The sequence below is a fragment of the Cydia pomonella genome, chromosome 7 (genome assembly GCF_033807575.1).
Source record: "Cydia pomonella isolate Wapato2018A chromosome 7, ilCydPomo1, whole genome shotgun sequence".
Lineage (NCBI taxonomy): Eukaryota > Metazoa > Arthropoda > Insecta > Lepidoptera > Tortricidae > Cydia > Cydia pomonella.
Window position 1 is genome coordinate 22,193,549 of NC_084709.1, and position 72,089 is coordinate 22,265,637.

Genomic DNA, 72,089 nt, shown 5'->3' on the forward strand with positions numbered 1-72,089 from the left:
ATTTTTTAATTTTCGTTACATGTGTGGCATCTCGGCAGTAGTCGGAGACGTACTAAACGCAATGAAGTGCCGGCACTTCAATGAGGTGTGGAATTATTTTGTTGGAGATGCCGACTCTAGTACTATACCTCAATGTTTTGCATTAGCGTCATTTAGGCGTCCCAGGCGCGGGGACGGGCCTGGGGTGGTTACGTGGGACTCCCATATAGGCTATGGGGTATTACCTAGTATAACTCTCGCGTCGAATGAAGTTGAAAAAATAATGTTTTCGTCGAGTTTTTACTTCTAAAATATTACATAAATAAATGAATGTGCTAAACTACCCGTGTCTACATTTCTTAACATGACAGCCACTCCATTTTTCCGACGCGAGAAATAATAGGACAAGCCCTCGTTGCCGGCTTTGTATGAAAAACTGGGAAATTAATTTAATTCGAAATAAGTAAGCAAAATTTATGTTTTATGAAGATTAGGTACCTAATAAAATATCTCTATCCAGATAGAATAACTAAGGATAACTACAAATCTCACTGGCCATTCAGCGCGGTAACTGGCAGCGTAATGGGGACATTTGAACCAGGTACGATTCGTGACGATTATTTAACTTATTATTAAAAAAAAAATACGAAGCCTAATGCGGATATCATCATTGGTATGTTTGGGACGTAACATGTTACATTTGTAGCCACCTGACGAAACCTGCGTTCCGGATTTCTTACAGTACCCCTAGTGTAAATATTTTCGACAGCGAAACGTGACGTACGCGTTTGCGTTAAGTGTCATTTTGTATGAGATTTTTGACTTTCCAAAACGTCCCGCTTGGCGCGCTGTTCAAAAACCCATACGAAATGAGACTTAACGCAAACGCGTACGTCACGTTTTGCTATCGACTAAATTTACACTAGGGGTACTGCTAAACTAAATTGTTGTGACATGTATAAATATTTTTTTTTAAATCTAACAAAAAAATACTTCATATCCATTTCCCAGGCAATTCACATGTCTAACCTATTTGCGATAATACGTAATATATACTTGAGGATGTTCAAAACTTCATTATGTGTGGACCGCAACCGCGTCGAAGCCATTTGGACGTTTTATGACACAATCATACGCTTATTTGTGGCGGAACTGGAGCGAACATTATTGTATCGTATTTAATGCTACTTATTTATATGTTCATTTAGCTCTAGGGCAAAATTTAAATGGGCAATTGTTTTTATTTACCATATTAGTTTTTGACATTTTGCCTCTGCTAACATTGTTTGTCAATATTAATTACAACTCGAGTCTTGTCACAAAATTGGTACTAGTAAAAATAAGGGTTCCTTTTGTACCTTTTCGATACGGAACCCTAAAAACGAGTAAAGAATTACCAAAGTATTTTTTTAGTTAGTCTATCTACAGAATACTATACAGATTTCGGGGTCGTGGAGCAAGAAAACAAGACATCATACAGAATTCAAAGATGAGCCTAATGATGTTGCTAATTATTTATTGTCACCAATAATGATGATTATTTTTCAGATGACAGTAGAAAAAAAACATTTTTGCATACAATTTGGTCACCCTAATAAATATGACGTTTTGCCGCTTTCCATACAGAGTATGTCAAAAGGCATAGGGTGACCATGATTACTTAGTGTAAGATTAATTATTTTAGTTGAAAAATTTAATTAATTATATTTTAATCAAATACTACCATATCATAATGTGGATTATTTACAGAGTCATAAAAAGTGGTTCTAGATCACGACCCAGATATCACCCTCTATAAAAGTTTTCGAACACAAAAAAAAAAATCAAAGTACATTCGAAATAAAAAAGGTTAGGATACTCAGTTGCCAACAATATGCGATTTAAAAAGTGTTAATTAATAAAAAAAACAGTTATCGCTCCAGTAAGCACTTACACTTTTTAATTAATTTGCTTCTATTTTTACTGTCATGAAAATTTCCTTTGATAATGGCTGACTTTCTTTCATTATTAGGAATAAGATTGAAAATAAAAATGCCAGTATTATTAACCCATCGCAAAGTTGTCATGCTATGTAAGTAATGAAGCTTCATGGTTTATGTTTTCACAAAACTTACGTCAATATGTCTTTCAGTTTAATTAGATTAGCAAGTGGATAGGTTACAATAACTGAGTTCGAAAGACCGTTACCAACAAACATAAATCCATAAATACAAAAACGTAGGTTAAACACGCATTGAAAGTCGTAATCAGGTGGGTCCATCCACGGCTCCCCTGCGTATATAAAGCACAGCTAACTTTAATTAAAAATCCGGATTCGCGCATACGGAGAAAACACAAGTTAGAAGTCCCAGCTCTGACAGCAAACAGTCGTAAATCTGATGCCGCTTCGGTAATGGGTTTTCTTATGTCAACAACGTGTGTATATGTAGCGTTAAGTACCTGAATACACGGTAATAGGAGTACGTACAAACGAGGAAAACACTGTTTTTCTGGCGTCTGTTGACTTTAGTTTTTTTTCCATGATAATGCATTTAACTAAAAGCTATTTGCGGGTTTGTGTCTTCTGGGTATATAAGTATTAACGGCGTTAACGTCTTTTTTGTCTACTAAATTGAATAGAAAACATTTCGTGTACAACCAGTTTAGAAAGCTTGTGGAAACCGTCAAGACTATTAATGTTTCTCACTAAATATTGTATCTCATTTTTAAGTTATGCTACAAGCTATAGATTAAAAAAAATGAATTTGGAAAGGCAGTAAGGTAGTACAACGCTAATTCAAAGTCAATGTATTATATAATATTACAACACCGTACTTTTATAGAATATGAAACGGCGGGTCAGGAATCAACAGACGAGCACAAAGCCATCGTTAGTAAAAGAGGACTTGCCAAAGTACAAAATCATCTAAGTAGGTACGCTGCTCCAAAATAATAGCGATTTAAAAATGATCTTGGTTTTGACTTTGAAAAAGGACCTTGGGCAAAATTGGGCCAAAAACCAACAGAATTGAGAGTTATCTCATTTGATAGGTATTTTTAGGGTTCCGTACCCAAAGGGTAAAACCGGACCCTATTACTAAGACTCCGCTATCCGTCCGTCCGTCCGTCCGTTTGTCACCAGGCTGTATCTCATGAACCGTGATAGCTAGACAGTTGAGTTCGGTGGGCGAGTCCGACTCGCACTTGTCCGGTTTTTTTTATTTTATTTTCTATATATGGACACCAATTCCATTGCAGAATTGAGTTATTAATATTTTTGTGATCCACAGTAAATAGTTACCTATTGATTACGGCGGAGCTGTTATTCTACCCGATTTGTGTGCGTAGCGGCAAGGTTCGCTCTTCGCTCAAAGTAACCAGAATAAGCAAGGTTCTCGATAATACTTATTTTGTAGATCTCTCGATCATGTTATGCTGGATGGTGAGACGCGACCTCGCATTCATTGTAAACAAAGTCATTCATTGTAAACAAAATCATTTTTGCAACAAAGTGGGTACATTATTCAAAGACAGCTGATATGCAGTTATTGAATAACTCATAAGCGCGTGTTGTTCGAGCTTCTAGATCAGCTGTCTAGCGTTACTTATGCGAGACGTCTCCACTAGGAACATAGAAATTTCAGGTGTAATAAACACGTTAAGTTGGTTAAATTGCAAACTGAATTCGGAAAGGTTTAGTGTTAATTTAAAAAAAAAGTTGCCAAGGTAGAGGTTTGATTATATTTTTTCCTGTAAGATATACAGTAAAATTACCTAATATTTTATGAAAAAAATCATAATTTTTGGTCGATAAACTTTGGAGATAAGGGGGATGAGACGGTATTTTTTTCACACAAAAAGAAAATAATGTTTAGGAGTGAAAAATTTTAGCTCTTTTAAATCATTCTCCACTTTTTTTCACATTTCCCCACCAAGTCACTAGAATTTCAAATTTAACCCCCTCTTCATATTTGGATTTTTCCATAGTTAATAAAAAAAAAATGTGTCTGGGTTAGCGTTGTTCATAACTATTCCAAATTTCAAATCGATAGCTTAAGTGGTTCTCGAGATATTTCGCGATGTGACAGACAGACAGACAGACAGACGGACAGATGGCAGAGTCGCACCATAAGGGTTCCTTTTGTACCTTTTTGGTACGCAACCCTAAAAATAAAATAAAAAAACACATCAAGTTGTTAAAACAAAATCCGCGTCCGAGTCACGAGTAATGAAAGTAGTCCTAAGTTAAATATATCGTCGACAGACTCATATTTCACCGAAACATAGCCCTGAGGGTACACTCCGTTTGCAACGAAAGTAACCCCACAGCTACCAGTAAATACCAGGCTTTAGTAATATTAAATTTATTTGGGACTAGTTGTTTAAGTTATTTTGATGTTAACGTATTAATGAGTTAGTTAGTTATAAAATATTTTCTCGAATTAAATATAGGTCTAGTCATTAGCGTTTAAATAAATTCATTAATATTATCAACACGGGAACCGGATATGAACTTAAACTACGTCCAAAAGGCAGGTACATATGGGCAGTGTGTGCGCTTTGTGTGGTAGTGCACAGCACAGCGGATGTCATTCTAGATCTAGAGCAGAGCCCAAGTGAGGAAGTACCTCCACCATAAAGAAAACCGCAGCCAAATAACACTTGACCCTAGGCACTAGGCACGCCGAGCATCAATGCTGGTGCCCGGAAGGTTTTCAGCTTACGCGGATGTATACTAATTCCGATAAGTCTGCGTTTGGCAAGCAACTGGAATGAAACCTGTACTTGTAAGCACTAACTTAGCTTCTATGCTAAATGCGTCCTTTGCAATTAACTAACGCCGAGTTCCAAGAGTTCTGAATATATGAGAGCAATTTGCAAATGAGAAATATACCATGGATTCAGTACCATTTACGATCGGAGAAACACTTACCTTCATCTTATAACGTACTTATATAACCCTATTACATTTCTTCAACCAGAAACATCACTTTTGACACTGATAGATCAGATCCATAACAAATCCAGATCAAACTACCGTTACTACAATCGTAATAAGCCTCCAGGAAACAGCATTATTAACTCTTCAAGTGGCATATGTCATTTTTGAGTTGATGGATTTTTTTTTTTTTTTTTGACGAGCCGCCTGATGGGAAGCAGTCATAGCCGCCCATGGACATAAGCAACATATGAGGAGCCACTTATGCGTTGCCAACCTTTGAGAACCCATAATACCTGCTTCTTGAAGAAACCGATGACTTTATTCGTCAGATAAGCGGAATTGTTTGACATGATGCCCACGGCTACTTTCTATCACCGCACCGCCCGCCATCGGCAGGGTGTTCATCCTCACACCCTAGAACCTAAATGGTCACGCACTGTGCGGTTTAAGAGGAACTTCCTTCCGCGCACGCTCCGGTTGTGGAATGAGCTACCTGCCGAGGTTTTCCCGAGGGTCTACAGTATGAGGTTCTTCAAAAAAGGAGTGTACAGATTTTTAAAGGGTCGCCAACGCGCATGTAACACCTCTGGAGTTGCAGGCGTCCATAGGCTACGGTGACTGCTTACCATCAGGCGGGCCGTATGCTTGCTTGCCACCGTCGTGGTATAAAAAAAAGTAGCTTATTCAGGACATTACTTGGACAATCATAACAATCATAAGAAATAAATAGATGCTATGATTCAGTGATTTTATATTTCAAAGTACATAATTTTTCTAAACACAAGCCTGCTTTGATTATTTTTCAGTTTTACTTGATTGATTTTGCCCGCGGCAGGCTATCATTAATCTTAAAACTTTTAGGCTTGAATCTGAAAAAGGTTTCCAGATTAATGGCGTGGTGAAGCTGAAAAATACATTAAGTATTTAAAAAAAACACAGTACAAAATCCTTACAATCTCTATATTCTGTTTTTTTATTCCGTAGACTAAAATGACATTTCAGGTGGTACTAAGAAATGTCATGTCTTACATATGAAACGTCATTTTAGTCTACGGAATAAAATGAAAGTGTGTAAATACAGACCTTAGCTAATATTATTTATTTCATTACCATGTGATATATTCAAACCTATTCGCAAAGCTTTTGGCACTTAAGGCCCTCAGCACACGGAACGTAAGCGTAAGCGTTGCGTAAGCGTATATTAAAAACGTTACGCGTTACGGCTCGATTCGAAGAATGATTAAGACACGTTTAAGATCTTGGAAAGATCTTTAAAAGATCGATAACTAAACGACATGTCAAAATTTGCATTTATTTCGATTCCGCTGTGATCCCATTAAGATCTATCTACGATATTTCTAACGTCAAAGTGACATTGGTTGCCCGAATCGAGCTGCGATTAATAATAATCAATCAATTATACGACATACAATTGATATCTAAATGAGAACCAGAACTTATCGTTATCGTATCTCATTCTTCGAATCGGGCCGTTAAAGACACGTAGAGTTCTAGGCACCAAGTGTTGCGTAAGTGCAATCGTTTTATAAGTGAAATCTTATTAATTGAAATCATGGCGTCTCTGGCGTCAGATGTCTTCGGCGGATGTATCGACGATCTTACTTTCTCGTCAAATAAAGACAATTTTTCTATTTTTTGATTATGTCAGAAGTTTCGTTTTTTATGCTTGTAATACGCCACGCCTGTCGTAATAATGGCGACAGAAATTTCATACGCTACACTACGACGACGCTTCGTGTGCGGACTTGTTTGAAGTTGTTCGTTCTCGTAGCGCTCTCGTTCTACGTGCGTATTACGATACGCTTACTTGACTCTTATGCTTACGCTCCGCGTGCTGAGAGCCTAAATCAGTGGTGGGCCAAGTACGGCCCGCGGGCCAGCTCCGGCCCGCGAAAGGATTTTATCCGGCCCGCCGACGGTCCTATGAAATATTTAGTATATGGCATTGGCCCAGGATAATCGCAAATCAAAATTCAGTTTTGCTGCAATTCTGGCCCTCCTCTTAAATTTCGTAAAAAATTCTGGCCCCCATGAAGAAAGTTTGCCCACCACTAGCCTAAATCATTAATAACATGAAACAGATGACAACGTGACACGTCACATATATTTTTTATTAATTCAAGTTTTTTATCTGCAAGAAAACGTAAATCTCATACTAATCTCATTGAACATACTCAACCGCAATTGTATTTCCACTGTTTTCAGGGTAATAACAATCGGAAGCTAGTGGAATCGGGCTATTGCCTCGGGAAGGCAAACAGAGTTGCAATAAACCCTACGATCTACGCCCGCTATCTTTAATAGCGCTTTTGGGTCATTCTACTTTTTACTGCAGGTTTTTACGGTTTGAAAGAATCTTAAAATTTTAATATTCGTAATGCGTTTTAAATTACACTAGCTACTTAAAACTGATAAGCACAGAATAGGCATCAATATTTGACCCTTGGCTATTTCATTTTTAGTATTTATAGCCTGAAGTACCTATGCAAATATAATGTAACATTACAACTATGATGTAGGTAAAAAACTTAAGTAAGTCACCTGTTGTCTGTTGTATGTAGTTGTGACGTGTTCGAATAGACATTTGTTTTGTTTGTGTGTGTCTTTTAAACATGTATTGTCTATTCGAACACGTCACAACTACATACAACAGGTGACTTACTAAGTTTTTCACCTATACCGTTCCCGCTCTTTTACTAGAAAAAATATTTAAAATAGATACAATATTTTTTACTTTGGTAACAAGGTGTAAGGTGCGGCATTAATATGTAATAATAATAAATATTATAGGACATTATTACACGAATTGACTAAGTCCCACAGTAAGCTCAATAAGGCTTGTGTTGAGGGTACTTAGACAACGATATATATAATATATAAATATTTATAAATACTTAAATACATAGAAAACACCCATGACTCAGGAACAAATATCCATGCTCATCACACGACTAATAAATGCCCTTACCAGGATTTGAACCCGGGACCATCAGCTTCGTAGGCAGGGTCACTACCCACTAGGCCAAACCGGTCGTCATATGTGTTTTATATTTATATATAATTAAAGAAATTACATTACTTACAAATATAAAAATCAAATACATTCTTTTGGGGACAAAAATACTGCAATAAAAAGTAGAATGACCCTAATCCATCGAGCTACACATGTCGCTTTGTGTCGACTTGACTCTGCTCCACCACACATACCAGCCATTGAGGAATGCATTCAATTTTTCACCGTATTCTCTTGAAACGAAAGTCCAAATTCAAACTGATTTACCATGCGCTGTTACGCGTTTTTCAACATTTTGTTTATAGCCTGATATTTGTCCAGTAAATGGTACAAAGGTTGTTTGGGTGTTTTAAATGAATATGGTGAAATGATTTGGAAATTTTCTCCGCTAAGAGTAATACGGCAGTGGGATTGTGGCATGTTTGCATAACCGTTCTTTAAAATGGTTGTAACTTATAATATTGTCGACGAGACGTATGTCTGTAATAAATGTTTTTTGTTTTTTGTTTTATGTAACATAAATCATACATGTACATCGGATTGTCAGGAATGATAGCCATTTTTTTAGCTGCGATAATTTAGGGAGCCCACACTACCATCTTTTCTTATATTTATGTACCATTTTCTTTTATAAAATATATAAAAAGTTATACGTTCTTAACTGAATTTCATAATTTGGTTTAAAATATCACTATCACTTTCTCATATTTGATAATTAATAAATAAATAAATATTGTAGGACATTATTACACAAATTGACTAAGTCCCACAGTAAGCTTAATAAGGCTTGTGTTGAGGGTACTTAGATATTGATATATATAATATATATATAGCGCTGGTGGAATAGCGGTAAGAGCGTGCGAATTTCAATCCAGAGGTCGCGGGTTTAAACACTTTAAACCCCGGTTCGTACCAATGATTTTTTAGGAACTAATGTAAGAAATATCATTTGGTAATTTACCAGTCGCTTTTCGATGCAGAAAACATCATGAGGAAACTCCCAATAAGGCCTAGTTTACCCTCTGGGTTGGAAGGCCAAATGGCAGTCGCTTTCGTATAAAATTAGTGCCTACGCCAATTCTGGGGATTAGTTGTCAAGCGGACCGTAGGCTCCCATGAGCCGTGGCAAAAATGCCAGGACAACGCGAGGAAGAAGATAAATATTTATAAATACTTAATACAAATAAAACACCCATGACTCAGGAACAAATTATCCGTGCTCATCACACGAATAAATAAATGCCCTTATCAGCGGCACGGTTCGAAGAATGATTAAGACACGTTTAAGATCTTGGAAAGATCTTTAAAAGATTGATAACTAAACGACATGTCAAAATTGACGTTTATTTCGATTCCGCTGTGATACCAATAAGATCTATCCACGATATTTCTAACGTCAAAGTGACATTGATTGCCCGAATCGAGCTGATTCTGTCAATTATACGATATACAAACGATATCTAAATGAGAACTTATCTAAACCAGAACTTATCGCTATCGTGTCTCATTCTTCGAATCGGGCCGAAGGATTTGAACCCGGGACCATCGGCTTCATAGGCAGAGTCACTACCCACAGGGCCAGTCCGATTGTCGATTATACTTGATGTGAATGTTATTGTTTAACATAATTAAAATTAACACACCAAATACTAAATAAAGATGAAACCGTTTAAGTTGAATGGAGGTATTTTGATACGCTCAATTGCTCTAATAAGGATGATCTTATAATGACATAAGATCGACGATCTGTATATTATTTGGCTTCTTTTATATCCCTAAAAAAATAGGACACATGAAGGTGACAATGAGCAAAGAAAAAGCGTCTTGTTGTATCTACATTCTGTTGTAACTATAAGTACAATGTGAACCGTCTTTACTGCTTTGAAGTGTAGCTCTATATGTTTTAGCTTAATGAACCCAAAAATGTAAGAATTCGATTTACGACGACGGGTTATGTACCATACAAAATTTCGTTTTCCATATTATTGTCAGTACTTAGAAGGCTTTACATTGGTGAGGTTACAGTAAGTACATCACATACAATACTCGTACAATATAAATCCTCTTTAAAGAGAATTGCAATAAATATTGCACAACCTCAGAATAAATTTACATGGAAACACATATAATACATGAAGATAGAGGTAAACAACAGGCGGCCTTATCGCTACAGACTGATCTGAGCGATCACATACCTAAGGTTTTTAACACTGTGTATTAGACTTCCTCTTCTTTCTCTATAGGCTGGGTCTGGTTTATTCGAGCATTTATATTTAAGTGGGAAGAAAAGCTTTGCGGTCGTAACCGAAGATACGTAAATTTTTAGTCAAATTTCCATTTCGGGAGAAAACGATTTCCACCAAATAAATCTTAACAATTCACTTTGACTTTTATCATCTTTTATGTCGATCGCTTCAGCAGAATATATTTAAGGCATATAGGTTTTAAAAAATACATGGTTTTTAGAAAACAAAACGTATAAAATGTGATTGAAACTTGGTTTGGTAAAACCGTTTTCTCCCGAAAAAAATGAAAATTTCATCAAAAATGTACAGTCAGTATGAAAAGTAGCGGATCAAACAAGGTGTCAAAAGTAATTCTGTAACAGCTTAACATAAAGTTATGAATGTATATGTAAGTAGAACGATTAAAACTGTAAAATATATACTTTTGAACGTGAATTTTAGAGATTTATCTATATTTGGAAAAGTTATCCGGAATATCAGATACTTTTGGCGCGTTGTTTCATCCGCTACTATTGTGGATAACTGTACGTTCCTTTGGTAAATCGCAAAGCAATTTTTCCCTCTTAAGAAAAAAAGCATTTTTGTTTATTTAGTAGAAGTACTGTGCGTATAATCTATGTAGAACGCCATTACAATCAACAGCTATTTCTACATAAACCCGTCCCTATAATCTTGTTACCAGGAAGTGACACAAACCATGCGGAAACTATCTTCACGCAGCCGTGTCCAAGACTTGTCGTATATTAACGGAGTCACAGCAATCTCAGGCGATATCTTAATAATTTATTACCCCACCAGGTGTCGCACTGAAGACGAATTTACATAACGGGTAGGGGCAATGGAGCGCCCGTAAATTATAGCTATGCGTATTTCGTTGCCTTGAATTTCGGTCAAGCGTGATGTAAGTTTGTGTTAACAGTTTCGCACAGTGTCCGTTGTACAAATAATTTAGATAGTGAGGTAGGCCGAGGCAAATGTTATGGGTGAAGAAGAATTGAATGAGAAAAAGTACTTCTGTGAAATCGTAAGTCTCGTAACTCAGAATTGTTTTGATTATGGTGTTGCTGTTATAGTTCTCGAGCTAATTTTGATACCCGAGTAAAAGAAAGATTTCAAAATTGAATAACGGCTGTAGCGAGTCGTTCGAAGAGTGGAGTCTTGAGCTTTGCGAGAATTTCAGGGCATGAGGATTAAACAAACTTTGCTACCGTATGAAACCGTTTCCACCGCACCAACGCAACGTAAAATATTAACCGTAAATCATTACAAACCAAATCAAAATGAACGGTTTCAAATATTTATTATTCAAAGTCATCACTTGAAAGGCTTTTCCTAACTTGTGTTGGTTGTATGAGTAAACAATGTAACAACTTAAAATTTGCACCAAATTACTTTGTCCCTCTTGTAGATAAAATGTTCATTTCTCATGAGTTTTTGAAGAATAAAGAGAGCCTTTACAAGCTGGTGACGTGAAAAAGTTCTTAATAAATACGCGTAGAAACATCACCCAGGAAAACATCGTTCCCATGGGTAATATGACTCTTATTCTAATCAAATGTATTCGCTGAGATTCAAACCCAGGATCACAATATTCACAAACACATTTTAATCCCAATAAACCAAAGAAAATATGAATAATGCTCTGGACCACATCTAACGAAGAGCTACTCGAATTTCGACTGCCAGTGTATTTCAGATCGGCTTGACTCCTTGGCGCTGCGTAGAGATGTGGCTTCGCTCTGCATTTTCTATCGCATGTATAACGGGGAGTGCTGCGAGGAATTGTTCGGATTAATCCGTGCCACTTCGTTTCGCCATTGTCCTACGCGACAACACTTCCATCCTCACTTTCCGACCGATACAACCTTGAAACCTTCAAGAAAAGAACGTACTCCCATCTATAATTCCGAAAACACACATACAACCCCTCTTGTCTTGTGGGTGTCCATCGGCGGTGGTAATTGCTTACTATCAGGTGATACATCTTCTCGTTTGCCTTCTATGACATAAAAAAATTGACAATGTTAACGAAGTTTGGTGGTATATTGGCATTATATAACCTGAATAACCTCCGTAATTGCGAAATTTCCGTACTAAATATTCTTAAAAAATATCATATTAGTTATTTTTTGCTGAATACCCTGTAGATTTAAATCATAAAGTGAACATATTATTTAAAGAAATAAAGTGAAAGTATTTTTAGAGCTTCGTAGCCAAAATGTCTTAAATGGAACCCTTTAAGTTTCGTAATTTGTGTAGCTTCGATTTTCACAGCCATTTTACTCGGAAACAAAAAATATATTTTAATTTTTGGAACGTAGGTGTATTTTGTGAGCCGCTCCAATTTAACAACCCTCATTCCCTATCCTGCATTATGAGTGTTCCGCACGCAGTTCGCTTTTTATAAAACGTTTATTTAAAAGTTGAAAAGCCATCGACGGGAGTCTTAATTCTTTCTTGTCTTATCTGCAGTCGTACCCTCGTCGCGTGTCGGACTGCCTCGATAACAATGACGATTTCAAGGTATTTAAGATAAGTCACTGTGGCAAAGGGACTGGTCCCATTTTATTTTGTTACCATGTCACATAGATAATACTGTCCCGCACGCACAACAGGAAAACAGCGAACCTACCGTGAACACCGAAGTTCGCAAGGGGTGTTTTCCCTTTTTTTTTTATACAACGTCCGTGGCGAAAAAGCATACAGCCCGCCTGATTGTAAGCAGTTACCGTAGCCTGTGAACGCCTGTAAATCCAGAGGGCCTAGCGCAAACACCTAAGTTCGCAAATTGCGGGCATCTTTCTCTGTTACTCTAATTTCGCCTTAATTCGAGTAATAGATAGATAGATAAAAAGGAAATAGGGACCTTTTGGACCCGGGTAAATCCTTAAACTACGTTCAATAAAGAGGTATGGGCACTGTGAATGTCATCTCGTTTTGTGTGGTAGGGCACAGCACAGCGGATGTCATTCTAGATCTAGAGCAGAGCCCAACTGGGGAAGTACCTCCACCTTACAAACGCGGCGGCCCAACGGCATTCGGAGATCGCCCACGTAGGACACTTCCATAGGTATCAAAGGATTTAATTCACCCGCGCCGCGCCGCTTCGCGTTCGCGAGTTATTCGCTCAGGTAAGACACTGCCTTAGCATCGGCAAGGCGCATGTAGCAACTCTGGAGTTGCAGGCGTCCATAGGCTACGAAGACTGCTTATCATAAGGCGGTCATATGCTTGTTTTCCACCGACGTAATATAAAAAAAGTACCAATTATACATCTAGCATAAATGATTGAACAATATTGGAGTGGCCAAGGTGCTCAAAAGTATCTGAATATTCACTTTATTTATTTATTGTATTAATTACATAGTCATTTATTCTTTATTAAAAACACAATTAAAATCATATCAAGACAGATGTCAGACAAGCAAAAAAAAAACATCTACAACACGCTTCGTCATCGTAATATGCACCTATCCCACAAAATATATATCCACAACACGTTTCGTCAACGGCCTACCTAGTATCCATATAACAAAAAGCAATAAACAAATAAATAAATATTAATATTTATTTGTTTATTTATTGAGGAGATAACACAGAAAACATACATGGCATGAACAAAAACTTAAATAGCTTAAATGTCCTGAAATACAGATGCTTCCATATACGTATCTCACGAAGAACATATTATACCTAACTTTAACCTCAATATTTATTTAACTTTAACTTCAATAGACTTTGTTCAGATCTTCTTCTTCTTCCTCGAGTTGATACCGCATTTTGCCACGACCCATGGGAGCCTGGGGTCCGCTTGGCAACTAGTCCCTCACTTTGTTCAGATATTTGTGAATATCTTGGCCGCTCCGATATAATTGATGATGACTGACAAACTTTTTATACGCACATCATGCATCAGGCTAAACGATTGAGGAAACATTTCACCGTCCCCTACTTTTGCTATTAAGTATTACATACTCATACTCATACTCATTATTTATTGGTAATAGGTGATTACATGTCAACTTACATAACTAGTACAAATAACATAAAAAAAAGGAATTGAAATTACAACATATTAATTAAAATACATTAGGTACTTGCGTAGGTATTATTGTTATTATTTTCATCAACATTTCGCAGTCAGAAATTCTTCTATATTATAGAACGACCGCTCAACAAGCCAAGTTTTCAGTTTATTTTTGAAGATTAACAAACTAGGTGCGTCTGTTATTCCTGATGGTAGATTATTATACACAGAGGGGCCCATGACATGTATAGTTTTTGCCGACTTTGCTAGGCTACGGGGCACTGCAGCTAGTTTGTGTCCGTATCGTGTAATACGGTCGCTTTTGTCACCCCGCCATGCTTTTTCTTAATCTTGAATGATGACCTACCTGATATTGCACGTGTTATATTCTGGGAAAATTAGCGGGTCTCAAGTGTATGAAATATTAAGCCTATTAATTACGGGAGATTATAAAAGACTCGCGGGATAAGCGCGGATGGCACAACCTACCGATCTTAATGATCGTGCGAACCCACAGACGTGTGTCTGAACTAGATCATTTGTTGTCTTACATCCCTACTAGGAGTTGCACGACGGATCTGAAATGTATGGGAAGATCCGCGGATCCGGATCTAGATTCGGATAATTTCATATATTTCGGATCCGGATTGCAAACCCCAGGTGGATTTAGCGGCCCATTCAGTTGACAGTTGGAGACTTTTACACCTCCAAACCTTATTAGTAATTAGTATTTTCTCTGACATTGGGGACCTTTTGCATCTCCACATTTAATGTCTTACTAGCCATACATCTCTGTTATATTGTAGTTATTGTTCATTTAGCTAACTCGTAAGATTATTATGATGTAACATCTACGCAGGTATTGATTGTTTTTGTATTTGACGACCGGTTTGGCCTACTGGGTATTGTAGTGACCCTGCCTATGAAACCGATGGTGCTGGTTTCGAATCCCGGTAAGGCCATTTATTTGTGTATTGAGCACAGATATTTGTTCCTGGGTGTGGGTGGGTATGTTCTACTTAAGTATTTCCTTCCTTCTTGAGCTTATCGTGGGACTTAGTCAATTTGTGTAAGAGTATAATATTTATTTATTTAATATCCGTGCATGATAATATTGATAATGATTTGATTAGTAGGTTTTTAGCGACTTGGCGATATTTATAGGTCAGGGTTAGAGCAGGCAAGACCCAGCACGAATTTTCTTGAAGAAGAACGACTCAGAGGTGCGGTGGAGTAGGTAATCGTACTAAGAGTTGATTAGCCGCGTTCATGGTTTGATGTATCCAGTGATTTAGAGAATTTCAGCAGAGGAAAGCTCATACAGTGAGCCGACCATTTGGTAAAGAAAGTAGGAAACTACCGGGTACAAAGAGCGAATGAATTCACGCTGTGATCCCTGGGAAGATCTCAGGGGTTCAGCGCCCAGTGGAAAATATTTATGCTCTGAAGGAAATGTCATCTTAACACATCTATCATAGCAGCTTAAAGTACTCAAGGATTGTCAAAAATGATGCTTTACAACTATTTGATATTAATTTTCAGTCGATTCCAGATCTGGGGAAATCCTTTTTTTGGTTGATATCCTTTATTCTTTAATTCGTGTCAATTTTTAAAGGCGAAATCTGAATGACGTCGACATATTGATAAACCTATTTAAAATGTAATAGGAACTGAACATTATCACATCAGTTCTTTGATTATGGGCTTCCAACCATCGGGATGGAACAACAGTTTGCAACTTATTTTAATAACTGCACATGCGATATCTATTGGAATGCTTATATCTGTCTATTCTTATTCACAAGGGATTTGCCGGATCGCGAATTTTCTCGTCTTAGTGGCTGTGCTGTCGACCTTGTTTTGAACAGGTTTGAATTGAACCTTGTTACAAGAGAATAAGGTCTACCGTAGGTAAGTTTGTTTTGCTGTTAGTAATGAGAAGCCTCTATTTACTGATCTCGTTTGAAAGGATTCATTATCCACGCAGACTGAAATATTTCATAGTACCTAGTGCCTAATACCGTTTTAATTGGCTATTACGCGCTCGTGGGCGTTTTCAAATATTGACTGAGAATTGATATTTTTACTGTTGATATTTTAAGTGTACCTTATATTATTTGTTTAGACACGATTGGAATCTAAAAAAATCGTTAATGTGATGCTGATTCCAAAAATAAATAATCAAAATACAGTCAAAGTGCTTTGTTGATCCGAGCGTGCTGTGCCGAGAATATCCAAATGTTAAATAATTTTTGTAAAGTTTAAAACACTAACACTCAAGGAAGAAAACATGCTGCTAGTTGCCGAGAGGAAAATCCTCCGTAAAATATTGGGCCCCAAACGAAGACCGGATGGAAGTTGGACAGTCCTTAAGAACCGCGCGATTGAAGACCTAGTGGCTGAACCTAACATCATGGGAGAAAGTAAAGCCCACAGACTCCCTTGGTTAGGCCACCTTGAGAGAATGGACGAAGATCGGAACGTAAAAAGAGCGTACCTGGGTCGCCTAGCAGGAGGACGTCCTATCGGACGCCCTAGGTATCGCTGGAGCGACATGGTGGAGGCGGATCTGCGCGAGCTTCGAGTCGACAATTGGCGAGAGGTCGCACAGGACCGAGAAAAGTGGCGCTGTCTTGTGTCGGAGGCCAAGTCTCATTTTGGGTCGCTGAGTCAACGGAGTAAGTGAGTAAGTAAGTAAAGTTTAAAATATTATTGGGAAGAATAGCTTTGCGATTCTAACGAAATAACGGTATTTTTTTTATGAAATTCAATTTCGGGTGAAAACGGTTTCCACTAACTAAATCACTTTGATTTTGATGTCGATCGCTTCAGCATAATATATTCTAGGTTTCGCTTAAAAAAATGTATTGCAAATTTTGAAAAAAAAAGGAAAATTTCTAAATCTAGTTTTTCATTGTGCCAATAACATACTAAAAAATCACGGAGTATGAAAAATATTTAAAAGTGGATGCGATTCCTAAACTAGTGCGATAAGGACAACGCCAGGTTAGGCACAAAATCCTGCGTAAAAATCTCGTCTTTTGAGATTTTTACTCGAGTGTTTCCTCCTCCAAATATTAACCAAATGTAACAAATTTTTGAGATGTACATGGTAATGAAATTATCTGTGTCGGAGTGTTTTGCTTTTTAGGCTAACTGATGTCCGTTTCTAATTCCATGCTTCTCTCTGCGGCCTAGTAAATTAGGCCGTTTTTGCAAATATTTGAAGTACACTAGCGACTTAAAAAACTAAAATATCAAAAAAAGCAAAACAGTCCGACACAGATATTTATTTATTTATATTAATTATAATCTGTGTTGGAAAAAATCATTGCTATAGCTTCAAAAACCACGGAGGAAACAGTCGAGTACGTTTGTATGGAGAAATGACCACCCCTGTTACTCCTTAACCACTCGCGCTAATTTGATACCCGAGTAAGATAAAGATTCCAAAATGGATAAATAATCATGTGCTTTGATAAGTGGAATCTTGAGCATTACGAGGGTTTCAAGGCACGAAGGTTAAACGAACTTTGCCTCCGAGTGAAACGCAAAATAACAAAAATATATATAATATAATCATATGGAATATAATCCGTTTAAATGGTATTATTTCATGAACAACTATCGCGGTAACCGAAGACCTTTCCACTCTTTGACTGTGTAATGGTTGAATAAAGATTTCTTTAGATACTTTTTATGTATGGTATCTTACTTAACTATAAGATTTATTTCGATACCCTGTAGATAAATGTAAAAAAATTACCAATCACATGCCGCCGCACTCCTATAAAGAGTGCCATTTTTGTCTACTGAGATACTTACCAATTTTCATAACCTATTTAGATATTATAGTAAAATAGTATTATTTTAGATGAATCGTAGAGAAAGTATTGTAAACAATAGTGATATAATCAAGCTTTTCAATCTCATACCTTACTTAGGTCACTCAGCAAGCTTCGTTGCCTAAACACGGTACTCGACTAAAAAGGTCTCTATTATATCACGATTATATAAAATACTAATTTGTGTCTCTTCTAAGAGCAGTGATAGATGGGCGATGGTAACGGACAGTGGGCACGCAAACTATTACTAGACTAATAAACGAGGATATCGAAAAGGGTGGTAAATTTTACATTACATCGTATAGTGAGTCATACAGACGTCATAAAGTAAATATATATAGCTAATCTGTGCAGACATTTAATAAAGAAATACCGGTTAACATGCAAACTCGAACGTACACTGCCACTGACATTAGAATGAAATGTCTTTCTGTACCCTCGATGGCGTAACGTGACTTACGCGTTTGCGTTAAGTCTCATTTCATATGGGATTTTGAGCTTCCAAAACGTCCCGCTTGGCGCGCTGTTTCTAAATCCCATACTAAATGAGACTTAACGCAAACGCGTACGTCACGTTTCGCTATCGAATAAAATTACACTAGGGGCTCTGATGTCAGTGTGTGCGTTCGAATCGGCGTACGTTATAAGTCACATTTTTATTTATTTATCGTATGGCGATTATAATACATTTTTCCCGGTAGATACACTAAAAATAAAAAAAACAATAAATCAACTGAAATTGCATTAACGTTTAATGCTTTAAAACTGTTCGTAAAACGGTAAAAGCATTACAGCAAATTTTACTATTTTGAGTATTACGGTAATGTTTACGATCATTTATTTTTATCGTTTTTTCAATACATAGAAATGTTGAAACAGTTAACGTTACTGTATTGTATTTGTTGATATTGTATAAAGAAGTTCATTTTAATGAAAATCACTTTAATATGAGCTCGATAGATTTTTTTTCAGTGTAATAATGGAGAATTTTTCACTAGGAATATATCACTTTTAAGGTGACAGTCCATTTCCAACTGCAGCTGCACTACCGTTGCGACATTACTGGTGCGACATTACTGCAGCGGCCGACTGCTGCTGTTTGCGGCGTGCAGTCGCGGCAGCGTTCGTCAGTTGATTGTCAAAGTCAATGAATAATGTCACTGTCAGACGTATAAATAAAATTACTAATTTACTTATTTGTATTTTTTACGAGAAGAAGTAAGTGACGATAATGCTACATGGTACTTACACGAAAACGAAATACAGTTTGCCTTTCTACAAAAGTCACATTCAGTCGAAGGCAGCTACGCAATATGATTAAAAAACCAGATATTGTTGGTAATCGTTTGTTTGCCGATTAAATGAATAACAATTTAACTTCAAATTGAAGAAATACAACCAAATTACTCGAATTAAATGAATGCAGAGGAGAAATATTTCTTCACTTAAGGTAAGTTAACATTTTGAAATTATCTTCCCCATCCTCTTGACTAAATGCGTGACCACCGCACACAGCAACCCGACGAGAGCGGGACTCATGTTGCTCGTGATGGATACGGTATGCGCACTTGATCCACTTGCATCACGTGATCCAGCCAAATCCAGCCGGTGGTGTCTGAACGTTTTTGGTGGCCTAGTACCGCCTGGATGTAGAAGTCTGCGATAAACGTCCCCTCAAAAAGCTAGGTAGGCTCTTTTATCCCGGGTTTACTTTATTTTCGCAAAGGGGTTCGTGGGTTTCGGAGATGGCGATGCGACAAAATAAATTCTCCAATGCAGTCGTTCAGTGTTAGCAAAATATTACAGATTTATCTTTCTGAGTTTTCATATTAAACCAATCTTTCATTACTTACCTAAAAGTAAAGAATAAACGAATAAATTGATTTGTAAGAGCTATAATTACGCAATTTACACTTAATATTGTCCAGTTTCCTATTTCAAACTAAAGCACAAATTTAAATCTTATAGTCGCTCTTGTGTTGCAGGTGTCCATGGGCGAGGCGACGGCACTCGTGGTCGTGGCAGATACAGTTTATGACTAGACCATATAAAACTTGATGGTCGAGACAAGAAATCCTTTATGAAGAAAGCTATTTACGTTAGCCAAGGGGCTGATAGAAAGAATATTTAATTAATTAATTGGAATAATAAATATTTTCCTCGTGATGGTGTGATAAAATAAATTCGTGTTGCGCTCTGTAGCAAAGTTTGTTTAACCCTCATGCCTTGAAGTCCCCGCAACTGTCAATACAATTTTATTTTAAAACTGCTGTCGCTTCTCTTGTGGTTCAATTTTGTAATTTTTCTTACGTTTGAGTATCCATATGCTACCATGAGGTGTTAAACAACAACTTTGCCTTTTGTATTTCTAGGTAATACAACTGAATTATTGCTTCTTTTATCTCAAAAATGGCTTTGAAATGACAAAGTGAGAAAGTGTCACGATATTATACACCGTGGGCTGGTAAAACTTGATAGATTTAAAGTTGTATTCTTAATCGCATTTAGAGGCTAAAATATCATACAAATTTTCTGTAATCGGTCTTCTTTCAGAGATAATGGCAATTCTTGCGAAAATTTGTTTCTGCAATAACTTTGTGAAAAACGCCTTTTTCGCTGCGGCGCTGCCTCTATGTGACTTGTTGTTGTTGTTGACAATTTTGATCTATAGATGAATTAAGAAAACTTTACTTCTTCGTTGTAATGTTTTTTTTTTTCGCCAAGATGTAGAAAGAAATAACGTGCTGTGTGCAGAAAATGACTTTTAAATCGGCTAAAAAAAACAGAACATTTTTTTTCCGAATTTTACTAAACATTTTTTGATCCTCAGGAATGCGTGGTTAAGATCTGTCGGATTTTACCAACCCACGGTGTATATAATATGATATTACGACACTTTCACATTTTATCACGCCAAATTCACTGTGCCACGGTACTGTCAGCGAGAATTCAGTAATTAATCCTGTTAAATATAAGCATCACTGAAACTCCTAAGCACGCCTCCAACTCCAGAAGTGATACATGCGCGTTGCCGACCCTTTAAAAACCTGTACACTTCTTTTTTCAAGAACCCCTACTGTAGACCTTCAGAAAAACCTCGGCAGGGGCTCATACTAAAGCCGGAGCGCCCGCGGGAGGAAATTCCTCTTAAGCCGCACAGTGCGCGACCATTGTTGCCACTAAAAAATGTAATCTACTGTGGTTTCGTAGTATCCTAACACAAATATAGAGGATACAGAGTAAGCTATTTCATTCGATACATTTTCTCAGTCAAAATTTGGAAAAAGAGAGAAAGAGGAAAGAGAGAGGAAATTGCATACGACCACTCCGTTCAGTATTAGAATCATCATAGAAATATTATGTTGTCACATTTTTATGCTATGTGTACATGATTGTACGATAATGGTTAGCATACCTACATCGATATTATTCTAACACATAAGTGCGTCCTGTAATTTAGTAGTAGTAGTAGTAGTAAAACTTTTTATTGTACAAAAATGAACACAAAACAGGAAAAAAACACTCATCATTAATACAAAGGCGAACTAGTTTTCCAGTTTTTTCACTATTATTAGTTTGTAAATAATTTATATGATAAATAAATAAATAATAAATAAATAATATAAAACATTATTACACAAATTGACTAAGTCCCACAGTAAGCTCAATAAGGCTTGTGTTGAGGGTACTTAGACAACGATATATATAATATGTAAATATTTTATAAATACTTGAATACATAGAAAACACCCATGACTTAGGAACAAATATCCATGCTCATCACACAAACACATGCCCTTGCCAGGATTTGAACCCGGGATCATCAGCTTCGTAGGCAGGGTCACTACCCACTAGGCCAAACTGGTCGTCAAGTATATATACATACATACATAGCTACTATCGACTTATTGCCTACCATGAAAATCTTAATTTGAAAATCGTATATTTGCCTCTCTATCGTTCTTGCCCTTTCGAGCTTATAGCTGTTCTCGGAAAACTACGATAAAAGGAAAGAACTGTTTATTTAATGAATTTATCAGGAAACATTAAAAAAAACAATAAGAGCAACGCCAAGATACAGAGGAACTACCGCGAAACACAGAAACTATCGGGGTTGTTTATCCGCGGGTGTAATAAACTCCTTATATTGTAGTGGTTATATCCTCTTTGCTTAGAGCTACTAATATCTGTGACCAAAGACATTTCTGTAAAGATTTGACGTGCGGTTCGCAGTTGCGGTCGTATGTACACCAAACACTAAAAATCACCATGCTACGTGCAGTCGGTCTTGTCATCATTTTACTATGGAATTTGACAATAACACTGACGTATTCAGGCCGCTGCAGTAGTGTCGGAGCAGTAGTGCAGCTGCGGTCGGAAATACGTTAAAATTACCATATTACGTGCAGTCGGTACCGTCATTGATTTTACTATGGAAATTGACAATAACACCGACGCGTTCAGGCCGCTGCAGTAATGTCGGAGCAGTAGTGCAGCTGCGGTCAGAAATGGACTGTCACCTTTAGTCTACATCGCGAACGGTCCAGAACGCAAAATGCCTACATCATTTTCGTCGTTTTATCTTTACGTTAGCGATGTCGATGGAGCCCCGCTGCCACGGGGCTCCTATTCTGGGCGGCTTTATATTTTTTGATCCGTGTTGAATGGAGTATTCTTCTCCGAAATATGAGCAAAGCGACCATTAAAATACTGGTCAAGCCCTTTATTACAGCCTAATGACGACATTTATGGTTTTTATGTTATTTTTATAGTATTTTCAGTATAACAATGTAATTAAATAACTTTAGACCAATCACAGCCTTAATATTAGCACAGCAAACATTATCTTTTAAAAGGTACTTTCCTATCAGATTTGGAAATTATTATAACTCTGTATCATTATGTAATTCTGTAACTACATCAAAATTGACCGAAATGTTAGCGCAGCTCTCCAGTTTGGCTCGGGCAAATTGCTTTCGTATGTCCGGATGTTCACCTCTACAGTACCCCTAGTGTAAATAAATTCGATTTCGAAACGTGACGTACGCGTTTGCGTTTAGTCTCATTTTGTATTGAATTTAGAAAGAGCGCGCCAAGCGGGACGTTTTGGAAACTCAAAATCCTATACAAAATGAGACTTAACGCAAACGCATTCGTCACGTTATGATGTCGATCAAATTTACACTAGGGGTACAGGTCGCAGTTCTTAACCGATTCTTGTGAAATTTTGTGAGCAAGTTCATTATAATGTTTTCACATAGCTTGGGTTCTGACTCGTCTTTTTTTTTTCTTAGACGAAGATATTTTCGATTTTCCTTATATCGAAATTCGAAAAAATCTTGAAATAAATAATATTCCCTGGTTCACAACTAAGAAAAAGTTGTGAACCAGGGAATATTATTTATTTCTGTCTATGTGTCATTCGAAATATTGAGAAATATGAGATACTTACATTACACGTATTATATCCAACAAACTTGAATACAATATCACGGTTCGCATGATACGTCACTTGTCTTATTGCAGTTCTGTTTTGAACTCATTATTTATTTTCGCGAATTACATTTAAAGAGCTTCCAGTACCCCTAGTGTAAATATTTTCGACAGCGAAACGTTACGTACGCGTTTGCGTTAAGTGTCATTTTGTATGAGATTTTTGACTTTCCAAAACGTCCCGCTTGGCGCGCTGTTCAAAAACCCATACAAAATGAGACTTAACGCAAACGCGTATGTCATGTTTCGCTATCGACAACACTTACACTAGAGGCACTGGATTGTATGTATTGCCGTTTCTCGATTTGGATTGAATCAGCGTATTGCGTAATGTGACGATGTAACGGAGGGGAAAAATCACACATTGTAATCTGAGGCTATCGAACGAAACCGCACTCCAATAATATTCAGTTCTTTGTTGACGACATCTGCAAGGAATTACATTCTTTTGTGGGCCCGGGTTTCATATTGTGTCTCAAAATAGAGGGGAAAACATCTCTTTAGTAAGCACTCGGATATCGGCAATTTCTTAGTTCAGCTAGTATCGAAAACATGGCGGAAAGCAGTTTATAGAACTCATATTTTTCCTAAAAAATATACATTTATTCTTTAAAAATATATTATTAGTACTTTATATGTAACTAATATTTATATAGGTATTATGATTATATTTGACGACCGGTCTGGCCTAGTGGGTAGTGACCCTGCCTATGAAGCTGATGGTCCCGGGTTCAAATCCTGGTAAGAGCATATATTAGTGTGATGAACACGGATATTTGTTTCTGAGTCATGGGTGTTTATATGTATTTAAGTATTTATAATTATAATATATTATATATATCGTTGTCTAGGTACCTACAACACAAGCTTTATTGAGCTTACTGTGGGGCTTAGTCAACTTGTGTAATAATGTCCTATAATATGTATTTATTTATTAATTTTATTATATTATTTTATGGAAATTTATTGATGTTTTTTTCAACAAAGATGCTTCCTAGCCTGAAAATAAATTTAGGTAAGGTCAATGTGGTTTTGTCAATGGGAAGAAGAATAAGAAGAATAAATTTATTGCTCGGAAGACCGTCATAAAAGGGCAATAACTCTCATATTTTGTATACGTACTTCGCTCAGTCACAGTCAGTCGGAAAGAAACAGAACTCCTTCTCTTCTACCGACTTCTGTAAGTGGATTAAGTGCACAAACGCAATAGTTGTAAAATCGACGATATAATTATTATTTCAGTCTCATTTCATTGTGTACATGTAATTATATTTTTAATCACAAAATATCATGCATTAAAGGATACAAAATTTTCTAATTCGATTTAGGTTTGTGGAAAAAAAGTTTTTTTTAGTCGTCGATTGTAATGGTGGAATTAAGATTTCGTATGCCAATAATATAATTTCGTACTTTGCATATAAGGGCTCCCACTTAACTATAAGATTCATTTCGATACGCTGTAGTCAACTAAAAAAAATTACCATCACGCGCTCCAATAGAAAAAAACTAAACGGGTGGGTGCGTGGCGGGAGTCGCGAGATACTTACCAATTTTCATTAATTATTTAGGTTTTATAGTAAAAAAAAGTATTATTTTAGATATCTCGTAGAAAAAGTATTGTATACAATAGTGATATAATCAAGCTTTTCAAGCTGAGTTGCCTAAGTATGTACGAGATTGAAAAGCTCTCTATTACATCACGATTGTATAAAATACTATTAGATGACGAATTTGGTAGATTTAATTTATTTCGTGGTATTTAATTCGTGGGTGTAAAATATTACCTACCACACACATTCTTACATTTATATATCTTTGCTTAAGTATCATTATTAAGATCTGTCATTAGTCATTTCCAATGACATAACGTTTTCTGAACTTTTAAATAACTAAAAGTCAGGCGGCTTATTATTTTTCCGACCACATCATTTATTATATCACTGTCGATTCATACGAGCATGTGTGAACCGGATATCATCACACGTCATCTTAAAATCATGTTCATGCAATAATGGAGTTAACAAAATAATATCTATAATTTCTTCATTATAATGGACTGCTCTGCTGATTCCAGTAAATTACGCAAGTCTACACCTTCGTAACATACGAGTTTCTAGCTTTTTATGTCTTATTCCGAGGATGACCCGTTTTGTCGGCTTAATTTTCCTGGAGCAATTACAGTATTACCAAATTAGCACCCAATGGTCTTTAATTGACGTGACAAACATCGGTTATTCTATCACCTACTCCGTCCCGACCGCAAAGAATAAAATGCAAACGTGTTCTGACTGAGTTATCTACATACTTTTACATAGGAATAACTATAACATCACCAGCGTTACTGAGCCCTTGCTCTTCAACAGTTCCCTTTAAACTCAATTGTAACGTAACGGCGATGAAAAACTAAAGGTCTTTAGATATTGGCTGTGAAACACGCATCGCAATGTAGTAGGTACTAGGGGACACGCACATTTAGTTACAAATTACTGTAATTATTCTTGAGTGGCATTGTGATTTTAAAATCGCTTGCGCTTATTGGTACACGTGTACTAGTCGTGTCAACGTCGTCGGTTATTCGCGGATGGTCTAAAACGCAAAATGACTAGTGTAATATTTTGCCTTTTAGTCTACATCGCGAACGGTCTAGAACGAAAAATGACCATTTTTTATTTCATTAGGTAGGTTAGGTTTGTTAGTTATCTTCTTTTTTTTTAATACTACGTCGGTGGCAAACCAGCATACGGCCCGCCTGATGGTAAGCAGTCTCCGTAGCCTATGTACGCCTGCAGCTCCAGAGGAGTTACATGCGCGTTGCCGACCCTAAACCCGCCCCGGGGGCCCCCTCGTTGAGCTCTGGCAACCTTACTCACCGGCAGGAACACAACACTATGAGTAGGGTCTAGTGTTATTTGGCTGCGGTTTTCTGTAAGGTGGAGGTACTTCCCCAGTTGGGCTCTGCTCTAGATCTGGAATGACATCCACTGGCTGTGCCCTACCACACAAAGCGAAATGAAATTCACAATGCCCATACCTCTCTTTTGGACGTAGTTTAAGGACGTACCCGGGTTCAAATGGCCGAAGGCCAAACCGCCCAGAATAGGAGCCCCGTAGCAGCGGGGCTCCGTCGACATCGCTAACGTAAAGATAAAACGACGAAAATGATGTAGGCATTTTGCGTTCTAGACCGTTCGCGATGTAGACTAAAAGTGATATAGGCAAAATATTACACTAGTCATTTTGCGTTTTAGATCATCCGCGAATAACCCAACGTCGCGACATAATATCAACTTATTAACAAAATTGTTATTCGTCTCGACCCAGTTGCACTAGTGTATAACCACGATATTAAGGAAAATTATTTGTATTTATTTTATGTGGTGTTTTTTCCGTGCTTCACTCGTTTATAGCCCCTTCGGAAGACCAGCGTTAGCCCATCCAGGTTAACACCATGCTGAGTCGTGACCGATGCAATATTATGCTTTGTAATTTTATGTGTAAGTTTGTGTTTTGTTCATCTTTTTATCTGTATAATTTTGCCACGTATAAACTATTTCTAATCTTTTCTATCCTATTCAATAAGTTATTTAAGCCCTGTTTCACAATGTCTAAGTAAAGTATTGGGTAGCTAATTAACAAATAAATTAACCACCAGATAAAACTTCCTACATGACTTAATACTTTATCTACCAGTTAAGCTTATTTGAAGATTATGAAACGCCAACTATGACTTTATTTGTCAGATAAGTGACGAGTAGCTTATTCAGGACTTTAGTTGGACATTATGACATTGTAACAGGCCCCACTTACCTATTCCTAAGACCCAAAGTATAATAATAAACAGTGAAATATAATTTATTAAAATAAAATTAATATTATAATGATACTGTGGATACTAACATATTCTTTAAGATTTGTAACTAATCTTACATATATGTGTAATGCCTGAAAGAAATAATTTAATGCAATTCAATAAAATAAAAAATAATTACACAAAATAATCCCTCATCCACACACCTCAGGGACTCACCGGGCAAGGCAGAATGAATAAACATCCCTTTATTCTACCTATTTAAATAAACCATATAATGCCCAAAGCATAATTAATACTGACAACTTTCATCAAAATATTTTTGATTTAGGTACGTTTTTATGAACCGTCTACTTAGATAAAAAGTTACTTAACGAAAGTGCTTCAAATAACGCCCTTAATAAAAGCAACTTACCACGAAATTACAAAATAATTATCCGCCAACAAAGGACCGCTAAAGCATTATTTCAAAATAATTACGGCTATTTGCTACTTCTATAATTTATTTCTTCGCTTAGACAGCGAAAGTACTTAAGGACATTACAGTTAAAGTGTGGGGTTATATCGGATCATGCTCAGCTATTCGTTTTAATAGCCGAAAATTAATCTTGATTAGTATTTACTCAACAGAATTTATATCCTGATCTGATTCTACCTTAAATGTTTACCAATTTTCTTCCCAATAGGTAATAAGATACGCCGATCTTATACCAACTTACCTTACTATTTTATCATATACACTTTGCCGACGTGAAACCCTAAAGAATGGCGTGAACGAACAACATTATACGTGGAAACCAATTAGGAAATTAAATAACTTTGACTAAAAGACATTTTTGTTGTTATTAAATGATAGAACGGGACATAATCGCGTATTAAGTTTTAAACGTATTTATTTGTCTTCTCCGAGACCACGGGGAAAACACCGTCCTCGAAACCGGTTCGGTCCATGGGGTCTAATTCCCCGAATGTTTGGTCGAGTTGCGTCAATTCCCCGAATGTCTAGTAGTCATACGTCCATTTACTGAAACGACTAGTGTCTACAAGCCTAATTCCCCGAATGTCTAGTCATCATACGTCAATTCCCTGAACGTCTAGTCAGTCTAGAATAGCTGTTAATGTTGAAATAAAAGTTGTTTTTTTAATCGCTTCTCCATTTTTTATTACCCGTTAGCAAATTCTCAATTGACTTAAAGCACAGATTAGATATATTTATGCTTAAAGGAAAGATAGGTGTATTACGTCGGAGATAAATTTTAAACTTAATATTACTTTATATAGTTTAATATATGTAAAAATCGTGAAAGTTTAAATCAGATTTTTTATTATTCGTGACAACTTAATAACTGCGGCGATGGGTGTTCAGTAGAGTGGAGGAGTTTCTTCAATATATTGTTGTTGTAAAGTACTTGTTATGTTCACATATTCGTAAGCCGCTTAAATATTCAGGAGTTCAAACCCCGGCTCGTACCAATGAGTTTTGCGGAACTTATGTACGACATATCATTTGATATTTACCAGTCGCTTTTTGGTGAAGAAAAACATCGTGACCGGAATAATCCCAATAAGGCCTAGTTTACTCTAGTTGGAAGGTCAGATGGCAGTCGTTTTCGTAAGAACTAGTGCCTATACCAATTCTGGGAATTAGTTGTCAAGCGGACCCCAGGCATGAGCTGTGGCAAAAATCGCGAGGACATCGCGAGGTAGAAGATTTGTACGTAAGAAAATGATTGAATTGATAGAGGACCTACTCACCTAGATAGACGTCTCAATATGTAGGGAATACGGTCAGTATCAAAAGTAGCGAATCAGACTACGCGGTATAAGTATCTACCGTCTATCTATCATTATCTTTATCTTCTAACTTAACAATTAAGGGATATGTCTCTATATATATGTCTCTATGACAGATATTTTTAAACGCGAACTGTAAAGATATATCCCAATTTAGAAAAGTATTTCAGCCATTTCAGGGCGGCAAATACCTTTTGGCGCGTTGTTCCATAGGCTACTTTTGATGCTAAATGTACCATCAGCCGTTAAAGTGCATGGCGGCTTTATTAATGAATTCATTCATAATTTCTGCATGCAATTTCGCAGCTCAATGTACATACTTATCGACTCAAGTTATTTTGTCACGCTTCAATAGCAAGCAACTAGCACTCGAAAATTGACCGATACGATGGACGAATGGACATATAAATAAAAACTTGTTAACACAAGCGCAATCTCGTTTATTTTATTTTATGTTATTTCATTTCATTTCGTTTCATTTCATTTCATTTTAGTTTATTTACCCACATAGAACATGGCGTAGACTTACTCAAATATCTACTCAAAAATATGGACAATTATTTTAGTAGGCTCAGTTTCAAAGAAGAAAGGTAAAATTTTCGTGAAATGTAATAATTTATCGTATTTATATCATTTTTTAACTCACTCGCTGTGTGTATTCGTTTGACGATGGTATTTATTTAAAGGCGCAAAAGTGAGACAAGCTGTGAGTTACGTCTTAATAACATCAATTAGTAATTCTCTAATAGGCTTCTAGCGTATACAAGTCATCTCAAAAACTTAAAAGAAAGTCTTTAGACATAAATAAACATCTATCTCCCAAGATATCTATCCAAGTCCACTCAAGTGCGCACTTCACGGTCGAAATATCTCGTAACATGGAGCCGACAAAAGAGTCCAACAGCTTTGACGATTTGTACGAAATGGTCAGGGTAAATTGTACTTTGTACCTTCACAAGGATGTGTTCCAGTCAGCCCGCTCGCCCGTGCTGTATTACAGATATACTGAGTCCGTGGAATAAATCTAAAGGCCCTCTATGAAATATTCTGGAGCTTTTGTTAATATGTTCTTTTTTTCATTTGAATTGAACACGTATCTACCAAGAAATATTTACATTATACAATTTAAATAAAGTAATATTTGAAGCTACATTTATTGGCTATTTGTCGCTCGGTAGGTACGCAGCTCTGTAAATTATTTTGTTCCTTTAGATTATACTATTAAAGTTTTTTTTTTATCCAGTGATTTAAATATTTAGTTATGAATACTTGTAAACAATCAAATAGGTATGCTAAATGACCCAAGAAGCCGATTTTAAATTAGCAATTTGTTAATAATACTGTTGTAGTATATGTAACTTACGGGTAGATAGTTTAATAAAAGTGTACCCTCACTAGTAAAATAAATCAGTTTTTGTCTAGCAAGTTGTGTTTCACTACTGAACTGACTTTTTTTTTGTTATTTATTTAATCGTATGGCGATATTGTCAAATAGGCAAAGATACATAAAAGATTATAAGGCAAGGCATTTTTTTTTTGTGAAATTGATTTAAACTCATATAGGTATATACTCATGTTTTCTTTGTTTTGGCCTCAGAAATGCGTGGTTCAAATCTCTCGGGTTCCTCGTGGGCACTTTGTATATTTGTGATATTGTCTATAGACGACCGGTTTGGCCTAGTGGGTAGTGACCCTGCCTACGAAGCTGATGGTCTCGGGTTCAAATCCTTTATTCGGGCATTTATTCTTGTGATGAGCATGGATATATGTTCCTGAGTCATGGGTGTTTCCTATGTATTTAAGTATTTATAAATATTTATATATTATATATATCGTTGTCTAAGTATCCTCAACACAAGCCTTATTGAGCTTACTGTGGGACTTAGTCAATTTGTGTAATAATGTCCTATAATATTTATTATTTATTTATAAAAATAAAACGACATAATTCAACAGACGTTGTTTATTTTAACATAAACCATGGCTTTATACTCTTAAACAGCAAAAGCGAAAAGTGACGTAGAACATTATTATTTACATTTGGGAATATGGAAATTAGCAACAAAAATGGAACAAGTATAAATGTTTATTTACCCTTTACTTAATTGATATCTTATAATCTATACAAATTTATCACGAAAATCTAATATATTTTATTATTTTGATAGAATACCTACCCACAGCAGAACTACAAAAAAATAGGCAAGCTTATTGGAAAAATACAATTGGTAGGTAGTTTTTAGGGTTCCGTACCCAATTGATAAAACGGGACCCTATTACTAAGACTCCGCTGTCCGTCCGTCCGTCTGTCACCAGGCTCATAAACCGTGATAGATAGTTGAAATTCTTACAGATGATGTATTTCTGTTGCAGCTATAACAACAAATACTAAAATGTACGGAACCCTCGGTGGGCGAGTCCGACTCGCACTTGTCCGGTTTTTGTAAATAAAGTGGCATTCCATCAGAGAAGGGCTCCTTATGCTTCATGTGCAATAAGGACATTTTATCAGAATTTCTGTTGGAATTTCAGATTGAGCGGACCTTTTTACACTTGAAGCTTAAGGACGTACCCTTCTGTATGGAAAGCCATAAATGTTTTTTTTTCATTGTTAATTAGAACCTTAAAAGTTTAATCATCATTAACCACGAAAAAGAAGAAATGTACGACAGAAATTTTGCAATATAAATATTTACTAGTACGTAACTTTTGTACAAATTCTTTAAAATATATATTTTTTAATATAAAGTTAAATGTGCACTAACAACGTAGCTAAAATCTTAATTCATTACAATCATTACTCTCAAACCATAAACTTATATAATTCATTTTGAATTCTATACATCAATTTGTACAATTAATTCTCATTTAAGTAGTAGAATTTGCAGTTTTTCTTTATTTAACACAGTAAATTTCAAATTAAATTAAATAGTGTTTTTTTTTTTCTGCCATATAGTTACATCGTTTGAGTTGTTAATTTCATATATTTATATATTTTTGGCATTTTTTTAAAACCGAATTAGATAACATACAAAAAAAAATACAGCTTTGACATCCATTTTACAAAATATTAACTTATCTAGGAAGGCTTTGCTAGATTACTATTTACATTTCATAAAACTATTTACACGTATAACTACACAGTTATCTGCATTGCAATGAAAGAGAAAATTATTTAAAAACTATAAATTACACAAATAATTGGGCAATAAGGCCTAATTCGAACAATGCTTATAAGTTGTCACAGCGATACGATACCGATATCTAAAGTGAGATTTATTCAATCAAAATATCACTGTTGATACTGACAGATCGGTATCGTATCGCTGACATTACAAAAGCACTGTTCGAATTGGGCCAATAGTCTGGAAAACCAATTTTGTCAGTAGAAAAAGCTACACAAATCAAAATAACTATAGAAGATCGAATTTACGTGCGTACATTGTTCAAATTTGCCGCCTTTTTAATGACAAAGTTGACTTGCCAATCTACGTATACCTTTTTTTATTCGATGGATACTATTTTGGGTTCTAAGAATTTGCTAAAAATCTATTTGACTCAAAGCAGAATACCAGATGAGTTAAATCATAAATCGAAAAATGTCACAAAGACAACTTTATAATAGTTGAAGTAAAAAGATTGCCTAAATTTAACAATGCGACCAACACAAATAGTACTTATACTTAAAGTTCTCTGATATTTTATGATAACGATAAAAATAAATAATACCTTTTAATATAATAAGATATGTATCGAAGACAAAATCATAGAAAATGATAATTTAAACGAAGTTATGTTATATTTACATACGTATAAATATTTGATAAATTTTGAATGCCTTGAAATAAAATACCATTTCTTAGATAGCAACAATTAAGTAACTTGTTAAAGTTCGCTTCGCAACAGTAAAATTAATATTAGTTCGTAGAACAAGTCTTTACTAAGTCTTCGTAGTAAAAACTACGCCAAGTTCCCGTAGACCGCAAGTAAGTACTTTTAGATTTTCCTGATATCGTAGACTGGGAAACCAAAGTGAAAAATGTATCTAAATAATTACAGTTCGAAACTAGTTAATAGACACTTTAAAAAAAGATGATCAAGTTTTGAAAATAAACTGACGGGAAGATCAATTTTTCGCCAAAACGGATCGGCCCGTTTCGAACAATGGTTATAACAAGTCACAGCGTTAAGATACCGATCTGTCAGTATCAAAAGTGTGTTTCTTTAACCAAAAACGCCATTTTTGACACTGATAGATCGGCATCGTAACGCTGTGACTTCTTATAATCATTGGTCGAATCGGGCCGGTTCTAATTTTTACACAGGTTACCCGTCTAAATATGGTGGTAACTTGTTAAAAAATCATCATAAGTAGCGATGTTCAAACGTATACAAATATGTTGATTTGACTATTAAACCCCTGTTTTTTTGTCGACCTTAATATTGTTTGCCCGGACAAGTTTTACAAGAGAATTTTAATCGATTGCATGTTTTTTTTCCAAATATGACACTTTAAATCACATTAACGGGTTTATGGCAATTAAAAATATAATTATATTAAAATTCCGTAGGTTTGTCTATTACTATGGAATAATTTATGTTTATATAGTTATAATTGTGTGTCCAGTCTTGTCACTATAGTCTGTATCTTTAGGTATTTAAAAAAAGGTAAGTTAGGTAGTTTTAATATTCAATGGTTAACCAACCAAATATAAAACCGCCTGGATCTGTCACTGAACGACCTGACTTTAAACCTACATTATTTGATCATGTAATGTTTTCATCTACCCTCAACTGCCTTAAGAAGCCATTTGAGGGTAGATTATGTTTACCTTTTTTTAAATACCTAAAGATACAGACTGTAAGTGGCGTCTCAAGATTAGGAAAGCCGACTCCGTGTAACGGGATGAGGCGAAGATAAAGAAGAAGAGATAGTTATAACTGTGAAGATTTACTATTTTGATATGTCCTAACATTTTATTGAAATAACTTTGTCTTTGCAAAGTCTTTGCGACTATTATCTACCTTAACCCATTTTTCTGGCAGCATGCAGTTCGTCAAAGGTTTAAGTTGGAAATGGTTCTTCTGCGTGTACAATTTCGGTAAAATGGCATTGTCGTAAAATAAATTATCGGTATTCCATACATGTGGAATGTGTAAAACAAAACATATGACTTATTACATTTTGACGAACCGCTAAAGATCGCGTAAAGGATAAAAAAAATCGAAACATCTATAGGTTACCGCATACACTACGAGTTATGTCGAATCAAGTGATATTTTATAGTTTGAACTTTGAACGCCGCTCAATTTTTCAACAAAAAGTAATAATCCAGTCTAATTCGTTAGGAAAAAATATTTAAGGCTCGTCTTGGCGGGGGCACTACCGTGCCCCTATATAATTACGAACATGAAGTAATTTTTAAAATTCTTCTTATTTCCAATATTTTCAGTCACTACCTACTTACAAAATAACATATGACGTCGTAGTTTTCTTACATTGAGGCTCTCAGTCTATTCTGGGAGTAATATCGAAGTGTTTCGCCTAAATCGCGTTTGTTAATATAAGACCGGAGATAATTTATCACGTCCCGGATTTCGTCGGCGCGATGAGCAGGCCCAGGGCTAGTGTTAACAGGATTACGCTCGGTGATGACACGTCGCTTGAGCTCTTTACTGGAACAATAGAGCTGTATGAATATAAAAACTGAAGACACATTCAATTGTTTGACTGACAAAAATACATAAGTGGTAAGTGAAGCCAATTACAATATATGACTTAAATATAGACATCTATGAATTTTTCACAGACAATTTATGTATTTTTACTTTTCTTTCAACCGGCAAATAATACTCGTCGAGGCAATGCTAAGAAACTCAATAACAATTAAGTTGCATTGCTCATATTGCATTGTCTTTAAACGTTCATATTTGATGGTTAATAGTTACGTAGAGTATAAATGAGTACAAATCCCATGTCAAACATCGGACTGTACATAAATAACAATACTTCCGCCCATTAAGACAATTTACTATCAATTCTCAGGCTTAAGACGTTAACCAGGGTCGTAATTGTGTCGATACAGTTTTGCGAAGTTGTCGCAGCTGGGCTCCATTTCCGTCAACCCGCGTTAGTCGTCCGGAGCGAAATTACTTTCTCGCAAATTGCCGAATAGGGCGCTTCAAGACATACGACGCCATTTTGCAGCGATACAGTCGCGATACGATCGAAAATTATTCGCTATATATTTCTTGAATAAGGAAATGTGGGCTATCGCGTTTAATTTCGCCACTAGGGGCGCTAGTGTAGACGAAGCGTAAAATGTTAAGTGCATACAATTTTTGGGGTTTCTTATTGCGAATTTTCACTCCTTGTCCGGCAAATCTTTTTCCATCTTTGATTAATCATGATAAATGTTAAATAATATAGTCTAAAATACCATCGAGAACGTATTGTTTTTTTTTAAGCGTAGCAAAATTTTGAGATCTTTTATCTGGACCTCCAACTTGACCCGAACATACATAATTATATACATACATACAAACATACAATGCAAGTTAAATAAAAGCTTGTAAAAATGCGAGTTCACTATCAGCTTCGTGGTCATCGAGTGAGTGTCTGTTATGTCAAGCAGGACCACTCTACTATCGGTGGTAGGATTGGTAGACAAGAAGTCAATAGTCTTACCGAGCAACATGGCCTCCTTGCTATCCGCCAGCTGGCTGTTCCCAACAACAGCTTCGCTGCCCTCCCTCCAGGCGGGCGCGACCCGCGCCGTGCACCGCACCTGCATAGTTCTCCCCACCGGCACCCGCAGACCCAGCGCCGACGACATCAGCCCGTGCGCGTGCAGCGTCGGGGGATACTCCACTAGGAGCTCCGGGTCTGTTACCTTGACAAAAAACTAAATGAGCAACATTTTGTTCACGAAAACAATCTGATGCTTCCTTCGAACCAAATACATATTCTAAGTCCAAAGCAAGAACCTAAAATCCTCAAATTTATTTAGTCCCTTTTAATTTAATATAATAAAAGCAAAATAATCTCTCTCGGTCTGTTTGTTACCTCTTCACGTTTAAACCACTGAACTGATTTAGATGAAATCTGGTATGGAAATAGTCTGATATCCGGGACATATGGCAGTATTTATCAATCATTGTCATCATACTTCCACGCAGAAAAAGTCACGGGCAGATGCTAGTAAATAATCACTAGTGACACTGCATATGAAGTTGGATTCAAATCTCGCTATGGGCATCTATTTGTGTGTTTATCACGAATGTTTTGAATGTTGTCTTGCTTAATGTACCCTATTTGATTACGTATGACAAATAGTGGCCACGGCCTTGCAGAATGGGTAATATGATAAATAGTTACCTTTTCCCCATCGATGTCCCAACTGAGCACGGCTGCTGGGTATGACCTCCCCGACGTGCAGTTTAGAAATATTGAATGCCCTCTTCTGTTCTCTTGTTCATTTCCAGTTATTTTAGGTCCCTCCCTTGGTAAATCTAAAAAGACGGAGGCAAAAGTAAAAAAATTGATACAACACTCAAAATTGATGGTACTGACTAATGCCACGCACGATCGTAAGAATAAAGTAATAAACGGACAGACAGACGGACATGACGAATCTATAAAGGTTCCGTTTTTTGCCATTTGGCTACGGAACCCTAAAAAGGTTTACTACCCCAAGCTAGCGACACAAAAAACCAAGTCTATTAAGTTTCGTTGTGTTACAATTACCTACTTCTTCTCTAAAGTCATTTGTTATACTCGTACCCAAAATTAGGGGAATTAAAAAAAGCGGGTAATTTATTTAACTCTTAAGGTGCGTTTTCAACAAAGCTGCGCGAGGACGCGTAGCGAGGTTTGTGTTTGACTTAAACCAATGGAAACGCTTCATTTCCCTATTCTCGCTTAGTTCAGCTCTAGTAGAAACCATTCAGTGGAGCGAGGTTTTTGTACATACAAAACAAGTGAAGGAGAGGATGTATTGTATTGTAATACGGGCGATTTTCCACAACTCGACGACTGAGGTCTATTTTGCGTGACGGAGGAAGGGGGAGCTGGGGGATTGGCTACTCTTGCCAACCCAATATCTTCTGTCTCCATGCATCCTCGGCATAGGGGACTATCTGCGAGGGATGTGTTGCCGGGTACGGACGCGAGAGAAAACATTAAAGTTGATTCCGATCGCAGCTGCAGTATTGCAGCGCGACATTACTACAGGAAACGTAAAATTTAATATATTTTTTTCTATAAATTGACGTTTTGGCATTTTTTGCATTAATGCAGTCGACTGCATGACTGCCGCAAGTGTCCAAAACAATGTTACTGCGAGCAGTAACTTTTGAGATTTTCGGCAGTAATGTCGAAACTGCCGCAGTAGTGAAGCTGCGGTTCAAAAAACGCTCGCTGCACAGACTCACTACTCACTACACATCTTCGCACCGCTCGGCTACCTCGCACACCTCTGGTGGAAACATTCCTCGCACCGCTCAGCTATCTCGCACAGCTTTGGTTGAAACGCAGCCTTAATAAGTTTATTTGTAATTGGGTCATTTTAATCAAATAAATTGATACCCGGAAACTTCGTTATAATACTTGCCAGTTGGAACTATTTTAATATCACCTTGTAATAATTAGTAAAACCATCCAAATATAGTCCAATATTAGCCCGAATATCTTTGTTCAGGTGTGAACGTATTTGAACTACGACATCGTAGTTATAAGACTAAACATTTTTATAAGTTTAAGAACAAAACCAAACAGAAACCTCCTTCTTCTCAGCATATTAGCGTCCACTGCTGCTGAAAATATGCCTCTTTCATGGACTTCCATGTTGTTCTCTATGTTCTCTATGTGAGGTCAGCCCTGCCGTCTTTCTAATGTCTACCGACCATCTGACATGTGGTTTTTCGTCACCCCGGCTTCCCAGTTAAGGTCTCTAGAACAGAACTCGCTGGCCCCATCGGTCGACATCCCTGCGACAGATATGGCCGGCCCATTCCGACTTCAGCTCCGCAATTCTTTTGGCGATGTAGGTCAAATTTCCTCATTCCGAATACACAGAAACAGAAATAATACTCGCGAACCATAGTTGTTGTACTGGACTATACTTGGGTGATTTTACGGTACTTAAAGTAAGAAGAATACTTACAAATAACCTCTAGTTTTCCTTCTCCAGCAGCCGAGGAGAAGCTTGGTGCTTCTGCAGACACTTCGCACCGGTACAGCCCCGAGGTCTTCAGCATCACTTGATGTAGGATCACTTTTCGGTCATCAGATTTAGCTACCTAAAGAAACGACAAAATATTTGAGGGTGTACATAATAATCGTATCACAGGGCTTCAAAATATCATTGGCTCCACATATCATTACTTACTTAAACCATTTTGGAAAATTTCCTATAACTGAATCGACAAAACATTATAATATTTTATTATTAAACCTGCTCAAGAAATTTCACGAGAAACAGTAGAGAGATGCAACCTGTAAAGGAATATGAAAGCATTTTTCCCCCAAGCAGAAACGGTGACCTTTGCTTCACTTGCTATTTGCTATTTGTTCTCTAGAGTAGATGTGGAAACGTAAGTAGCGAATTGGCTATATTTAAAGTCCAGTGACACCTTTCTACCCCCAGCCCTCACATCAGTGTTGCCCTTGAACTATCCTAGATGATGTTTGTTGGGGCCCATTTTGTAATGGCGAGTCACCGTGTCTGCCGAAAATAAAATTGTATACCGTTTTATAAGGCAGGCTCTCAAACTTTTTAAAGACTGCAAGGTTATTCCTGGAGAACCTTTAACTTCACAACATCGTTTGCGATAGTGGCTGAATTTGTGAATTCGCAGGTCAATCAAGGTGAAAAAAGGGAAGAAGGGCTAGTTCTAGAACTGTGCAAAGACATTGCCGAATATATTCGCACAATGGCTGAGGTGGAGGGAGCGGCCAATAAAATGTGAAGTAACTTCGAATCATATACTGGGGCAAAAAGACCAGGCAATATTGAGATGTAGATTTATATGAAGAGGTCAAAGAAAAGTTGGAAGTAAAGAAAACATTATTTAAGAAACCCTCCTCTCTGCAAAGAAAATTAAAAGCAAAATATTCGTTTTAATTGATGTTCATGAATACAAATTAGTATGATGCGCCTAGCCTTTCTGCACAGCCTTTTGCACATACTCGAGGATTTGGGACGGGTACTGCCGTGGCCAGGTCTGTTCGATACCGGCCTCGGCCACTAGAGGGTTTGGTCGCTTTTTTTTGGTATATAACCATTTATTTCAGTTAAAAATGTAGTCAAAATGTATGTATATATAATAGTGTGACTATTTATACATAAAAAGTATATTTATGTCCTAGTGTAGTATAAAAGGGAATTCACCCAAATAAAGTACAATTTATGTTTTTTCCTATGTTGTGTATCTTTCTGTACAATAAAGTGTTTTATTTATACTACTGTCGCGCGACTATATATATAATTATTCCTTAGACCCTTTGCTCGGTTACCTGGTACCTCATAATGTTTTATTTCTTATTTATATACCTTAACGTAATTGAAAAAATGGAAGCAAAGTATACACAATTAAGTCCCATTGAAATTGTGAGAAAAAAAGACAATGATCTGTTTTGAGATAATACTACATTTGTCTATCATGTTCAAAAACCAATGGAAATGTAAAAACAATAAGATTACCTCCAATTCAAGAATAGAAATTATTTTAAATAGAAATAATCTTATTAAGCTAACTCCAGCGCCTGAGATGTCAGTGCCTGAGCTCTTATATTATAAGACAAAAATAGATTATAATTGGGTTTCGGAAGATTTCTTCTTCCCTTCTCAATATTTTTAAAACGATTGTTATCTCTATTAGATAGAAGAATAATGTTTTTAGCAGTGAAAATAGTCATATTATTATACAGATGATAGATTTCTTATTGTCATTATATTATATTTCATATTTCATATATTTTATTGCGTCCATGTTCATTTACATGTTACATGTTCATGTTTATTTGTATATTATACGTTGGATAAGACAAAAAAGTGGTAATTACTTAGTTAATTGAGCTGAAACTGAATCGTGTAATTTAGCATTGAAACGTCGTTTTTGACGGTCATAATACGACGTATTCATATAAATTGATAAAGCTTAACAATTAATAATGTAACGCCATTATGAAATAAATAATTCTAAATCTAAATAATTCTGCTGTTTAATGTTTTAATAAAACGAAACGTGAGCTTTTGGTTGGTCCCATCGTAAAAAAATATGTAAAAGCGTTGTCAAAAACTGAAAATTTGGTGTGTAAAAAGTTTTATCCAACAGAAATGATCATGCATATTTTTTCTCACACTTTTTATCTGTCCAAAGTAACTTATTTCTGTAAATGGATTTTCTTATTTCAGTACAACTTAGGTAAGCACTTTACTCAGTAATTCACACGGCCGTCTAAGTTATTTATGAGACGACCCACACATCTTTTTATTACCCTCTGTTGTACACTGCGTCAAACTAGGGCAATATATTGGTATAAATAATTGTCCCAGTGCCATTTTGTCCAGGGAACTCACGTAACACGACTACCTACAACTATACGAGTCATTCGGTTTTGTCTATCTGATTTAATTTCTTGTCTTTTAATTATTTATTTTTTAGTTTAATCATTTATTATTTTATATTAATTCAAGTCTCTAATAATAATAGAATGATATTTTTTATAATTATATTTTATTTCTGACACTTAGAGACTTTTACATCCTCAAAAAATATTAGTATTTGTTGGTTGTATTTTTATCATAGTTTTTTTGTGTATTTCGACATTTAGAGACTACAGTCTACATCTCTAATAAAGTATCTAATAATTCATTTATTCCATATGTGTAATTGTATTTTGTTATTTATATTGTTTGTAAAAAAAATACATGTAAAAGTACCCCAGTGGCCTATTTGCTGAATAAATATTTGATGTTCAAGTTTACAATAACATACTTAAAATGGATAACCAAAAAGGTGTTTGGTGAATATGTTAAAGGGTATAGCCGGGTAAGCATGGCCAAACTGCCCTTAGCGAAAAAAATAATTTCCTTTTACTATATTATTAACCTATATATATATGTAGTGCTTTCACCAAAAATTAACCCCCAAATGCTTCAGGTTTAAAATTAATGCAAAAAAAACATTTTTATTTTATTACAGCCAAAGTACTAATCCAAATTCTTTGCAATTTGGGTATATTGTATATAGAATTAAGGCCGTTTTCTGAAAAAAAAATTGAATTATCTCTTGAAAAAAAAAAGTAAAAAATTGAGTTGAAAATTTTCAGAAAAATTAAAAAAATACATGCGAGATTGCGACAGTTATCAAATTTACATATTTCATGTAGAATTTAATAATGTTTAACATATATTTTTTTCAAAAATTAAAATCGGGGTTAACAGTGTTTTTCCCTGCCCTACTATAGTTCGTATCCTAAGTACAATTAAGTAAAGCTTTGTTTCATAATTTTATAGTGAACTAAGTTTTTGATGTTCGAAATATACCACTAATAACAAATAAACTCTATATTTTATATCTATATCATCTCTATATCAGAATTCTGCAAAAATAATTTTTTTAGACATGTCATCTTGGCGCTCTACCATCTTTAACCACGTTAAATCTTTTGAGGAAAATCGCCTCAATAACTTGGATGTCAAACGCTAACAACGCAAAGAGAGACCGAAGCCCTCCTACGCGTATACGTACAATGCGTCTGGCCAACTCTATTGTAACGCCTGCAAAAGGGTCTTTAAGACCTAGTTCAGCCTGGCCAGCCACATTAGAGCTCATAACGGGCACAGGCGTAATCCAAAATATGCTGGGGTCGCCGTCATTGGAATCGATGGTTTTCTACAAGTTTGGTTTCCAATTTGATGACAGATTTAGCCCAATGGACGAGGGTGGCAAGGAACAGAGCAAATATTATGGAAGGCTAACCAGAAGTTGCCATGGCATAGCCGATAGTAGTGACGTAATTACATATTCCGCTTTGAGGATCACTGAAATAAATACTCACATCTACTTTGATCCCCTCAATCTTATAGGCGTGCTTGGGCGGGTCGAACTTGGGCATGTAGCGGTAGAACTCCTCGTTGTCGCGGTACCACTTGACGGAGTAGAGCGCGTCGTCGCCCAGGTCGTAGTCGCAGTCCAGCTGCGCCGGCTGCCCGCGCACGCGGTACGCCGGCACCGACACGCGCACCATCCGGAGCGGTAACGATTCTGCAACAAAATATATAATATATGAATACTAATCGTAAATAAAGGTAAGTTTTAATTAAATAATTATACAACAAATTTGTACCTTTATTTGTATACAAAATATAAATAAAACAAGACTTATTTTTGTAACGTCCATCAAATTCCTACAAACGAAATCAGAAAGAAGATTTGACATTTTCATCATTAGCATCAAAGAAGTAAGCGACGCGCCAACGTATCGTTTAAACGTTACGAGTACGAGACGCGTAGAGCTCTGAGGGCCTCGCTGAGGCTGGTTCGCGACCACGTTCGACGTGTTGCCTCCCTGTCACACTTATGTACGAATTTACAAGTGCGACAGAGAGGCAACACGTCGAACGAGTTTCGCTGTAGGCCTTCTGCGCACCAATCGTCGCGTTAGCGTGATCGTGTTATAAGTGAAATCCTATTAGTTGAAATCATGGCGTCACTGGCGTCAGATGTCTTCGGCGGATGTATCGACGATTTTACTTTCTTGTCAGATGAAGGTATTTCATTGTTTGATTATGTCAGAAGTTTTGTTTGTTTACGCTTGTATTAACGGTGCGCCGGTCGTAATGGCGACAGAAATCTCATACGCTGAGCTACGACGACGCTACGTGTGCGGACTTATTTGAACTTGTACGTGCTCGTAGCGCTCTCGTTCTACGCGCGTATTACGATACGCTTACGCGCCGTGTGCTGAGTGCCTAAGTAAGTCTAGCTACGGCAAATGTCACTGTGACCTTATTTTAGGCGCAAATAGTAAAGAAGTCTTTCAAAGATTTTACAGAAGAGAAATTTCAAAAAAGTTTAGGGTGAATTCAGGGTTTTGCACCTTGTTTATACTGTTTAACAACCAATATTTCAACAGGCGTTGAAACTCTAGGTCCATGGGGTCCCAGCGCGCACAAGTCTTTTCGAGAAATCTCGAAATGTCTGGTTGACGTGACGGGTGACCGAAGAGCTGGCGGCTTCTTCGCACAACGTATCAGTATCATACAACGTGGAAATAATGCCAGCATTCTTGTTACAATGTCTCAAGGGCCTATTTTAGGTATAAGCTAGTTATAGTACCTAATCCTCCGTATATATCCATTATATATTTTGTTATTGTAAATAAAGTATTTGAAAATGAGTGTTATATATATTTCTTTGAATATTACTATCATTAAAATAATAAAGTTTATTAACACCATGCTCTGAACCGTAATGAAAAATAAACACTTGACGGAGCGGCGGGAAAATTAAATCTATTCTATCTACGTTTATTTCCCCAGCGTCTACAAACTGGACTGTGCAACAATTATTTAAGACAAGTACCCAATACAGGGGGAACTTGTTTAAACCTTGTCTAAATTTAGCTTAATCTGTGAAGTTCTCGCTAAAGTAGATGAAACACGCCAACTAGATGTTTGAGCGAGCATTTTGTGGTATCCTAGGATCAGATTGCGGGTCTAGGCTATTATTGTAGCCATTAAGGGGTGTTCGTTAGTAATTGAGGGGAGTAAAGGTACACCCATTTAACTTAAATAATTAGGTAAGTGCTGCCCTCAAAAATTAATCAGTCAGTCACAAAAATGTCGGTTTTTAAATCGGTGACTCGAGTGAAAGGCATCATTTCTCGTGCAATTGGCGCTCTCATTGGTTCCGGCACCAAACTACCTCGACTGAAATGAGTGCATTTCATCCATTGGTTAACAATCTACTATACTAGAATATCTGCTTGAGAATGCCTGTTTTATCTACATATTCAGAAGGCCTTATGATTCGTAAATTAAATAAAAGGATTCCATGTTATCTTGTTAATGGAATGCATATGAATTGTACTTTATTCATAGTTGAAATGAAAAGTGGAATGTTTTTAAACTAGGTGGAAGTAACAGCAAATTACACCCGAGATATTTTGGCCCTCTAACAAAGAGCGAGCAGATAAGTTCGATGGTAAGCATTGGTTAAAATTAGAATAGCACCTATAACATTTAATTTATCGTAAAAATTTGTTTTGTAATAAACTTTACAGTAACATCACTAAATTTTCTTTTAATAAATTTAAATAATGGACCGCAAATTTATTTCTTAAGCTAATTATACCACACTTAGACTACATGAATGATAAAACACCGTGATTAATTGTAACTTGAAATGATTCATTATATACTTTATTTGAATAATTATGAATTTGACAAAGATAAGTTACATGTAAATTTTATTCTAGAAACACTCTAGACTAGTATTTTTTATACATTTTTTTATTTAATGTTTAACGATCTTATTGCCTTACCTTTATTCAAAAGGAATATTCGTGGGTTTCAAGGGCTCTTTCAGAAGTCAGTACAGCGTTTACAGGAATCATATTATTATAGTAACATGAAAAACATATATGTAGCAACATTTATAAATATCACAGTTAATACTTGGGTAAATACATTATGATAATCTTAAAACAAATAATTACTACAATATAAAAGAGATGTATACTTTCTAGAATAATCCATTAATTTTGGAGATAAGAAAGGTCTCCTAAGACTCTATTTCTATCACTTCAAAGGAGGATAGTGAATCTAAGCTAAGAACCAAGATTTATTTTAAAGTTATATCGACAACGCTAGAATACAAAAATAAATCGCATTATTGTTACATTCTACTCCCATTTACTACGTGTTCGGTACAGTACGTGGGTGAAATAATAATAAATTGCTATTACTGCCACGACAAGCATACCCTAATAACCGTATGTATAATTAGAAAAACTAGTTCCAAGCTCAAGTTACTTAAGTATGTTTAATTGCTTGACAAGCCAGGTGCCTCATTTCCAGTCAGATTAAAATTAATAATAAGTAGGAAATTTTAAAAATATTTATTTAATAACAATATACATAATGGATTTTGGACCCCGGTACGTCCTTAAACTACGTCCACAAGAGAGGTATGGGCATTGTGAATGTCATCTCGCTCTGTGTGGTAGGGCACAGCACAGCACATGTCATTCCAGATCTAGAGCAGAGCCCAACTGGGGAAGTACCTCCACCTTACAGAAAATCGCAGCCAAATAACACTAGACCCTACTCGTAGTGTTGTGTTCCTGCCGATGATTAAGTTTGCCAGAGCTCAACGAGGGGCGGGAGTTGCAGGCGTATATAGGCTACGGATACTGCTTACCATCAGGCGGGCCGTATGCTTGTTTGCCACCGACGTAGTATTAAAAAAAAACTCAAACGCTTCAAATTTTATCAAACTTAAAACAATACAAACCCATTACTTTTCTTCAAACTTCTGGATCAAATGGATTTTATCCAAAATCAGGATTATGATTTAAAAAACGCTAAAGCTCATAAGTAGATAAAAACACGCGAATTTTGGAGCGGAAATAATTTCAACGTCTCACGGGATTTATATTAAGCTTTTTATTGAATCTGCAGAAAATAAGACTCGGCAGTATAAAAGGAATTTAAACCGTTTTATTATGTCCGACCTGCGTTTTATTTAACTTTAGATTGCGTGGCGTCAGTTGAACTTGGCACTACAATTTGTCTATGTTAAGAGGCTGTCAATACCTAAAGCGCGCACACAGTCTATTTGTATCGGAGTAAATGAGATAGCACTGTCGCATGTTACTGGGCCTGGGCAAGGGAATAATAAGAAATATATTTAAATAAAAAAAGTGGATTATTAGTGTAATATTTTACTCAACCACGGTTTAGATATAAATGTTTTGAAATTGTGATTTTAATTGCAGACCCATAAGTCAAAACAATAAAGACATAAAACCGTTTAATTGTGATTTTAAGACCAATGTTTGCAATTATTTTCTATCGAGCCGATTTCGTTCAATCGTGTATCGAGTACAACCACGGTCTTTGAAATATAATTAATATGAACATATATTTTTCTTACTTGACTAAAACAAATAGTCTTTCTTAAAAAACTGTTTAAGTAACATCAATTTCAAGGACATTGGGTGTTGACAGTCTCTTAACAGTTTTGAATGATTCACGGTTAGTTTTACTGGACTTAAATCCGTGATTATCTTTTATATTGTTTTTGAGCTCCCGTATTTCGACGTAGTTACCCGTGAATAAGATCCATGTAACTACGTCAAAATATCGGGAGCTCATAAACAATGTAAGATAACATTCAATCCAAATACTTAAATATAAAAAAAATAAACTTAAATTACTCATAAGCTAATATAAACTGATCGCCCGATGCAAAACTACCCATCACTTTCGCCGCGTTGGATAACCTTTGCATCAGGTAGGACCAGAACCCCAAAAAGTTTGTACCGCAAGAGGGCCAACATATACAGGGTGATTCAGGAGACGTGAGCAGGATCAAGCTTGAGCATTCAGTAAGTTATAAGCAACTGTTTCGTACCAGTAATTTTCCAGCTTGCGAACCGCAGCCAACTCGGCAACTGCCCCTGCCGCTCTTACGGTATATGCGACGCCGCAAAAGTGCTGACGCACTTTGCATCCCACACCAAGCATTTCTATTTCTTCCAGGCAACCAAGTTAAATGATATTTAATTTAATTTAACTTGGTAACTAGGCAACTAAGGAAGCGCTGGAGGCCTAGCGGTAAGAGCGTGTGACTTTCAATCCGGAGGTCGCGGGTTCAAACCCCGGTTCGAACCAATGAGTTTTTAGGAACCACCACCAGTCGCTTTTCGGTGAAGGAAAACATCGTGAAGAAACCGGACTAATCCCAATAAGGCCTAGTTTACCCTCTGGGTTGGAAGGTCAGATGGCAGTCACTTTCGTAAAAACTAGTGCCTACGCCAATTCTGGGGATTAGTTGTCAAGCGGACCCCAGGCTCCCATGAACCGTGGCAAAAACGCCGGGACAACGCGAGGAAGAAGAAGATTTTCAGGTATCTAAATACATACCTTACAAATACTTACATACAATAATAAAAATCATAGTAATCTAAAAATCATTATGGCGACGCAGTTTTCTGTTGTGCCACCTGTTCTGGTGCGGGATTTAGCAGATTCTCATGACATTGCCGAAATATCACACCCATCGGCCAGAAGTCCTCTACCAACCATCAGGTCTCTTCCCGTCAGAGCGACTGAGACCTGGATCCTGGACCGTTGTATGTAACAGAATGGCAAAATTCGCACGTGTAAGTTTCTGCAGCTCATTTGGTCACAGCGATAAAACCGGTATTTCGAAAGAACGATTTTTTTCCAGTTTTCCTTTAATTAAAAAAAATCGAAGAACACATATATTTCTTTATTCGGAGCAATTATTTCCGGAAAATTAAACTTTATCAAAGAATAGTTCATGAAGACATTCATTTTGAAAAACCAATCAACACTATTGGGTCAAAGCAAAATAAAATCATTTCGAATGTTTAAATTTTACCGTTTTGTCGTAATTAATGTGAGCCAAATTGCAGTTTTCTAGCTGTAATGATCACAGAGCAAAGGCACGGACGGACGGAGAGACGGACATTGCGAATAAAGTATAAGGGTTTCGAAACACAACGAAACCCTAAAAACAATTATTTTAAAGTAATGAGTGACATAATGCAATTGCATAAAATGGGGAGAAATTATACAACGTATGTCTGAAACTACCAGTTGACTAGGACATTTAGCAAGGAGTCCTATAACAATTGAGAAGAAGTAGTAGATTGTTAACCAAGGGATGAAAGGCATTCATTTCTATCGAGGTAGTCTGAGACTGAAATGGTGCCCTTTCACCCTAGTCAAACACTACTTTTCATTTCAAAGTCGAGGGAAGTTAAATAAATACATGTGTATTTAATAAAACAAACTTTAAATATAAACTTTTATAGTATTTCTTGAGGGTACTTTCAATTGACAATTTCGGTATAAGTATCTTTTTTTTTATACTACGTCGGTGGCAAACAAGCATACGGCCTGCCTCATGGTAAGCAGTCTCCGTAGCCTATGTACGCCTGCAACTCCAGAGGAGATACATGCGCGTTGCCGACCCTAATCCCCTCCCCCCTCATTGAGCTTTAGCAACCTTACTCACCGCAGGAACACAACACTATGAGTAGGGTCTAGTGTTATTTGGCTGCGGTTTTCTGTAAGGTACTTCCCCAGTTGGGCTCTGCTCTAGATCTGGAATGACATCCGCTGCGCTGTGGCCTACCACACAAAGCGAGATGACATTCACAAAATCTAAAAATCATCGTTTTCCCTTTTTTTATTCATGAACAATATAATAATTGTATTTGAATATAACTACTTACTAAAAGTCCTTAAATCTAAGTTCTAAATCTATCTAAATTAATTACCAACCATCATTACGTAGGCAAATTACTAAAGTAGGTCACAAACTCCTCCGTAGAATAAAAGCACTCTTTCAACATCAATGTTTTCAATTTGTTTTTAAGATATCAATGCTAGTGATGTTCCTCCATTCACTGGGACTCTACTTACTTACTTGTTGTAGAGCTGTACACTCTGAAGTTCTGCACAATGAGTAAAGAAGACAATTTGAAATTCTGCACAATGAGAGAAGTTTAAGCTGCAGTTTACAGTGTAGGTATTTCCTTCGTGTACTTACGCGTGTCTCCCTCTTCTGGTTGGTCTCGTACTCATTGAGGCTTTTGACCAGGTCAGTGAGAAGCAGAAGGATGTAAAGACACGGGACAGTTAATATTTTTAAGTTTATGAAGTAATCCTTGCAGGACTCTATCTACACTTGAAAAATAAAATGTTCTAGTGCAGAAAAGTATAATTTTCTGCACAATTTTTAGAACAACATCGATTCACTTTCAGAACATGAGAAATGAAAAGTACTATTACGAATAGTGCTCACGTTGTTACTTTTTGCACAATTGTCCAAAAAAAGGGAGTGAATTGTTATAGATTTTTAGAGTATAGATATAGATAGTTATAGTTATAAATTAATTTTAGCGGGGCTATCATAAATTTATTTTATTTGCCTTTATTTCCAACGTTTCGACGAGGGTTTAAAATTCTGATTTAATTAATGTGTACAAAAGCGTAAAACTGTTAAATGCTACATGTTATATGTTACTAAAATAAATCAGTATAATGAAGATGATGGAATGGATGAATTTGACAATGGAAGTAGTGTTTCAACGGACATTAAAGATGTGATTTACACTTCTAATTAAGAGGTTAAGTTAAACAACATTAGCAAGAAGGTTCTGAAAGTATTAACAAGCAAACTCGAATTCTAGATATTATTATTTATTTATTTATTTAATCTTTCTTGCACAATACATGAAGGTACAAATGGCGGACTTAATGCCTTAAGGCATTCTCTACTAGTCAATCAATGTGTTAAACCAGAAAGATTAAGTAGATTATTACAGTACCGACTTGTTTTCGCGCATAATTAAACATTAAACCGTACAATGTTATTATTAGTTTAATATCCACAATTGAAGTTCCTGGTCCGTAACTGGTCAGCGATTAGGCTTATATACACACTAGCTTCTGTCTACGATATCGTCGCTGTGGGATGATGCTAATGATGATGATTGATTTATAAAAACTATCCTATATCAATCCTCGGACCTCAAATTATCTCCATACCCAATTTGACCTATATCGGTTTAGCGTAAAGAGGTAACAGGCAGACAGACAGTTACTTTTGCACTTAATTTTTTTAACATTGTTTAAATTTTTGACATAGGTAGGTAATTTTTTGGCAGTGTATTTAGTATGTTTATTTGATTGTTGATTTTGTTTTTTTTATTATTTATTTTTTCCTTAATATTTAATTTTTTTTTTATGAATTATTATTATCTTTTTTTTTTTTTTTTTACAACGATAGGCAAGCGTTTGACCACGATCTCACCTGATGGTAAGTGATGATGCGGTCTACGGTGGAGCACGCTTACCTATGAGATACCTATTTACCCTAGCCTTGAAGAGACCCAGATTGTACTCATGCGGAAACACAGACTCGGGCAGGGCATTCCACTCCTTGGCAGTTCGCATAAGAAATGTTGAAGCAAAACGCTTCGTGCGTATTTGTGGAATACCTACCATGAAGCGGTGCCGGAGTGCCGATTGTCTGGTAGTCCGATGGTGAAATGGGGACGGAGGAATAAGGTTGTGCAGTTCCTCGGCACACTCTCCGAAATGTATCCTGTAAAAGATCGTTAGGCTGGCAACCTTGCGACGATGCTCCAGACTTTGGAGTCGAGCATTCGTCAGATCGTCATCATTAATGATTCTCTTGGCTCTCCTCTCAACTGACTCGAGCGCCTCAAGCTGGTATTTTGCTGAACCATCCCACAGATGCGAACAGTATTCCACACACGATCGCACTTGTGCTAGATAAAGGTCGAGCAGTTGCCTAGGTGTAAAATACTGCCTCACCTTGTTGAGGATGCCCAGCTTTTTTGCTGCTAACTGCGCTTTCGACTCGATGTGCGGGCCGAAGTTGAGTTTCGAAGTCAGCGAGATTCCGAGAAGCTCAAGATGGTCGGTTATCGGAAGGGATACATTTCGGAAAGTAGGAGTCAGATGGAATGGACTCCGTTTGGCGGAGATAAGACACGCCTGGGTCTTACTAGCATTGAACGAGACCAAATTGGCTTCACCCCAATCAGAGATTGCCTTTAGTGACACGTTCATGCGTTCGACCATTGCCTCCCTGAGCGCCTGTATTTGGACTCCACTAGCTCGTGAATTGGGTATGTAGCTTTCAACAACCGTAGTGTCATCTGCATATCCGAACGTACCTGGTTTCAGCAGGTCGTTTATGTGGAGCAGGAAAAGGGTCGCTGAAAGCACGGACCCCTGAGGGACTCCGGCATTGATTGCCAATGGATCGGACGAGCAGCCATTAATGACCACACGAATCGATCGATCCCTCAGAAAGTCTGATACCCAGTCACAAAAACTAGGGGGAAAACCGAAGGACGGTAGCTTGCTAATAAGGCCCTCGTGCCAGACCCTGTCAAAAGCCTTCGATATATCTAGAGAGACGGCTAAAGCCTCTCCATTCTTTTCGATGGCCTCACTCCAGATGTGGGTGGCATACGCTAGAAGATCTCCAGTAGACCGGCCTCGGCGGAACCCGTACTGCCGGTCACTGAGCAGGTCGTTCGCTTCTAGGTATGCCAGGAGTCGGTTATTCAGTACACGTTCCATACTCTTACAGAGTATGGAAGTGACCGAAATCGGTCTATAGTTGGCAGGGTCAGCCCGGCTACCTTTTTTCGGTACTGGTTGCACATTAGCAAGCTTCCAAGATTTCGGAACCTGACCGGTAGTCATAGAGAGGCGGAAGAGGCGCTTCAATATGAATATCTTATACAATCTGACGATGTTTTTGTGAGTTCATGTTATTTAGAAACATTGCGACATTTGCATTGTTAAATATTAAATACTCGTATCATGTACATTTTAATGAGAAATAATGCACTTAGCATGCTTATCTTTTGTTATGATTACCCACAACTAACAATCATGTCTATTTGTTTACGTTATAATTATAAACTATATCAAATTTGTTAGTTTAGCTTAATCGTTAAATGTTTTAATTATAGGTGGTTATTATGTATGCAACAAACGTAAGCTATATCTGAGCGAACGTAATAATAGTTATGCTGCTGTTCTAAGCTTTAGTGTAAGTATGATTTTACCCATGGCAATGTTATAAACACTAAGTTGTTAAAAAGTTTATAATGAGCGCCTATAGCCCACTAAACTGTATTAATTTATTGTTATTACTGTCTAGGATGGAAATGTACACTAGATTAAGTAATTACATTGTACTAAATTATGTTAAATAAAGAACTCATATAAAAAAAAATGAGAAATAAATAAATCTATCTACCTATCATTTATAATAGTCTATATAATTATTATATTATATAAGTATTATTATATAATAAATCGACAAACTAATAAAAAATAGTTTTCTTAATTCATGTATTTAATATATATATTAATTTTATATATTCTATATGTCATCAACATCATCAAAATTCTTAAGAGCCTGACTCTTGTCGGTGGAGTAACCGCCAGTTCTCTCTTCTCTGCCACTGTTTTGAGCTCCTGATGCGACACTACTTTGATTTTTAGTATTAAATAAATAAATATTATAGGACATTATTACACAAATTGACTAAGTCCCACAGTAAGCTCAATAAGGCTTGTGTTGAGGGTACTTAGACAACGATATATATAATATATAAATATTTATAAATACTTAAATACATAGAAAACACCCATGACTCAGGAACAAATATCCTTGCTCATCACACGAATAAATGCCCTTACCAGGATTTGAACCCGGGACCATCAAATCAGTATTAAATTTGATCTATGAATTATATTCATTAGTATTATATATGGAATAATATTTACAACATCAATAAATTGCTCTGATAATTAGCTTAACATAATTATATGTAATACTGTCTTACTATTCATAAGTGCTTGTTGCTAGGCCTACATGAATAAAGTATATTTGAACTGAACTGAACTGAACTCTCTGGCTTGGTCCTTGGTCCAAAAACGCAGGTCTCACTCTTTCTTTCTATGTATTATTATTATTATTTATTTATTCATGAACAATATAATAATTTGTATTTGAATATAACTACTTACTAAAATTCCTTAAATCTAAGTTCTAAATCTAATCATTATATAATCTAACATGCAGAACAATATCAGACGTATTTATCTAAATTCATTACCAACCAATGTACACTTATTTAATTGTTATTCTTTCGTTTATTTTCACTTAAGTAAAAATTAGGTAATTTAAATTAGTTTCTAAGTTCAATGTCGATAATTGGAAACGGTAGGTAATAATATTTTAGCCTACAAAGTATTTTTAAACGTGCAATATTTTAAAACCCCACTCACAGTATAAAAGTGTGAATTCTAACTTTAAAATCTTCAAAGGTGTTTATTAGGCCCGGAAATTAGCGCGACGTGCAGGTTCGCTCAGATTCGCTCGGGACGCCTTGGCATGGACCCAGTAACTTCGTTATTGCCGACAAAGCTGTCGACGGAAAATATCTACACCGAGTGCGAAATGCAAAACAGTTTTAGCTTAGCTATTTTTTATTTATTTAGAAACCAGACAGTCATATAAACGTATCAAAAATGCAATACAAAAGATGTACCGCAACAAAAGAAAAATACAACAAAGAGACCTGGAAGTTCATAATTATAAATTATGTTAACTGAAATAAGTAAAATTATAGCTAATGCATATTTATATCAGATAGAAAAAAAATATCTGTACAGATTAGAGATTAAGGTAAAACAACTTACATTTAACTATATTTTTTAGACTAGCCAACGAATTTTGAAGCAATTTTCTTCGATTAGATGTTTCTTATACTAACTAAGAATTCGTCTGAAAAAGGTATGCCTGGAATAGGTTTTGGCAGAAAAAACTAATATAAAACAGCGATCGTGATGCGAACAATTGAAAGTAACTAATCTTAGGAGATTAGGACAATTCATAATATTTTTTAGAATTTTAGAAAATATACTTAGACGTTATATATTTGTTTAAAATTTTAGAATTTTAAACAAATACATAACGTCTAAGTATATCTTACGGTTAGTGCGTACGTACTACGTAGAATTTATAAAATAAGTACCTGTTCTATAACTTAGCGATTTTAAGAAAATGTTTTGAATTCTCTCCAAATGGTCAACATGGACTTGGTATTGTGATGTCCAAATTACACTCCCGAAATCGAGGATACTCCTAACTAAAGAATAAAATAATGATTTATAAGTATTTGGCCACTTAAAGGGCTGTCCGACACGAAGGATCATTCCTAACCTGTTGTATGCACGTTTACATAAATTATCAATATGCGAATTATAATTTAGTTGCAAGTACATAGTGACACCTAAGAGCTTAATGGACAAACAAATCATTATTATAAATTATCGGCTTCTGAATTTTTTACTGGTTATTTAAAATTATAATATCACGCCATTCACGCCTTAATTTTAGATTATGTGTACATATGTAATCATTTTGGCGCCCAACGTGGGGCATGTTTGTTGTTTATTATAATTCTAATACTGTTGTAATTATTCATGTAATAACAAATACACATTTTTTAAGTCGGTTAAAAAAACGAATGCTTGTTTTAAATGTATTATATTATATAAGTACAAGGACTTCACTGAAACGGTTTGGTGCAAGTTTTTGTGATTCAATACGTTCTTATTACATTGCACGAGAAAAATTGAAATAGATACCTACTAAAACTAGACTTAGTCACTAACTTTACAAACGTCTACTTGGAAATCTGCTAGGAAGTACTTGTTTTCCCATTTGATTTAAGCAGTACGGCTAAAGTATTAATTATTAATCCCTTTGCCAGAAAGTGGCTTGATAAACAAATTCAAAACCAAAAAAACTTCGCATTGTTTTCCACAAAACGTTGTTTACCTTGTATAAGAAGGCTGAGAACTGCTAAGACAAACATCCTCACAAAGTTCAGGAAAAGTTTTTATCACATCACATTTAAGCAGAGAAAACACTGTCATCACAAGAACATTTGTTGATTTTTTCGTCGCGTAATTTTAAAGAGTGGATGTCGTCTGACGGACGAGCGTCTGTCGCGGGGACTGGCTGGCTACTGAGCTTGACTTCGCTTTTCGGTTAATGCCCGCCCCGCGCCGCCCGTTCCGATTTCAAAGCTTTGGCTATGTCAATAAAATTATGTATCCGTTATCAAGTCTATCATTCTTTTAGTGGTGGTATGATTGATTGCATAAGCAACTGTTTTAATACATTTTTGAAAATAGCTGTTTCGTCTCAGCCAATGACGTTTTTTAGAGCTGACCTCTGTTACTTTGCTTACTTCTTTTTTATGTACAAATCTGCTTTTTTTTGTCTAATAGTTAATTAATAATGCAATTCTAAAGGATGGCTCATGTTAGATCGGTCCGGGTCTGGGCCGAGGCGGCGGGTCGGCAACGCGCATAGTAACTCGTAAAACGTAACATTTAGAGACTACAATGTCATTTAAACTTTTCTGGATTTCGCCTAGTTTCAAAGTACCAATTAAAAAAAGCATCTTATTGTAATTTAGTGCAAAACGCCTATTTGATGGCGATTATACCCTCATGGGGCGTAGTCTAAATAGGTATTCTTATCGATAAATGTTAAAAAGTGACTAGTAACCTTTACCCAGGTTTTACAAAACAAAATCGTAAAAAAATATTTTTAAGTCCCAGTACGATAGCATTAACCTTTTTTGTCATACATTCAAAAATTTGAAAAAATAAAAACAAAAAAACTTTTTTGGTGAAATTTACTTAAACTCATTTAACATTTTTTCCTTCTTTTGGCTTGAGAAGTGTGGGGTTAAAATATTTAGAGTTCCTCGTGTATCTCGTGTTGTCGTGTTAAAGCTAATAACTCTACATATGTAATAGATGCTTTAATTTGCTACAAAAAAAAAATAGTAACAAGTAGTACTTATTAAATGACCTGGCAAACTTATTTTCAAAAAATGCTACAACATCTGAAAGCATATAACGATATTTTGGATTCCAGTTCCTGATAATACTATAATCAAAATATATGCGTTAAATCACGGGAGTATATTTATAAAATCCGTAACAACCATGGATCATCCGTTTGAATTTGGAATTTGTTGTGGTGAACACGGTAAACAATTGAATGATTTTTTCTTTCTTTATGCATCTTTCTTTCTGCACGGATGTTCGTAGTGTATTCGCTATGTGCACGACTGTCACGCAACCTAGCGTTCGCAAGTCTGGGGGAAAACGTCAATTCACTACATCTTATAAAACTACTCCAAAACTAAAAACTACTGAACGGATTTTCATTCTTTCATCTATCAATAGAGTGATTCTTGAGGAAGGTTTAGGTATATAACTTGTTAAGGTTTTGTGTAAATTAGTTAAAATATAACGATGTTGTCGGAAAAAATCACGCTGCATTACTCACCGGTAAGAACACAACACTATAAGTTGTGTTATTTGCCTGAGGTTTTCCCTAGTTGGTACCCTATTTAATTTATTTTTTTACCGTTAAATATCTTAATAGAATGATAATTTTAAAAAAACCGGTCAAGTGCGAGTCTGACTCGCGCACCGAGGGTTCCGTACCAACATGTAGGTATATATTATTATATGATGTAATAAAAAATTTGCGGTATTCGCAAATTTTTCCTTTTTCTGTGTTATAAGACATTGATTCGTACCAAATTTCAAGATTCTGACTTTACGGGAAGTACCCCGTAGGTTTTGATTCCCTTGCGAGTGTCAAAAACTTCCGGAAATCTGCGGCATAAACGGCTGTATATTTTGATTGCGTTGGCTTAGAAGTTTGATTTTTTCACATCTCCAAGGGTCTACCTGAGTACTTGATATAAATTCCAGCTTGATAGCTAAAGGCGTTCTTGAGAAAAAGGGTCTTGACAGACAGACAGACCGACGGACGGAAAACAAAGTGATCCTATAAGGGTTCCGTTTTTTCCTTTCGAGGTACGGAACCCTAAAAATTCAAGCTAGTATAGTTTAATGTTTTGCGCAACCGTCTCTTTATTGGACGTTCTGGGGCAGAATATCGATGGTACTAAGCAGACTAGGAGCGCAGACCGCGTGAAGTGATTAAATTGAGTGACATTGAGTTAACTGAAGAGTTTCACGCGGTTAACTTTGCGGCAAGAGGGTTGCAACTTTGTCTAACTAACCTGATGGATTTCAGACAGCAAATAAGGATGTTTTGTCTTAAATGTTAGGAAGGGTGTTGGCAAAATCCTAAAATATTATAAATACACCATAATTAAAACATTCTATTATATAGTTAAAAAAAATGAAATGTGTAAAAGTTACAATGATTATTTAGGTTTTTATCTATAACAACGGTGGCAAACAATTGTACGGCCTAGAGATGGGTACTGAGTATTTACTCGGTATTTACCCGTGAGTATTTACTCACTACCCATCTCTAGTGTGGCCAGATATTAAATAATCAACTCCACATATGCTTGTAACTCTAGTGTGCTGATTAAGTAGGTAGTATTTGTACCCTAAGTAGTATCGTATTATTAAGTACCCGAGGTAAACAATATTTTCACGTCAGCAGCTGGAACAAGGGTAATTTGCTGCTTAAAAACAGTGAACAAAATCGCATTTTGCTTATAGAATCTTTCGCTTTCACGGGACTCAAAATAAGCACTCGGAGAAATATCAGACTTTGCTCTGTTGTTGTGCAAATAACTGTTGCTACCGAGTTAAAACTAACATTTTTTACATCACCAACGCAAGGAAAATACTTATTATAAAATATTACAAATCAAATCCAAATAAACGCTATTAAACATGATGCTATATGATGCTGCTTTTGACATGTAAAATTTGTAATTTTATCAATAAAGGAATATGAATATGAATATAAATATTTATCATTCAGAATCATCACAATATATATTTATCATTTAAAAGTCAATTTAACCAATTTGAAGATACAACTCAAAAAAAATCTCAAAAACTCTCGCAAATAAATTGCAACTTTCTCATCAGTCTTGTAAATAATGTCTTTACGAGCCTGTGTGCTCACACATGCCTAGTATAGTTTTATTTAATTTACATTTATAACCAGGTATATAGCGAATTTGTTATCCGCGACCATGACCAGTGAAACCTGTGTCAAAACGTCGATAAAAGTAAGAAAATAAATGCTGTGTAGATCCGGTTATAATAGTTATTTGTTTTACAAGGGGCAAAGTTGTTGTTTAACCGCTCGTGCTAATAGTGATACCCGAGCAAGCGAAAGATTCTAAAATTGAACCACGAGCGTAGCAAGTGGTTCGAGGAGTTTAATATTGAGCGTTGCGAGGTTTCAAGGCACGAGAGTTAAACAAACTTTGCCTCCTAGTGAAACACAAAAATTTTCACCACACTAACACGAGGAAAATACTAACTGTGAATTACCAAAAATATCAAACCAAACCAATCCAAATGAACGTAATAAAAATGTATCGTTCAAAATCATCATTTGAAAGTCAATAATACCAGCTAACATAAGGAAACAACTTAAAATTTGCATCTGATTACTTTGCCCCACATGTGGATAAAATGCAACTTTCTCATTAGTTTTTGAACAATCAAGAGGGCCTTTACCAGTTGGTGTGGTGAAAAATGTCATAGTTTTATTTTATGAGTAACTGTCGCGGTAACCCAAGACGGTACTAAATTATTTAATTTAAGTTATTTCATTTGAAACAGTGCTTCACGAATTCAGTGTAATATGATTAAAACCTGAAGCATGAAAGTTTTGAAATATGAAGGCGCTCACAGCTAGTTACTGCACTTCTTCCATTTGTACTGAAACTTGACAATCTGCATACTTCAAAATTGAAGTCGGTGGGGTTGGTAATTCACTTTTGTACTTTTACTACCTAGTAGAGTCTGTGCGGAAAGAGAAGAGTCGTGGAATGTATGGGGCCCAATACATTCCACGACTCTTCTCTTTCCGAACAGACTCTACTAACAAATTAGCTTCGAATATTTTTAAAGCTAATAATACTGGGCTCCTGGAGTATATTCAAGTATGAAACATAATAGGTTATGTGTTTTTTTTTTTGAGAAAATTAAAAAAAAATGAGACCTTATAAAACAGATTATATTTATTTTAACTAACACTTAACTGGCCACTTCACATGCCGCCAAACCATAATGACATTTTAAGACTATAATTGACATGACCGAAATTGTTAGACATCTTGTCAGTTAAATGCACATAATGATTATTTTCAGATAAAATTATAATTTATTTGTATTGTTCGGTAAATGAAATAAAAAAAAGATACGAAAAGTTTTCTTAATTTATATTTAAAGTTAATTGTTTTAATGTAAAGTATTTTATTTTTAAATATCGGTAGGTAGCTAATCGGTTAATACGTTATAATTATATATATATATATATATATATATTATTACATACACACAACCATCGTTACAGGATATCCTAATTCGACATTACGGAATTTGACACACAAAATAAAATAATTACATAGGTATACAGTAAATAGATTAAGTATTACAAACTACAGTAACACAATACATACAGCGTGGCCCTTGTGAATTCGCTCAAAGAACAAAGAAACAAATCTTACTCGATCGCTACTCGCTATTATTTGGATATTAGTAAAGTAATTCAAGTTTTACTTTACCCATCACAAAATTTAGGAGACGTGCGCAGACCCGAAGCCAACACGTAGAGTCCCTTTTGGAACTGTCATGAAATGTAACGGGTGCCTCGATTTGCTGCTCTTTCCCGTGTCATGAGATTCGCAGAGGCAGCACCCGCCAGATCGTAAGGACTATTTAATTGAAAGTTTATGATATCTAAAATGTCCTAGGCTATTGGGTAAAGCGATCGACTAAATACTGGGGATATAAATAAATAAATATTATAAGACTAAGTCCCACAGTAAGTAACTTTTAAGGTTGTCAGAGCTCAACGAGGGGTGGGAGGGGGTTAGGGTCGGCGACGCGCATGTAACTCCTCTGGAGTTGCAGGCGTACATAGGCTACGGAGACTGCTTACCATCAGGCGGGCCGTATGCTTGTTTGCCACCGACGTAGTATAAAAAAAAAGCTCAATAAGGCTTGTGTTGAGGGTACTTAGACAACGATGTATATAATATATGAATATTTAAATACATAGAAAACACCCATGACTCAGGAACAAATATCCATGCTCATCACACGAATAAATGCCCGTACCAGGATTTGAACCCGGAACCATCGGCTTCATAGGTAGGGTCACTACCCACTAGGCCAGATCGGTCGTCAAATAATATAATAAAATGATGAAACTTTTATTTCCTCGTTAGTGACCCATAGATAAATATAAAACCAGACGCTACGGACGATATTATTAAATAAGCAATATTTGTATACCCATTTCTCGACCGTTCTTAGTCTAATATTATTAGTTTGTTACCATGGTCACCAATGCGAATTGACAGGGGCCCATTATTCAAACTATATTAGGCTAAAATTATTAGTGTGTTGACATGGAAACCCATACGATTTGACAGTTTGCGAGCTAATAATATTAGTCTAATACCATTCGAGAAATGGGCTCCAGTTCGTAGACTAATATTAATTAGTCTTACCGTACGAGAAATGGCCCTCTGATAGTAATTACGTATACGTAGGTAATTAAAAATCAGGAACAGTTTTATAAATATCAGCTTAGTAGAAATTTTATATAGCAATCGCAATCGGGTTGGTTTTTATTATTTTCTAAATATCTTAATCGTATATAGTGGTGCCTTGTATTTGAAGTTTTTATTAAAAATTTGAAAATTTTTCTACAAGAAAAAGTGGCAATACTCGTACTATTAGAGGGCGCTATTTGGAGTCTACTTCAACCCGGTTTAAATCTGCACTTTCAAAAAATTACCAAACTGCCAATAAACACTAACACTACTCTACTTTACTTTATTTTAGTATAGTGCGTAACTTACTTTCTACACAACTCGCTCACACTAATATGCGAGTACGAGCGAGATGCATTGAAAGTAATGTAATGTAAAATAGTATTTTAAACAATCGTGGAATAACAGAGAGCTTTTCAGTTGAGCACCGTGTTTAGGCAACGAAGCTCGCTGAGTTGCCTAAGTAAGGTACAAGATTGAAAAGCTTGACTATATCACTATTGTATACAATACTTTTTCTACGAGTCATCTAAAATATTCCTTTTTTTACTATAAAACCTAAATAAATAATGAAAATTGGTAAGTTTCTCAACAAAAATTACACATAAACGCGCGACTCCCGCCCCGCGCTCCGCGCCCCACCTTGCGCCCGTTTAGTATTTACTATCGGAGCGCGGCGGCACGTGATTGGTCAATTTTTTTTATAGTTGAATACAGCGTATTGAAAGGTATGATATAGTTGAGTGGGAGCCTATACATGAAAAGTATGCAATTATAGTTTAGTTTGGTATACGAAATTTTAATTCAACCATTTAAAATCGGCGAGTAGAAAAAATCATTTTGGAGTAAAAAAAATCGCTTAATGCCGTAACGATGGTATGAGGTTACATCTCGAAAATATACAGCCATGTTGATAAACTTCTTGTACAGGCTTTACAATAAGACAGCTTGTCATATTTGTCTCATTAAATATCTCCACCCTCTTGAGCCCTGAGCTCGATTTTCGCGTGAATACAAATGTTCGTGGCACATCATGTCAACTGCTGAGCCCTTATACTTCATTCATCGGAGCAAACTGACAACTCATTGACTTTTAGACCTTGAGGGGACCCATTTCTATAGGGTTACCAGGCATAGGGAAACGTTAACACGTAATTAATATTGTATTTTTTGTATTGTTGCGATACTTGGGGTGAAATTATTTGTAGTCAAAAAATGCTCATAAAACGGGTATTCGTATTTAGCAACTATCCAAAAATACTTATTAAATATTAAGTATAGTAGTTTCCGGTTATTTTTGGTGTGTATTTTTTCATTATAGGTAAGTTTTTTTTTTTTTATACTACGTCGGTGGCAAACAAACATACGGCCCGCCTGATGGTAAGCAGTCTGCGTAGCCTATGTACGCCTGCAACTCCAGAGGATTTACATGCGCGTTGCCGACCCTAAACCCGCCCCCCCTCGTTGAGCTCTGGCAACCTTACTCACCGGCAGGAACACAACACTATGAGTAGGGTCTAGTGTTATTTGGCTGCTGTTTTCTGTAAGGTGGAGGTACTTCCACAGTGCAACAGATATTCGGCATTCGGCCGAATACCGAATATTCGTGGCATCTCTAATTTAAACTATCACCATGTAGCTATGTAAATTAATTCCGTCTGCGATAGTGGTGATGATGATGGCTGATAATTGATAAAAAAACTAGACAAGTGCGAGTCGGACTCGCCCACCGAGGGATCCGTACTTTTTAGTATTTGTTGTTATAGCGGCAACAGAAATACATCATCTGTGAAAATTTCAACTGTCTAGCTATCAAGGTTCATGATATACAGCCTGGTGACAGACGGACGGACAGCGGAATCTTAGTTTCCCGTTTTACCCTTTGGGTACGGAACCCTAAAAAACAATTCAAGGTCGTTTTGATTTTAGGGTGTTTTGGGACTCAGGTATTTTGACGTTAGGCTATTTTGAATTTATGTTTATATGGCAATATGTGTTTTCGACATTGGGTTGTACTTTGTAATAGGGTAATTTGAGTTTAGGTTCAAATGCACCGGAAACAAGTTATCGAGATAGATGATAAAGGTGCAGTTATATTTTTCCTGTAATATGTTAACATATGTAAAAATTTGTTTTTTTTTTATCAAAATCTTGATATTATTATTTATTGTGTAAAAATTTAGGTACATATAGTAACAAAACAAAAAACGCAAATTGTATTGAGATGACAGCTGTCACCGTACCAAAGCTATGTGAAAAATACTATAGGTACCTATATTTTGACACAAAAAATAATATCAAGATTTTGATGAAAAAATAGTAAATATTCCAGGAATTTTCATATTTGGGTCTGGCAACCCTACACCCGTATCTTCCCGCACTTCAGCTTCACAAAGAGATTTGGTCCTCAGGCGGTTTTCGTCGCTGTAAATCTTCTAAGCTCTGTTTATAGAATACACTTTATAATGAGAAAGCAGTGTCGCCATAAATCACAGACATGATGTGTGAATAGACAAGCGAAAGTTTCCCCGAGAAGCTACAGTATGGGATTCTTCAAAAAAGGAGTGTACAAGTTTTTAAAGGGATTGTACAAGTTTTTATAGGCTACGGTGACTGCTGACCATCAGGCGGGCCGTATGCTTGTTTGCCACCGACGTGGTATTAAAAAAAAGTCACAAACATGACAATCACTGACATGATTATGTGTGAACATGAGCCGAAGTATAGCGTTAAAGGTTTCGTTATGTTTGCGTAAATTAATTTTATCTCTTATTAATTATCAAAACAAAAACAAAACAAAAGGGAGGCCTTTGCCCAGCAGTGGGACACTCTCACGGGCTAATATAAAAAATTAAATCATCATATAATTATTATTTCATATAATTTAAGTAAATATGCCTTTATATTTTTATCACAAATGTCATACTTTACAAAGTCATATTTAATAAAACTTAAATCATTTCGAAACTTCGTTTCGTTTTAAAAGAACTACTTTGATAAATAAATATAAAACTTAGTGATAATCAAATCGCAATAACATTTTGTGCAATCGTGATACTCGTATATACATAGATAGAGAGCTATTCAGTCAAGTACCGTGTTTAGGCAATGAGGCTTGCTGATTTGCCTAAGTAAGGGATGAGATTAAAAATCTTGATTATATCACTATTGTATGCAATTCTTTCTCTACGTGTCATCTAAAATAATACTTTTATTACTATAAAACCTAAATAATTAATGAAAATTGGTAAGTATTGCAGTAGACAAAAATGTAGTACAAAATACATAAAGTCTTTTCTATGGGAGTGCCGTGGCACGTGATTGGTAATTTTTTTATAGTTGACTACAGCGTATTGAAATCAATCTTATAGTTGAGCTGGGAGCCCATACATGAAAAGTACGCAATTATAATTTGATACGAAATCTTAATGCAACCATTACAGTCAACGAGTAGAAAAAAGTGAGTGATTGAGTGAGTTTCGTGGTCTAGTTACAAAAATGTCTCTGCCATAAATCTTGAGACTCCGTATTTAGCTTTGTTTCAAATTCCTACAATTGGAAATATTTGCGAGTTATCCTGGTATAACGAAGATCTGTTTTAACCAGCATTTGAGAATAAACAAGGCTTGTTAAAATTCTGTGGTTTTCATTAACAATTGGCTAACAATATTGTCTTAAATGCAGCGATGTTTGTCACAACGCAACAGCGATTTCCTTCCCGACGTTTAAGCATCGTTCATAATAGTTTTTTGGATAAACTTCAAACATACTAAACTAAAGTAGGTACCTATTAAAAATTACTATAATAATACATTTTTCAAAATATCTTGTAGTTTATTTGTACACTATTTATAAATATTTACAATACCAACGTATATTACACCTTACACTTATAATAATAATTCAGCCTATATACGTCCCACTGCTGGGCACAAGCCTCCTCTCATGCGCGAGAGGGTTTGGGTTATAGTCGGTCGGTAGCAATGCGGGTTGGCGGATGTATGCAGGTTTCCTCACGACGTTTTCCTTCACCGAAAAGCTAGTCGTAAATATCAAATGATATTCCGTACATAAGTTCCTAAAAACTCATTGATACGAGCCAGGATTTGAACCCACGACCTCCGGATTAAAAGTCGAACGTCAGATCCACTCAGCCACCACCGCTTCACTTAAAATAATATTTACAAATAAAATTGTCTTTGATTTATTTAACATGGAGTTTTTGTAGATAACAATGGCGAATTTTCTAGTTTTATACATTGCTATTAAAACAGGCGACAGACAGAAATATAATAATTTCAAAATATACACAGAACCTTTGGTGTCGTCCACGATCACGCGCAGATTTGTCAAATCTAACCATTAATAACATGGCAATACTAGTGAAGGCACGCGTCGTCGTGAATGACACGATCTATAATAAACACCGGACAAGTGCGAGTTGGACTCGCCCACAGAGTGTTCCGTACTTTTTAGTATTTGTTGTTATAGCGGCAACAGAAATACATCATCTGTGAAAATTTCAACTGTCTAGCTATCACGGTTCCTGAGATACAGCCTGGTGACAGACAGGTAGACAGGCGGATGGGCAGCGGAGTCTTAGTAATAGGGTCCGGTTTTACCCTTTGGGTACGAAATTCTAAAAAGTACACCTACTTCATATTGCAGTCTTAACTCATGTACGAACCATCGGAAATAAATATACTTACTTAAATGAAATGGGAAAACCGTAAAAATTCAAGTCATCAAATAACACCAAAAATAGCCCGATTCACAAACACGTTTATTGAAACAAAATGCAATGACACATGAAAATACGCTGATGATAATATCGGCGAATATTCGCAGTGAATGCTCGATTGATCAAAGTTATTGGCCTCATCATAATACGGAAATTATTCCACGTGAAGCATATCGTCCCCGCTTTTGCCTGTTTACTTTTAGATTTATGCGAAGATAAGTGTAAGCCAGATGAAGTCAAAAGAGCAGTAAAATCGTTGTGTTATGTGTATATGTAAAATCATTGTATAGGTGGCATAGCTCTGGTAAGAAAGCACATCAAATATTTTTTGTAAGTATAGCAATCTGTCAGACTTATATAATTCATATTCTCATTTCTTTATTAATTTTATTTTACTTTTCCTTTTGTAAGAATTCGATATGTTTTCTGAAAGAGCTACGTATTTGTTTGGTTTGATATGACATATATATATTTTTTATCAGATTTCTATAAAGAAAAGTAGCTATTGGATGTAATAGCATGATTTATATCGTAATCTAAATTGTTTTTTTTTCTTTTTTAATGAATGTTAATTATAAGATGTAATGTTTTGAAAAGATGTGTCCCGCCGAGTTTCTTGGGGGGATTTAAATCTTCTCGGGTCAGAGATGTAAGGTTAGAGCCGGTGTAGCTTTATTTGACGTTCATAAGCGCATTGTAATATGCCTACTTGAATAATAAACTATCTTTATCTTTATCTAGAGGCCAACTTCTTAACGGTAAAAAAAAATATCTTTTTAAGTTTGAATCTGTCGTAACTTTAATTATTTAAAATTTCTTTGTCCATTAGCCTGAGGATGTTTTGTAACCGATGCAACCAATGCAAAATATAAGTAGAACGTAATTTAAAAAAAATATATAGTCATTCGAGAGATAAGGACACAGATAATAGGGTCAATTTCAACAGTACTAGTTTTTTGTGTCATTCCGGTGTAATTCTTTATTTACGTTTCTTCGATGTTTCTTTTAATGTCAATCGACACCTCAGACTGTTCTTTGATAAGCCTCTTACAGAGCACTTGATATCTTAAGCCTTTTGAGAATTATCGGAGATTAAAAAAATTGACTCGCACGTGAATGATAAGTATACACAGGAATGATATAACACTCCACCTGAATGACATTTTTCCACCGGAATGAAAAAAATGACTCGCACGTGAATGATAAGTATGCACGGGGATGATATAAAACTCCACATAATCGCTCGCTATTGTAACTCACGGATATATTGTATGATACGGTTAAGTGAGGCTGCAGGGTAAGTTTAGGCAACTGACCTTCATACCGAGGCCTGGTTACACATTGATTAGTGTGCAAGTTCATACATTTTCCACTATGATAGCAAATGTATAAGCTCGTCGTTATTTTGATTGAATAATATAAAATTGAATCAGTTCAACGTATCTAATTACTTACAAGTGTTTTATTTACTTCATCTAACATATACATTGATCTTTATAATTGGACAAGACATTCAGGCTGCAGGGCGCCTGCTACGTGGTGGTTTTTTTTTTATACTACGTCGGTGGCAAACAAGCATACGGCCCGCCTGATGGTAAGCAGTCTCCGTAGCTTATGTACGCCTGCAACTCCAGAGGAGTTACATGCGCGTTGCCGACCCTTCGATGAGTTCTGGCAACCTTACTCACCGGCAGGAATACAACACTATGAGTAGGGTCTAGTGTGACATCCACTGGCTGTGCCCTACCACACAAAGCCAGATGACATTCACAATGCCCATACCTCTCTTTTGGACGTAGTTTAAGGACGTACCCGGGTCCACCAGATCAGATTTGAAGCAGACCGAGTTGAACAAACAGACAACCCAGGATCGACCGACCTGGCGTTTGAGAACAAGGAGGGTCGACCGATAATGGGAAGAGACACGGAAGGAAGAATAATATTTCTTTAAATCACAAATAAAATTCACAATTCGTAGAATAATACTTAAGAAACCAAATTAAAAGTATGTACATGACTATTGCACATACACAAGTTGCAAGATAATTTTAATTTTCATATTCGACTATGATCTACGTTCAAATATATGCGAACGTGATAATAATTCTCCTTTAATAACACATTCAAGTTCCATATTTTCTGTTAAATCGTTCCCGAAAAGACAGCCCTCACCTCCCAGTAAATCAAAGATGCATAAATCCAGGCCGCTCCCTTCACGCTATTATGTCACCGAAGCGATTTATGATCGCGTCTAAGAGATTCACGCGGGGAATATCGCAGAGTAAATAGTATTGAGCGGAACTTTCGCGAATTGTCATACGTTATTTGCCGTTATCCGGGCATTTCGCAATTTGGCGGATTTCGGATGGGAATCAAACAAGGGAAGATTGCGTTGAAAGTAATTTGGGTTTCTATTAGCAGGAGCTTATTAATTTAATTTAATTTAGTAACCATATGTCTAAAACTAAAAAGCGCTGGTGGCCTAGCGGTAAGAGCGTGTGACTTGCAATCCGGAGGTCGCGGGTTCAAACCCTGGCTCGTACCAATGAGTTTTTCGGAATTTACGTACGAAATATCATTTGATATTTACCAGTCGCTTTTCGGTGAAGGAAAACATCGTGAGGAAACCGGACTAATCCCAACAAGGCCTAGTTTACCCCTCTGGGTTGGAAGGTCAGATGGCAGTCGCTTTCGTAAAAACTAGTGCCTACGCCAAATCTTGGGATTAGTTGTCAAGCGGACCCCAGGCTCCCATGAGCCGTGGCAAAATGCCGGGACAACGCGAGGAAGAAGAAGAAGAACCATATGTCTAAAACTAATGATACAACGATATTTGGCAAGACCATGAGGCCAACTTGAACGTACACTTTGACATATTTTCTTTGCCAAATAATTATTTATTTATTTAATCTTTATTGCACAATACATGAAGGTACAAATGGCGGACTTAATGCCTTAAGACATTCTCTACCAGTTAACCGAATAATGTCATTTGGTTATTATTTACGCAAGCATTTCGCTCGGACCTATCCATACATGTATAATATTAGAAGTGCTGATGCTGGTGGCCTAGCGATAAGAGCGTGCGACTTTCAATCCGGAGGTCGTGGATTCAAGCCCTCGGTGGCAAACAAGCATACGGCCCGCCTGATGGTAAGCAGTCACCGTAGCCTATAAAAACTTGTACAGTGTGTAGCCCATGTACGCCTGCATCTCCAGAGGAGTCACATGCGCGTTGCCGACCCTAGCATTCCCCCCCCCCCCCTCTCGTTGAGCTCTGGCAACCTTACTCACCGGCAGGAACACAACACTATGAGTAGGGTCTAGTGTTATTTGGTTGCGGTTTTCTGTAAGGTGGAGGTACTTCCCCAGTTGGGCTCTGCTCTAGATCTGGAATGACATCCGCTGTTCTGTGCCCTACCACACAAAGCGAGATGACATTCACAATGCCCATGCCTCTCTTATATTCATAATAATAATCTGTGTAAAAAAAAAAACATAACTCTAGGTTCACATACCACGGAGGAAACAGTCGAGTTTGTATGGAAAAATGACCACTCCTTTTGCCTCTTAAGGCTGCCAACCTCAATTCCCTACAACTACACGTACACAAAACTACTGTTGAATTTAGTTACAAATATACATACAAGAAAATACAAGAGCTTCTGAAAATATAGCTTTAACTGACGTTTTACAGTGATTTTTCATTCGCTGGCCCAGCAACGCCCCTCGATGATAATCTCATTAATGTTTAACCTTTTTATGGACATGTAGGTAATTGGGTTTTTGCCCTCTCCTGACAGTTATGAGTATATTATTACTATTCATTCCGCGAGTGAAGGAAAGTAGTTTTTGGGGAAGCAATGTAATTAAATTTTAACAGTCATATAGATTCGTAGATTCCTTCGAAGCTAACTCTACACAGACTTTGAGGCAGCAACGTGTGGAAGTGACATTATAAAAGTTATATTTTTATAGCAATTTCACGTTTATAGCGATACGTGAACGTGATGCGTAACAAAAATTGTTACTGGGACAACAGCAAAGATTTCAAAAGTATAGGGCTGTCGGAACATTTTGACAGTCAAGTTCTTCGTATAGGCACAAAAGCGCCATCTATTGTGTACTACTAAAAACTACGTGGCCGTCGTTTATCGATTACAAACAAGCATAGCTCCCGCCCGCCCGCCTCATGGTAAGCAGTCACCGCAGTTTATGGACGCCTGCAACTCCAGAGTTGTTACATGCGTGTTGCCGATCTTTTAATTGCTACACCACAGACATAATTATTTAAACAGGTTCAATCACTCTCGCTTCCAAAAAACGTGCCGAGTGAGATAGCTAAAGGGAGACCTCTGTCCTTTTCTTTCTTTAGGGCGACTGTCAAGTGACAGTTGAATTAATAGGACACGTTATATAAAATGGATACAGACCCCTCCTTTAATCTGTAAGTTGTTGGAATGAGAAGCTTGGACGTCGGATTTTAAAGGACTCCAATTATTAAATGCATTATGATTTAATGTCGGTAAAATAGATGACGAATTTTTTACGGTTTTCGTTTTATCAATTAAGGTGACCATTCATAAATAATAAGTTAATTATTATGAAAAGTTACACAGCCGGAAAGTACCGATACTCTATTAAAAACCACCAGCTGATTGCCAGTGCATAATAGTATTTTATTATTTATACTTTTTACCTATAAAACCTAAATAATTAATGAAAACTGTGTAGTATCTCAGTAGACAAAATGTACAAAATATATAAACGCGCGACTCCGTGCCATCCCGCGCCCCGCACCCCGAACCCCGCGAACCACTCCCCGCGCCCCTGTAAACTGTATTGCACTAAATCCTCCATAAAACAGCTTGTATTTTCGTAACAAAAACTGGACATACGTTATCGTAACTTATCGGAGAATCACTTTTTTTTGGGACAAGTGTTGATTATTCCGCCCAGAATAAGGAGAAACAAGCCAAATTAATCTATATCGAACGAAAAAAAATCGAGATCAATTTAAAAACCACGCAGCAAAGCATAATAGACTAAATGTGAAAATAATTTACGGTACCCATAATAATTTAAACTACCTACATAAGTTGCTGCTATTTTGTTTCACTCAACTACACTGCAACGAAAACGATATGAAATTTACGATATCAACGTACGTAAAATAATATATCACCCCTTTACACACTAAGATGCTTACACACCTAACCGCGGTATCTCCTCACTACATAAATCAAATCTAAATAAAGGACCTCATAAGCTGTCAACGTAATACCATTGAAGCCGGGCCACGGCCGTAATATGGTGGAATAAATCAAGCCTAAAATATGCCTCAATACGCAATGTTGAATATAAAATCAATTCGCATGTTTACTACTTTTTTCTAGTTGGGACCACCTGTTCCCAATAGTACTAAAGTTATAGGGATATGTTGTATTTTGTGTCACATCGACGACAGTGGCGAAAAAGTAAAGCTCTTATCGTAAACAGCGTTCAGCAAGCAAGTATATAATTTTTTATTATTAGACTTACTGTCAATGTCCTTATCAGCAGGGCTAAGATGGCCGGCGTTTTATCATTTGTCACCATGTCCCGTTCTAACAAGTATGTAAGGGCAAAAGTGACGGGCATATAGTGAGAGGTGATAAAAATGGAACCATGCTGCCACCGCACATTGTCTCTGAATGTCATGACATAGCTGTAGGGCTAATATGGTCGGGTCTTTATCATTTGTCACCATGCCTGTCCCGTTCTAAGAAGTATGTAAGTGCGAAAGTGACGCATGCCATGACAGATGATAAAAATGCGACCACGATACCGCTGCTAGTCTAGTCATTTTGTAATTTGTAACTTACGTTGTCTTTATTTAAGTACTTGGTGGGATAATTTGTGTTGCAAAATCGCTATACGACGGATTTCCATAAATATTGCTTTTTTGTAAGAAAGCATATCGTCAAATCAGTGAATTTGGTGGACATTAGTAACCTTTTTACTACACGATACCGTAAAGACTCTCTTGATGAACAAATAAGAAAGTAGCATTTTATCCACAAAAGTAGCAAAGTAATTTGAAGCAAATTTTGAGTTGTATCCTTATGTTGGCTGGAAGAATTGACTTTTAAATGATGATTTTGAATGGTAAATATTTAATGACGTTCATTTGGATTTGATTAGGTTTGATTATGATTGATATTTTACAGTTAGTATTTGCCTCGCGTTGGTGTGGTGAAATTTTTGTGTTTCACTCGGTGGCAAAATTTGTTTAACCCTCCTGCCTTGAAACCTTCGCAACGCTCAAGAACCTACTTTTCGAATAACTCGCTATGCTCGAAGTTAAATTTTGTACTCTTTCACTTGCTTGGGTATTAGTATTACCACGAGTAGTTAAGAAACAACTTCCCCCCTTGTAAATTCAAAATAGTAAGTCTCTTAGGTATACAAAGACAAATTTAGTCTCGTATTGTAGCAAATTTAGTCTAAGTACTTTAAAAACGCCTTAGGAAGGTAATATCGAAAACTAGTCCTTTAATAACCCTAAAGGACTAGTCACCTAAATCTTTTAAAAAATACCGAAATTTTCGCGGTTTTTTGACAAAGTTGCGTTCGGCTCTTCAGGTCACAAACTTCGATTATTCATTGAGCCAACATCATGAATAAGTCTCCAAAAAACTGAACTACCGGATTTCATGCAAATGAACCCCATTACAAAAGGCGACAAAGTGACTGGATAATACAGTGTTTCGATTTCTAATAACACTTGAAATAG

The 72,089-nt window shown here is 36.3% G+C and overlaps 1 protein-coding gene across 1 annotated transcript; it reads right to left on the minus strand.

The window, feature by feature from the left end:
• Window positions 1-33,818: 33,818 nt before the first annotated feature.
• Window positions 33,819-55,014, minus strand: LOC133520150 (uncharacterized). The gene is made up of 6 exons (XM_061854521.1): window positions 54,816-55,014; window positions 42,214-42,419; window positions 38,312-38,447; window positions 36,526-36,659; window positions 35,836-36,040; window positions 33,819-34,823 (listed from the first exon to the last, which is right to left on the minus strand). The coding sequence occupies exons 1-6, from the start codon at window positions 54,850-54,852 to the stop codon at window positions 34,732-34,734; spliced, it is 810 nt and encodes a 269-aa protein (XP_061710505.1). The 5' UTR covers window positions 54,853-55,014; the 3' UTR covers window positions 33,819-34,731.
• Between the last annotated feature and the right edge of the window lie 17,075 nt (window positions 55,015-72,089).

What these genes read in the sequence shown, in the direction of transcription:
- LOC133520150 (XM_061854521.1), bottom strand. Translation starts at nt 54,852, where the DNA reads ATGTTTGTCTTAGCAGTTCTCAGCCTTCTTATACAAG. An exon ending in TCTCAGCCTTCTTATACAAG is followed by an intron (nt 42,420 to 54,815) that starts GTAAACAACGTT and finishes ATTTTGTTGCAG; the next exon opens with AATCGTTACCGCTCCGGATG. An exon ending in GGGACATCGATGGGGAAAAG is followed by an intron (nt 36,041 to 36,525) that starts GTAACTATTTAT and finishes TTTTTTGTCAAG; the next exon opens with GTAACAGACCCGGAGCTCCT.